Raw genomic sequence first — 71,000 nt, 5'->3', positions numbered from 1 at the left:
GACACTATGTTTCCCCTTATTAGCAAATCCTCTGGGATTCTCATATTGGGAATTGTGTATCGCCATATCTTCAATAACCTGACCTGCATCATCAACATTAAGATTCATAAATCTCCCACTAGTTGCAGAGTCTAAAATTATTCTAGAAGAATTTCCAATGCCGTTATAAAAGGCTTGGATTAACTGCCATTATGCTAAATTATGGTGAGGGCATTCTTTTTGTAAGTCCTTAAACCTCTCCCAAGCCTCATATAAAGACTCATCGGCTTCTTGGGCAAAGTTCTGAATCCCACTTCGTAGTACTGCTGTTCTCTCTGTAGGATAATACTTGTTATAGAAATTCAAAACAAGAGTTTCCCAGTCAGTTATACCAAGTGTAGTTCTATTCAAGCCATTAAACCACAATTTAGCTTTTCTAGTTAAAGAGAAGGGGAAAGAATCTCCCTGATTTGGTCTTGAGTGACCCCGGCTTGCCTAATGGTGTTGCAATATTGACAATAGTCGGCAATGTGAAGATTCGGGTCTTCACCCTTGGCTCCACTGAATTGCTTCCTCTCTATCATCGTTATAAATTAAGGTTTAATTTCAAATTGAACCCCATCAAGAGCCGGAGTAGGGGTGAGATGTGGAAAATCCGTAAGCTTTGGTTGTGAATAATCACTAAGCTTCTTTGGAGCCGCCATATCTGATTCTGTGTCTGATGATGTCTCTAAATCGCTAGAATCGGTTGGAGGATCGCGGTGATTATTGTTAGTATCACCAGAATCCGCCAGAATTTTCTTGTAGAAGTTTTTCTGTCTATGGAAGGAACGTTCGATCTCAGGATCGAATGGGATATAACCTGATCTGGAACACCTTGGCATAAACAAAAACTAGAAGCAAATATGAGATTTGTCTCAGAGAACTAACGCTCTCTGAGACAAAAGGGAAATAATCTAGACTACAAAAACAATCAGAAATAAAAATAAAACCGTCTCCCCGGCAACGGCGCCAAATTTTGACAAGGTAAAGTCGTATCCCCTAATCAAAAATAATTCCTAAATCACTAACTAAGGTAGATAGGGAAGTAGGGTCGATCTCCACAGGGAAACAAGTCTTTTTACTCCTAATTAAATATTATAATCTAAATTATTTAAGTAACCAATATTTATGAATTGAATGAATAAGAAACTAAACTAAAAAGAGTAGGAATAGGGAGAAAATAATATATAAAGGTATCTAGGGCATAGGTTCACCAATAAATAATACTCCGGGGTAAAATAGGGTAATCAATCATTGACATTGCATAAATAACATGATTAACAGGCTCTCGCAATTTATTAACCAACATAGATCTAACAGGCTCTCGCAATTTATTAGATCTAAGTTCTTATTGAAAATAGCCTTTAATATCAAATTAACATCTGCTCGATTCATCAATTTAATATTGCTATACTTTTACAAGCCGCAATTGTAAAACATTAAAACAATCCAATAAGAAATTATCATGCAATACCAATAATCAATAACAGTCAATCATCAATGCATCAATTAACCAGATTGTAAAGGGCTCTCGCTACTTATTACAATCACACAATTAATTTATCGGTATTAAATCTCATCTCTCGAATCTTGAATTAACCATTTATAAATTAACTTACCTATTGAAACTAGACCTAAACATTAATCCTCATCTCTCGATTCTTGAATCAATATTGTCAAACTCATGCATAAAAGATCGGCCTAATCTAGTCACAGAGCATTAAATCAATCAATAGGAAATTAATCTAGCATTGATAAATCAACATCAATAATTTACCCCTTCATATTATTTATTAGATCCCCATAAACCCTAGAAATTAAACTACTCACACATATTAAAAACTAAACTAATCAAAATAATAAAATAACTCATGATCAAAGGAATAAAATAAATAACTAAGATTAAGGGAAGAGAAATCGTTACCAAAATAAATCTGGAATTAAAAGAAAGAATTAAGAACAAAGGTTTAAAGAGAGTTTAAGAGAGAGAAAACTAAGTAGAGAGAGAAAGTCTAAGAGAGAGGAGATAAGGGAAGAAGAGAGATCATAAAAAACGTATTACGGAGGAGTATTTATATTCCGTACAAAAATCCTACGCTAAAACAAATTAAAACTATGTTAATCATCTACTAAGAAAACACGCGCCCGATCGGGCCCGCCTTTTTCACAACGCCTATACTAATGTGCCGCGCTCGATCGAGCCTACGCTCACCCGATCGGGCCCGGTCTTCTTCTTCGAGGCTTGGACTTCGATTGGGCTAGATTTCTCGGCCCAATCCATATTTCCTCCCGGGTCTCGAATACATGGTCCAAATGCATCGTGATCCCAATTACCGAGCCCTTAATCACAGGCTCTCACCGATCTTGGGCTCCAAAAGTGGTCGTGTCCTTCTAGCTTCCGTAGTCGATCCAATAAAGCCCGGGAAAATTCTCCAAGAGTGCAATTTTCTGTAAAATACAACTAAAACTACGAAAACACTAGAACACACAAATTAGTAATAAAAGTGGCCCGAAGGAGCCAAAAACACTACTAATAATGACCAAGGGACGGGGGTAAAACACTATATAAAATGGACACATCATACTCGTGGAACCAGATCTATAAAACAATGAAGCGTCAGCGAGTGATAGCACCAAAACCTAAGACAAACTTTGGTTAAAGCAAATAAGGTATACCTCTACGAGTCCCTAGAAACTGGAAAGTGTGACTTCCCTATCAAATTTGCGGTGGCGACAAGCAAGTCGCAATCCAAGTAGGAAGTCAGCATAGGCCAAGCTGGCCCAGTCATATGATCCGACCATACGAAGGTCGCAAAGAGCAGGCAGATAGTTAAGTAGCACACGGCTACTCTTGTCAGGGGAGAAGGTCTCCAACAAAAGAATCAAAGCGAAAATGCGCACCCGCTGCTCCATGGTAGTCGCACCATCCTGAAATGCCTCCGTTAGCATGGTCCGACGAATGCACTGAGCGTTGATTTGCGTCGAGCGAGCTTCTCCACAAGCTCGAACAGCTATAGGGTCGATCAACTCCTCTACCTCCGGAGAGAAAACAGTAATATTGCTATCGAATGGAACCGCATCTGGCCGAAACTCAAGTCCGGTGATCAGAGAGAAGTAAAGGGGGGTGATAGACATCTCATCCCAAGGAAAGTGAAAGGTGTTAGTGGTGTCCCAAAAGAACTCCGCCAAATCTCGAACTAGAGAACGGCTTGACATAAAAGAGTACATGGCCCGAGTAGCTTGAAGTAAAGGAGTCAGACCACAAGACTCCCAAAGCTCGCGCAACTCATTGTTGTCGCAAAAGTGAAGATCGTACAACGAACCAATGGCCTTGTTGCCTAATATGTGGCAACGAACATGATTGCCAATCATCCCGAGCCGTACCCACTCCAAGATGTGAAACTTGGGCTCAAAGTAAAGAGTGCGCTTATCCCACTCAAGGAACTCCCCTAGCCTAATGAAAGCTCCCCCGTCAATGGGCTCGTCCTCCCGATGAGCCTTGCGAGAACGAGAGCCAGAGCCATGATGTCAAGACATGCTAAATTATGCAAAACAATAGTAAATCAAAGATTCTATAGTGTCTAAGGTTCGCCTAGCCGCATGATACTATGTTTGAACAAAAACAGAGTACGTAGTACTAAAACAAAGCATGATTTTGATTCGAGCAGAAATAACATTTTCAAGCAATAAATAATTTCTTACAATACTATGACAAATATTGTGACAAATTAAGCATGAATAGCTAGCAAGAACATCAAGAACGAGCCACATTGTTCTCACGAACTCAAAAGGGCACAGCAACAGCAAAATGTTCTTTTCTTCGCCAAATCGAGCAAACAATTCTCAAAACACTCCCAAGGCAATATACATGCATAAAAAAACAAATTCATGGAATAAGATTTAACAAACAAGGAGAATTAAGCAACGTAAGTTTCAAATTTTTTGAAAATTCATAAACAAAAGCATGCAAAATTCAGTAAAACAGAGGTGGGTTTGAGTAAAACTTACATGGATCGGGAAACTAGAGATCGAAAGCTTTGATTTTTAAGAAACTTGAGCGAATTTGGTTGAGAAACAAGTGAGAATGAGCAATTCGAACTTTTGAGCAAAACTGAGTAAATGAAAGTAGCCACAGCAAAATGGAGAAGAACATGGCTTTTATTTCGAAAACCCGACTCTAGCGCCAAACTATAGAAATCACGCAAAGCATGATTCATGTCGCATTGCAACAACTCCTGCGCGCGGCAAAAGCGTGTCAAGCACGCCCTGGCTCTGCGACAAAAGCATGTGACCCCTATAATGGTTTATGTGGACCTAATGCAGCGGTTTTGGGTTCCTTGGTACGCCAGTTAGCCGATGTAAGCAAATTGACATGATTAGTAGTCAGCTCGATTACAATTGCATTAAGTGATCAACCTGGAAACGATCGTCTCACTTAGCTTAAAGCGCCTAAGCATTGGCTCATCACAAGCACTAAGGTAATGGCTCACAAGCAAGCACAAGTGCCAAGGCACTGACCCATTTACAAAATGTGCCGAGCTACTGGCACAACAAGAAATTACAGCAAAACAAAGCATTAACACAACAAGCAGTCCAGCAAAGCATCAGTAGATAGAGGATCACAAGGCAACGAGGTCCTCAACGACTTTCACTAGGATGAGAAGGTTGTCAATTAAATAATCGAGTCAAGACACATACGAGATTTTGAAGACAGCTACAAGTAGCAGTCTTCAACGATGTTCCCTAGGATGAGGAAGATTGTCATTTCAAGACTGAAGACAACTGAAAATTGTCAAAACTGAAGATGGCTAAAAACAGTCACCTTCGACGGTGTTCCCTAGGATGTGGAAAATTGTCACAGCAAAGCTAAAGATGGCTACAGGCAGTCATCTTCGACGACGTTCCCTAGGATGTGGAGAGTTGTCACAAACAATCGAGGATAGCTACAAGCAGCGGTCTTCGACGATGGCGTTCAAAAGGCACTGTGGAGGTTGTCACAAATGCAGCAACAAAATCGGTTACCTCAGAGTCGTGTGCTCAACGGCGCAAGATACGCATTTCTTAACTCTTTTATATGTTTAACTAACACTAGTTTGCAGGTATTGGCATTACAAGAATGATTTAGGATTGCATAGTGACGAGGGGAAAACTAGGTCGTTATCTAATCTTCCCTCGGTCAAACTAAATTTATAAACACTTAACAAACCTAAATACGAGTATAGAAGCAAGTCAAGGGTCGAACCCAAAGGAACTGTAATGTTCAAGCACTTTCAATTATGCGCCTAAGCTAGGTCGAAGACGAAGGTAAGAGAGAATACTAACAACTAACAAAACAAGTAACCAAGGAAATAAAACACTAGGAATGGGGATCAACAAGTAATCATGTCAATTGCAACAACTTGGGAAGTGCACGCCAATCAAAGGTTGTGAGGACTAAATTATAAGAGTAATCAATAGGAATCAAAGAGCTATCTCCTAATTGTTAAGCTAGGGTTCACTATGAATAACAAACTAAGAGAATCACAATCAAAACCAATCGATAATTGCAATTCCTAAATCAATTGTTCATGTCATTAGCAATTACAATGCAATCTAGCATAATTCTCAAGGACTAATTGAATTACACACATGCAAACCTTCACTAATCACTTTAATCTCAACAATCAATCAACACAATTCCAAAATTAATCACAATTAATCAATCATACAAGTTTCACCCAATTCCTAGCCAAACAACTATTCAAGAATCATCATCTATCAACTAACAACTATGGAAATCAACAAAATATCAAGAACAATTACACTAATCAAGCATCAAACATCAAAATTAAACCAAACAAACATGAAATTAAACAAAGCATTAAGGAGAGCAGAGTTAAGAATGCTCATTGATAATAGAGAAGATCTTGAACACAATTGTCACCCTTGTATCTTCAATCTCTCAATCACCATTGAAATCCTTCACTTTCTCTCTCTAAAACTACTCCTAATCTAGCCTAATCTAGAGAGAGAAGCTCTCAACCTAAGAGAGAAAACTATTCTAAGACTAAGAATTATGTGAATGAATGATAATAAAAGCCCCCCAAAAACAATATATAAACAAAAGGAGAAAAGAAACTTAAAATCAGAAAAGACCCAGAAGTCCGCGCCCTCAGAGGAATCGGCTGCGCCCGCGGGCACCCCAAAAGCCGCGCCCGCGGCCAAAGACCGTGCCCTTGGGGCCAAGGCCCGCGCCCGCGCCCGCGGGGAGCCCGCGGCCAGCCCGCGGAGAGTTACTGCCCAAAATGGCAGAAATGGGTTACGGCAGATTTGCAGGGACAACTTTGGAAGGCTGTAACTCACGATCTAAGAATTTTATGAAGGCTGAGACCTATAATTGGAAAGATCTTCAAGTTTAGTTTCCAACCCAACTTGAATCATCTCAATCCGATCTGTAGAACTCGAGATATGGCCAAAACAATGCACAAAGGTCCTTTTTGATACTTTGTAAGCCTTCATTTTCCTTTGTTTCTTGGATTGGCTTGACTTGTGTGCTTGGCTTCCCTAACTTGGCTCCGTTAAATTCCTTAAATGCACTTGAGCTCCCTCCTTGATGATTAAATCCCGGGAAGCTCGACAAACCTACAAAACAAGTCAAACAAACGGAGAAGCGAGGGAAATAGCCGAGAAATGAATAAAATAATAAGAAAACCATTAAAAGCACGCATTTCTCTAAACTAACACACAAACACACAAATCAAGCATTATTCCCTAAAAACACGACATAAACGACTAAAAACGAGCATAGAAATATAAAGAAAACATAGCCTAAAGGTGTCATAAATGGCACGGATCACATAGCGTTCTGAATCATTCTCCGTCCCTATCGCTACTTTGACTTTTGTTTTCGAAACATATGTTTCTCCAAACTCAATCAAAGTGGGGGATTCTATAGACACCCAAATGTGTCTCCTTAAAAACCAAACCCAGTGATAAATACTTTTCACGTCGCTTGATTATCGAACGAAGTGAAAGTGTGAAAAGTTTTGTGATGTGGTCATGTTAATTAAAAATCTTTCTTTCTGATTTCGAAAATCTTCTCTATTTTATGAAAATAGCTAGTCCAATTTAGTTTGGTCCATGATAAAGGTCCAATAACAGTGTAGTTGGGTTGAGCTCGCAAAGAGCTTTCCATTGATATATTATAAGCCCAATTTCGATAAAAAAAAGAGGAAGTTATGGTTAAAATACTAAATTAGGTCTAATATGGTTTTATGGCCCAATTATCTAATTTAGGGCCCATAAATTATTATTCCTAAAATTATTAGGATTGATTTTTATTTTCTAGAATAGTGTAGAAGGTTATTTTGAGTTCTAATGACGTTAGGATTGATAATTATTCTTTTTAGAAAAATAGTGAATTTGATTAGAAATAAAACAACACTTTTATTATGATAAAATCTTATTTTAAATTGATAAACACGGAGTTTACTTGTTTAATTATATTAAGAAGAGAATTCCGTACGAAAGCGCGTTTATCTTTTAATCAGTGCCAAACGACAAGGCTGTCGCCAAACGATAGAGCTTGTCTCCAAACGATAGAGCTTGTCGCCAAACGAAAGAGCTTGTCGCCAAACGACAGAGCTTGTCGCCAAACGACAGAGCCTGTCGCCATGTGTGATGCTTGTTGTTTCGTGGTGGGCTCAGTCGCTGGCAACAAGGGTCAGTTTTATACCGATTCAAATTCAGATCCTGATTCTTTTCTATCATTTTTGGACTATTTTTTTTATAAATAGGGTCGTATTTCCCCATTTTCATTCATTGAGAATCATCAAGATTCATCAATAATTCTTATTCTCTCAAGAAATATCTTATTCTTCTATCTTTTTCTAAACCTTTCCCTTTTACAAAATTCCGCATTCACAAGTTTTAGACACACCTAGCCAAGTTCGAAGTTTCTTTCACCCTAGACGTGAAAGGTTGATAATTTCTGAGGGTTTGGTCCCAAATCTCTATTTCAATTATTTAATTTAATTGTTTGATTTAATATTTTCCTTGAAGTTACTAACTTGTGTATTTTGTTATTAGAAAGAGATACGAGGCATCGAAGTAAGTAATTTAATTATTTTGCTATTCTTTTGATATAAAAATCATGCTTCTATTATATTAATTCCTAGTATCATGTTAGGATGCTTTTATTGCTTTCTAGTATCATATTTAGGTTGCTTCCTATTCTTTCTTATATCATGTTAGGGTTAAAGCCTTGATCTTTATTGTTTAGTGACATGCTATGGTTCGTTTGTTATTAATCTTGTTAGTATCATGCCTAGGATCTTGCTAATAATATCATTATGCTTTATTGAATATTATTATGATGATTTGTTGTTATTATGTTGCTTGATATATTATTATTGTTATTGCTTGATCACGCCCTCTCTTGCAAGTTTAAAGGGAATTTGTACATGTAATCATGCTTAATAAGATAATTAATAATCTGTGTAGGCTAATATAATTTTAATTCAATTGATCGCCAATAATAGTTTTGTTTGTGCATTTAATATTCAACCAACATAGATTAAACAAGTTTAGGGTTAACCTATTGATTTTATGTTAGTCAGAAAGCGCACATGAATATGAGAAGAATAAAGTAGAGGCTTATTTTTAGGGCAAGTTCAATCTCTTTTAGATTGGATTTGTACCTTCATCCCCGAATATCCAGTCATGTTTCCGACCTATGGAGTTAGCAATCTCATGGATCGTGGAGGGGTGTAACCTTCACCCTGTGAACGGTTTACAAGTTCCTAAAATTTGTTGGCGACTCTTTTGCTCTAGCTTCCTTCCCTTTGGACGCCACCATACTTAAGTGTATGATCATAGTGGGGCTCAAGTGTGAGTTGCTTGAAATATTCCCTACACACGCTAACTCTTGCCTGATGGAACGAGTTGAGGGTGAGTGGGAAGATGATGAGGAAATCAAATTTAAGACACATGGTTCCTTGCCTTAATCAGTCACCACAATTGTCGTCTAATCTTGTCCCTGGACTGACATTTGCAATGGAATGTGATCCGTATGACTGGTGTAACCTCGTACTCATAAAATTTATGGGTAGTGTCATGATCTTTTCAAAAAGGTTTTATGCCATAGGCTATGCTAGTGGCAGTGGTGCTTGTTTGTTGTTCATTGTGGTTAGTGAACTGATATCATTCGAAGTATACATTGTGAAATATCATTCTATCTCGCACAAATAATTTACATTTTTGTGCATAGGTTTATTATCCGGACCATTTGAATAGAGACCCTGCGAAGTGGTCTGTTTATTTAAGGTTGAGTGTATGGGATATGAAAAACATTAGCGATGCTATCAAGGTTGATCATCTCTATGCAAACGGTGATTACGGAAAGTTAGGGGTAAGTAATGATAGATTCATATCACTTGGGTGGTAAGTAATTCTTCATTGATGTCGCAATTATACTAATGTTTGTGTCCATTCTTAGATGTTGGATGTAGAGTACGAGGAAAAACATCCAAGGGATTCCCGGGACAGTGACGGTCCTTTTACCGGTGCCCATTTTCGGTAAACACTAGTAATCGCAAGTATTGTTCTATACGTTTTTTTATATTAATGATTTTCTGGTTTGATACATACCCGACTCTCATCAGGTATGTGCTTTTGGATTAGTGGAAACGTCGCATGTGAATCCTAAGAGGAACTGAATCGCACTGGGGAACCCTGGTTTGCAAAGTGTATCGCTCTTATAAATGGGAATTTTGGTATAGACATAGATATGCCAATTTCAGAGGAAGATCTTCATGATGATTCTACATCTGCAGCTCGTAAGTCCACTCGTAATCTAATGTGGTAGGTTGGATGAGTGAACAGTGTAGTCAGTTAGTTGTGACGTCGTGATTTGATTAGCGGCATTGTACTCTACAAAACGTGAATTACGTTTGTTTGATTAGCGGCATTGTACTCTACGAAACAATAATTATTTATTAACCTTTTATAGTCACTGGTTTAATTGAGACTCAATAGTTTGTGTGAGCCTATAAGGCACATCTACTTTCTTATGGGCTAATGTTACCCACTATAGGACCCACGTAGCAAATTAAGAAAGATAACTCCTCTTATTTCTAAATTTGCATGTTTGTTTCTTTCTTTACTGTGACAAAAGCTAGTGGTTTAATTAATATGATGTCTTGTTGTGTCTACTAAAGAATTTCATAGCCTTGCTAGATGATAATTAGAATGGCTGGTTGTTCTGATTTATTTGTTTAACTGTACTCAAAACAGTCATTTTTGCCAATCCTATTCAAAGACTAAACTATTATACTACAAATTTCAAAACTTGAACATGCCTATCATATACTCAAGTTCATTAACCTTATTATTATGTAACACCTCCTTCATGAACCCATAAGTTTTCTGCTCCACCTACAATCTTCATTCCCTTTGTCTTCTACCCTTCTTTGATTAAAATGAGGTTTGACACAAGTTGAGAGCAATTAGAAAACACTATGATTGACTTGTTGTGGTTACAATATGAATGTAACTCATTGAATTTGGTAAAGGAACGAATTAGGTAACCTTAACCATTATGATGTCTTTTAAGCTAACAATTACAGTGCAACATCCAAGCTTTCTTGGAATGTTACAAAGGTGATTAAGTGAAAGGAGGTTTGAAATGAACAGATGGAAGACAAAATGAACAGGCTAGTAAGGCTTCAACTCTAAATGATGTCTTTTTCTTTTTTTTTTTTTTTTTTTTTGAGGAAGCAAAAGCATTTTGTTAAGCATCCATTACATAACTATGATACTCCTCTAACCAAACTATAACGTCAGACTACTTATTACAAGCTTTTGCCACAAAATAAGCTAATTGATTTCCGAACGAATTTAAAGAAAAATGACACGAACGATAGAAGATTAGGATATCATTGACAATTATGACACAAACCTTCTCCAAATAGAAGCTTCAAACATATTAAAACAAAACTACACTGCTTCCATTTGGATATGATTTCTCTAAAACTAATCAAAACCATCCCCTATGCTTTTTCTCCAAAACTAATCAAAACCATCCTCTATGCTTTTTCTCCAAAACTAATCTATGTAATCTTAATATTAATTGCCATGAAGGATGACCACTTAAGTCTCAGAATGACCACTCAAGTCTCAAGTCTCAGCATAAACGAAACACCCCAACGCAATGCATCTACACCAACCTGCATCATGACTACTCAAGTCTCAGAATCACATCGTCAATCCAGACACTTGGGGGCTAGTGGTATATGAGGAAGTTTAGCTGGACGACCCGTTGAGCACCGTCCGATAAGACCATACGCTCAGAATAGCTGGCATGAGGGGCTTGTTGAGGGGCTAACAACCTCATACTACCTCTTGAGGGGCTAGTTGTAGGGGATAGCTTATGCTGAGCTATCTCCTCCAGTTGGAACCACTATGAAAGGGGATTCATCACACAAGCAAGAGCCGACATGAGTGACCTCATACCACCTCTTGAGGGGCTAGTTGTATAGGATAGCTCCTATTGAGCTATCACCGGGCTCCCATATTGGCCCTCGGGGTGCGCACTCACCGCTGGAAGGATAGCCGACGGGGCTCCTCATCCCGATAGAGTCAGCCCGTAGGCTGATCAAGTACGACTTCCCACAAAGGGGATCGTACTCCTATAAACAAAGTACAAAGTACAACAGAAAGGAGGTTAGACACACAAGTTATTAAATTCTCTCTATCTTTCTAAGTACACTTTCTCCCTTTCTAACTTAAGCATCGGAGGGGGGTTCCTCGAGCCACCCCAGAGGGCAGTTTACGTGTGCTGCCTTGCGCAGGTCGTCGAGGGACCCAACTCGTGCCAGCAGAACCCTTGGATCCACACCTAGAACAAATACTATATCAATTACCCTTGTATACACATATTCCAACAACTTAAACTCACTTTAAACAACTTATAATATTCTGAAAATTATTTAATAACCCCTAAATAATCCCCTCTTTAATGGGTAATTAAACCCTTTCATTAAAATCACAATTCTATTACTTTAAATAAAATTCCAGCTACATTAATTGATTAAAACTCCCTTAAAAACTTTATTAAAACATACTTTTATGCCCCAATTAATCAATAAAATCATTAGGTATACAAAAGCCCTAAATCAATTTGTATAAGAACCCTAAAAATCAAGTCTTTAATAAATTAGAAACCTTTACTTTAATCATATCAAAATATGAAAATAATACTCATAATAATAATCTAAAACATAAATTAAAACCTTTAAAATATGGTTTTGATACTAATTAAACAAGTTTTAGGGCATGTTCTCATACGTTTATTTTCAGTTCAGTTCAGTTCAATTCAGTTCAGCTCATAATTTCCTTCTCTTATAAAATATTCATTTTAGTTCAGTTCAGTTCAGTTCAGCTCAGTTTAATTCAGTTCAGTTCAGTTTAGTTCAACTAAGTTCAGTTAATGAGAACATGCCCTTAAACAATAAAACCAAAACCATAAAAATAATCATCAACATCCATTAAAATAAAAAGAGGAGAGAGAAGGAGTATCCACGGTGGTGGCGGCTGCATTGCGGCGATAGGTCGCCGGAGGGTGCTCAGCAGTTAGAGGGAGGCTCGATGACGTGACTGCAATACTTGAGTGGAATTGTAGTTCACTTGGTCCATTCCCACGCATGAACTCACGGGAAGGAGCGAGGAAAAAAAAGGAAAAGAAAGAAAGAAAAAAAAAGAAAGGAGAAATATATAAAAGAAAGAGGAAAAGAAAGAAAATTTACCTTTTTTTTTACTTTTGTGTGACAAATTTTTGGGATTCAAGAGATATTTATATAGTAGGGTAAATTAGAATTATTTGGGCCTTGTAAGAAATGATATTATGGAGAAATAGTTGGCCCAAAGAATAAGTAAATAGGATGATTGGTCTTATTGTAAAAATGGGCTATGTTTGGATTAAATTCTTATTAACCCAAACATTAAACTTGTTTTATTTATGATCCAATAATTAAAATAGTTTGATCCAAAATATATTTGATAATTAAATAAATAATTAATAAAATATATTTAAAATTAGGGGTACTACAATTTGGTTGGGGGTATTCATCAAAGTTAATGGGAATCAACAGTCGTCATTCCCTTTGTTGTCGTTTGTTAGGTCTTTTTTCCCGTTCTATTTACCCTCTTTATTCTCCCAAACCCTCTAAGTTGATTCCCCACCCCTAGTTATTTCCATTCCCATTCCTTAGCAACCACCACACCACCACCCTCCTACCTACCCACACCACCGGAAAACAAGCCACTGCACCACCGTCCCTTCCCCACCATTCGCCGCCCCTCATCATCCCCGAAACCCTTCCCCACCCCTGCAAAAACTGAAAAAAAAAACCCTCCTCCCTCCCCGTGAAACGCCCAGGCGAACACGCCAGACGCAAGATTCCTCACCACCGAACACCCAAGCCACCCTACTGCAACCCCTCGGCGCCCCACTTTATCCCGAAACCCTTCTCCTTCCCCATTGAAAAAGCTTAAAAATTCTTCTCCTTCACCATCTGCAACGGCTAAGACCTCTCTCCCTTTGTCAGAAAAGATTTCGCCGTCGGATTGCAACCTCCCCTGTATATGGCCACGATTGCAACGATTGTCCTTGTCAATTGTGCAGCCATTGCCGAGCTTTCTCGAGTGTTAGGGTTTCGTGGGTAGGGAGAGGGGCGGCGATGGGTTGCGGTGGGGTGACTGGGTTGTTGGGATATTCACAGTGGCCAGAGAAAGAGGGAAAGGAGAAGTAATATTGTAGTTTTTGTGGTGGTTGTATGGTGGTTTTGTGGTGGTTGTGATTTATTGTTGTATATAAAAAAAAACAACATTGCAAAAGAAAGGGAATTACATTCTATTCTTTACCATTCCCTTTGTTTAATTCATTCCCTTTCCCTTTGATGAACCTAACGACCCCTAAGTAATAACTTGTGCATGGAACGAGCTAGAAGGCTAGTTTATATTGAGAAGTTTATCTAGCCTTATTTTCGTCATTCCCCACAAAAGAAGTATGGGTATTTCTTTAATTTTATCCAGCAAGGCAAATTGAATTTGACGGATGTTGGGTGACAGGAACTAACCTGGGGTTTGCTACCAAAGTAACCACGAGAGAGAAAATCGAAAAAATAATTGATTGAACATGAAGAACCCTAACCACGAAGAAGACAAAGACGAACTATAGACAAATTGAATTAAAACATGAACGGAGAAGATATAGTACATGAAGAAGTGAAGAACCCTAACCTAAACACAAAGAAGAAGACGAAGTACAAAACCATAGACAAACGAAGAAGACGAAGTACAGACAAAGAAGAGGCTTGATAGTCTGTACTGTCCTAGTTGGGGTCCCATAAGGCTATAAAACACATCCCTTCCCTCATTGTTCACTGTCGGAGAATTTCTCGTACAGTTAGTTTCATCTAATGGCAGCTAAGAGCCGAAGGACCACATTTTTTGCTTTTCACTAAGCTTTTTCCAGAGTAACAAATATTTTATTTACCTAGCACAAATTAATGTGATTATATTATTCCCCTTTCTTAGGATATCTTGCTAAAGTTTATTTATAAATGGAGACCTTCTCATTTATATTACCTTGAATTAAATTATCAATTTTAGGTAATTAAGCAACTAGTTTTACTAAATAAATAATAATGAGTACAAGTTATCTTATCAGTTATCGCTTCTTATTAGTTTCAAGTGTCGATTTACACCTAACTTATCAGTTTCAACTCCATTTCAAGTTGTGTTGCACTATCGCCAATTACAACCTATGACAAATTTAAATTAACTCATATCATATCAAATCTTAAAAAGTAATTGCACTTAGTAACATAAACACAAAAGTGCATATTACAACAATGTAGAAACAACATAATTTAGAACAAGTTATGTGCTTAAACAAATCTTAATTACTACGTACATATAATTTCCATTTACCCACAAATTAAGTGCATAAAATAGCAACTTTGTACTTGTAATAATTTACAAAATCACGTATGAATATAACATCAAAGATAAGTGGTCTGAAGATAGAATAGACAATAGTACATGCACATACCCAACCCAACTGACTTCACCTCACCTATGGCTTAACTTTGCCAGGTTAGAGAGAGAAACCCATTGCCATTTGTTGAGCTTTCAGCAGAATTCGGGTTCAAAAATCAAGAATTTTTCACAATTTTTTTCAATATACTTCGTATTTATTCACACCTTTTTGCTCAGTTTTGTTGTTGTTGCCTTGGGTTGTGATTTTGCACTGAAATTTCTGGGCTTTTCGGCAAATTTGAAGAAAAAAAACCCAATTTCTGAATCCCTAATTCATACCATTTGGAGCTCAATTTGCATGTTATTTTGGGATTTCTCTTAAAAAGGTTAGTAGATCTATTCTTTACTATTTTATTTAAGTGTTGTTCTTAGCTTAATTTCAGATCTTTCATTGTTTTATTTCTCAATTTTTTGGCTAGATTATGTAATTTTTTTAGCAATTTCTGTACAAATGTTATTGTTAATTTTGGGATTTATTATTTTTGTTTGATGGGTTGATGTTAGATTTTGGAAATATTTTCTGGGTTTTGTTCATAATTAGTGTTTGTATTGAAATGGGAATTCTGTATAGTGATATTTGCATGCACAGAAAAGGAATTTTATGGCTAATGTTTTTATGGGCTGTGTTCCATAATTAGGATACTATGATGTTTGTGTTTATGTAATATTATATTGTACTTTGTGAAGAAGTTTGTTGCCAAAAAAATTACATATTTAGCTAATTACTGTAGAAAATGAATTCAGAGATGTAATTGATGTTTAAGGTACATATGTGTGAGCTCTAGAAAGAGTGAAGGCTAACGAACAATTACAAATTTACATTAATACTCCTGATACAATGCTTGCTTTAGAAACCAAGTGAAGTTCCTTATACAGTTATACCTAGAAGAAATCTAGAACTATCTCATGTACCATGATAATGGAGAGACTGAACACTGAATTCCGCTTATCTGTTAGCTCTTTACTTGAGGCTAGATTATGTGACTACCAGGGAGGAAGGAGAATGTAAGCCACGCATTCCTAATCTCGTTGCTTGGTTGGGGTATAGACTATATGACACATTGATCTAGGTTCTATGCCTGCAGTCTGTTTGAATGTAGAGTGTAGTTCGTGTTCTTGGAAAGAAAATAAGAAATGACTTGAAGTTACTAGAGTATGGCCTTTCATTGCTTCTTTTGTGTGGGTTAAAAAACAAAATTAGAGATAAAAAATTGTGTTTTATAATACTACATTTAGGGTTGATAACAAGCTGAATGGACCTTAGGACTTAGGTAGCCTGACTTGGCCCACAACTAGTTGGGTTGATCTTAAAAGCTTAAGTCTTGACTCACAATTCTACTATTGCATGAGTACAGTTCAAAGCTTACAATTACTGTTGGGCCCCGAATACCCTGTTTTCCGTTAAATGCATCTTTTGGTTTTATATCAAAACGTGGAACTGAAAGTTTTTTTCCCTTGAAAAGTTGTCAAACATTTGCCTCCATAAATTACGTACGTAGCATTCAACTGCCGAATACATCACAAGTTCTCCATAAGTTTTATTGTAGGATTTTAGTTTTTTGGAAATTCTGAAGCTTTGTTGAATATTTCTAGTACTCCGGAGTATTTGTCAACTTAAAATTACATTATTGTCACCCAGATGGCTTGTAAATCAACTTTGATGTTTAGTGAGAAGAGGACAAGTAATAAGTTTCTCTAAGTCTCGCTCGTAAGTTTAACAATAAAGATTTTTTTTGGGGGGAGAGGGAGGGGGTCTACAATAGCTACCTCCATCCATCAATAGCATACTGACTGTCCCGGCCCCTTAAAATTAAAGATCAACTTGAGTTCCTCAAAGCACTCATATTAGCTGTGTTATCCCCTTCCTCTTTGCATTAATTAAATTAAAAGGAGCATTCTGGGGAATGCAACTATGATCTACTATTAATTTTGGGAAATGGAATTTTCTTTGGACATCTTGAAATAATATATAACTATTAATTCTAGACAAAGAAAATGCTTTGCCAATTATAATTAACTTCAGTTATAAGGTATTTAAATAAAAAATTATAGTTGTTCCTCTATGTTGGAAGTTTGAGAATGAAAGGTGCTGCCCATTTATCCTTTCTTTCACTTCTTGGGTATTCTATTAAGTACAAATCATTAAATTAAATGATTATTATTGTACTTCATTTTCAAACGGGTGGGTCTGTCTGAGACAGTTGAATTATTTGTTTTTATCATGTGTACTATGTAGTATTAAGCTAACTCCTAACTGAATCATTATTGTACGATTCTTGTGTAAATCCAGGGTTTTAGATGACTTCAACTAAATTTTACTATTAAAAGTTCTGTTAGAGGTAATATTTATTATTAAATTTACTGCAGACACTAATGCAACTATAGGACATTTAATATATTTACATCATAGTATTAACTTAATAAATAATTAATCCAGTCTTTTTGAATTGTGACATTACTTTTCTTGGCTCAAGTCCTTTTTATCTCTCTCCTCTCACATGGGTTGCTCGACTTGCCTGTCTCCATATCTGTCCTCAGCATATGGGCTCTTCAATATGCGTGCCTCTCACCTTGCCTCCCCTCTGTTGCAGCTAAAAGAGAACAAAGAAAGTAACTATATTATTGTTAAGATGCAAAGACGCCTACAAGATATAGCGATTTAAGATTTCAAAAATTGTTGCTAGGGTGAATATGACATATTTAATTACTTCTATTATTTTGGTGCAGGGTTCGAGATGCTTTACAAAGATATTGATTCTGACCTTTTCAATGTAGCAAGCTGGAAGGAAGGTGCATTCTAGTGAAATGAAATTAGCCTAAGGCCAGAGATGATGTTCAGCCAGGATATCTTTGATATAGTAGATGATGGCTTTGAGGACTCAAATGATGAGATCCTCATTTCCCAGGAGGTGTTCTATGGAAATGCTTCAGTTGCCTGTGGTAAAAAATGTGAGATTCCTGGAGTTACCAGATGCTTAAATGAGCATGATGAAATGCTAGAGATTTCACCTAGTTCTCACAGTGAAAACTCTGCCGTAACCCATGAAGTTTCCTCAAAAGATCTGAGTCCGAAGGAGGGTGTTTCTGATGAACTCCAAAGGGACTTACAAGCAATAAGCTCCACAGAAGGGTCTATTATGGATGAAAGGATTGATCATGATGTTCATGCAAAGCGGATGAGATATTCAGTGAATGAGCTGTCTAATTTTAAACCTTACCTTGATAAGGCTGTGGCCTCATCTGTTCCGCTGAAGCAAGTTGTTTCTGAAACATATCATCCTGTGTTGCCTTCTCCCTGCCAAATTCTTATGTGCCATGTGGTTGAATCGTGCTGTGAAGGTGTGACATCTAGTTGTTACCTGTTAAAGCAATATCCTGAATCAGACCAAGAAGGCAACTTAGGAGATAGCGTCACTCTTAATGGTAGCTTGTCAGGCTTGGATGGAAGTGAAGTAAAGCAAGTTGGCTGCAGTAAATCTATAGCCTCACCTATTTCCCAGGAAAGTTCTGCTACCAAACTTTTGGCCCCCAGCTCCACAGCTGTTGCAGTCAGTGAGTGTGGGACACCTGAGCGTGCTGACAAAAGTACTAAAAATGAAACTTATCTTGAATGCGAAGATGATGAAATATTGAATTGTGACAACATGAAGGATGCCCATGCTATTCTTCGTTCCCGAGTATACCTCTTGCTTGAAAAAGCTGGATGGTCCCCTGAGAAGCGAATAAGAAATGATGGGAGGAACAGATATGTTTACCGATCACCAGATGGAAAGCTTGTTCGTGAATTTTCAAAAGTTTGGGACTTGGTTGGTCAGAGATTATTTGCCTATGGTAACAGTAAAGTGACTGTAGGTGATAAAGAGTGGACTAATGTTCATCAGTTCTGCTCTGATATGTATGAGACACTAAGGTATATTGACAGTACAATGACCGATGGGAAGCCTAAGTGTTCATTGAGTTGCCAATGGAGACTTCTGGATCCCTTTGTGAATGTGGTTCTCGTGAACAGAAAGATTCATGCACTCAGAGCTGGAACTGTAGTCATAGCAAAGCAAAGTTATGTACCTGATGGGGACAGAGAAGGTGGGATAGATTTTAGACCAAAATCCAGGAAAGGTGATAAGAAGAGGCCTTCCATGGACCCTAATCTTGTGGAGACTCATAATACCAAATCGTTTTATGTTTCTGAAGGAAATAGCATGCGTCTTGTAAAGACAGTTGCTAACACTGATAATCACTATGTGGGAGCTTGTACGGATGAAATTATGAATTCATGTCGCTTATCAGCATGTGGTTCTGATAGCAAATGTTTACAGCATCCTGCTTATCTGTATGACGTTCCTGTTGGCTCTACTGAGACCCATGCAATCTATAAACAGCCTTTATCTCATCAATCGAGTTGTATGAGCTCTCCAAGCTTTGATAAACATAACCTGGAATTTATCATGGAAAGCTCCAAAGATTTGTCAGTTTGTTTGTTGGAGGAAGGAGCTGAACCATCGGAAAGATCTATCATTAATGCAGGGATGAAGAAAATGGACTGTGAAACTGAAGGGTTTTCTGGTGTTGAACTCTCCAAGCTATGCCAAGCAGAAATTGATGATACTCGTCCGACCAGTGATAGGAGCAGCCAATTGAAGTTGGTTGATGTCCAGGGTTGGTCTATGGATTGTGCTGGCAATGATAGAATATCAGATAGGTTTCCAACCGGCCTCTTTGAGCATCAAAATGGATTAAAAAGGTCTATACTTGGAAAATCTCACCAAAGCAGATATCTTAGTGATTTCTGTTTAGAAAAGGTAAAAGCTGGCCATAATACCAATAAACCCCATGCATATGATGGATCTTTTGAATCTCAGTCCTGCAAGAAAAGTATGAAGCCTAAAAAGCGTCACAGCAGCAAGAGGCGATCAATTGGTTCCCGGCTTAAGGATGACGACTTGTTAATCTCCGCAATAATAAAGAAAAGAAGCTTCAGATCCAGGATTGATGAATGCGGTTCTGAGCCTGGGAAGTTTAAGTTAAAATCTCTGCAGAAGCGCAAGACTCAGAAAGGTAGTTGCAGGTTGCTTCTGCGGGGCACTGGTAAGGGTGGGAAACATGTCACAGATAGGTGGACATTGATTGATAATAGGACGGTTTTGGCGTGGTTAATTAGTGTTGGGGCTGTACTTGTAAAGGAAGCAGTTCAATACCGTGACCCGAAGGATGATGCTGTGGCTAAAGAAGGTGTTATTACAAAGAATGGGATTCTGTGTAATTGTTGCAGTGAGGTGTTTTCTGTCTCTAGGTTTAAAATCCATGCAGGTTTTAATCAGAATCGTCCTTGTTTGAATCTGTTTGTGGGGTCTGGTCGGCCATATACTCTATGCCAGCTTCAAGCATGGTCGGCTGAATACAAGGTCAGGAAAAGTGGCCCGAGACATGTGTCAGCTGATAGGTTTGACAAAAATGATGATTCTTGTGGACTTTGTGGCGATGGAGGAGAATTACTGTGTTGTGATAACTGTCCTTCCACATTCCATCAGTCATGCTTGTCAGCAGAGGTTTGTTTGTGGCTTATTTGCTTATGTTTCTTCCTTCCACTATTAATTATTCCTAATCATATTGGCTATTTTTTTAAAAAGAAATTATTGGTTACACTCCTTTATATGACATCACCTGCCCCCTAGTGCAGAATAGCCATATCGAACTGTGTCAAGGATGTGAATTAAGTGTAATATTAACTGGATAAAATTGTGCTTCTGAACTTTTTTATTGTTGCTGATGTAAGCTGTTCTAGTACACTCAGGCTCTAATTTGGATGGGAAATATGCATGCATTATGTTGTTTACGTCACTCAAATTGGTACCAAAACTTTTTTGACTGGTAATTAGCTATGATTTATCGACCTGCCTACAGAAAGGTCTCAGAATTTATTCTGCTAAAATATATATATAAGACTCCATTTGCTGACAGAGTTTCTGTCCACAGCGCTTATTTTGTTGATCAATACCTTCTGAAAATAGAGCAGCCATATTTTAGGCTGGAAAGATCTTTTTATTTATTGACTTGATTGATGAGGGTTCTGATCACGTATCAATAGATTTTTCAGGCTTCACACCATAAATAGTTATCTCAATGACTCTATCCTATCCTCCTAGGAATAAGGGATGCTTTCAGTAATAGAAGAATACATGATAAAAAGTTTATCTGGCACAAAAACTTCCCTGCTATCTATTTGTAATATGACTTTTACTAATATGGATTACTCGAGTATGGTAAGCTTTAATGCAAAGAGTACATGAGCTTTGAATTAAAGTAGAGAGCTAGAGACTATACAAGTATGTACATGAATGGAGATGTCAATCTTCATGTAAGAAGATTAAGATCTCCTACCAGGCTACTATGTATATCCTTTTTGCACTTTGTATAGGGCTATCCATTTGTTACTTTCAATCTTTACTTTGAATCCATGAACATTTACTAATATGGATGAAGGTGCAACTGGCAGCAGTCTTTGCCTTCAAATATTACTGTCGTATTTGTGGCGTAAGTCTTTCTCTCTAGCCTGCATGTGTTTAGGTGTTGTTTCTTACTTTCTGAATGGTTTGGTCTACTTTCGAATACATGAACTGGTATCAGTGTAGAATACAATAGTTGAAGCTGCCACAATGATACTTCATGTTAAAATCACTGGCAGGATTGGTATTTGTACTTATGTAAGGAGCATGTATTGTGCATGCTCCTATGCATGTATTTGTCTTAGCTGTTGAAATCTGTAGAATGTCCTGTGTTCTGGTTTAAGATTTCGGTGTTGATTATGTATATACTATATACTTTTTTCTTTATTTCACTTTGTGTTTTGCTTTTTCTAAAATTTAGCATCCTCAATATGAAGTTATTCTGATTTTTATTTGTTTGGCACAGGAGCTTCCCGAAGGAAGTTGGTATTGCCCAAACTGCACTTGTGAGGTATGTGGAGCACTAGCCAACGATGCAGGAACCTCAAGTTCTTATGCTGCACTGAAGTGTTCACAATGCGACAAAAAGTGTATACTTCTTTTACTGTTCTTGAATGTTCTTTGCTATAAGCTTCTTTCTTTCCACCTAAAAAACCCTTTCTGAATAGATTAGTCGGTTAGCCCTTTTATGAACTTATCTAAACCTATCATCTAACTTGTTGGTCCTTTTCTGAACTTTTTTGAACTTATCAGGATTAACTGTTTTTGTGAATTGAAACAAGGGTAGGCCCTTTTCAATTTTTTTAATTCCCTGAATTTGTTAATCTTTGTATTAATTTATAAAAATATATTATCTTAAAGAGGCAGGAACGGAGTATTGCTATCAGCCTATGAACCTTGGTGATAGTGGCCTGTTAATAAAAAAAAGACTTCACTTTAAAGTCTTCTTGAGATTCTCTATATTACGGGCATGATTAGTAATTTATCTTTTCCTTTGTGAAGTAATGACTGTCAATTCTGCTAATAGATCATCAAGGGTGCTTGACGGACAAGAGTATGAGTAAGCTTGGTGGTGCACCTTGGTTCTGTGGCTCAAATTGTGAACAGGTAATCTGATCTATAACTTTAGTTCCCAACTTCCCATCAGAAATGTTAATGTTGGCTGCTACATGTAGGACAAATTATAAAAGATAGTGGAAGACTGTAAGCTATCTATTATTCCATTTAGACATTTAAATTGTTCATGGATCTTCCTCAATTTTGGTTGACCTTCACAGTCCTGCAAATGATTATGCAGGTCTTTGGTGGTATACAATCTCGTATTGGCTTGTTGAACAAAATTGTTGATGACTATACCTGGACCCTTCTGAGATGCATTCATGATGACCAAAAAGTTTCTTCTGCTCAACGTTTCGCGTTAAAGGCTGAATGCAATTCTAAGTTAGCTGCTGCTGTTACCATTATGGAGGAGTGCTTCCTCTCTATGATCGATCCAAGAACAGGCATAGATATGATACCACAAGTGGTGTACAATTGGGGGCAAGTACCGTTGTTTGGATGTTAATAGCAATAATATATATAAATTTTTTTCCCATGTATTGATACCTGAGTTATGAATGCAGTAGTAAATTTGAGGTCATACTTAATTTGTCCTCATGCTCCACTCCACTTATATTGTCCTTGATGACAATCTAATAGCATGCATATATAGTGTGAAGTTTTCTCTGAGTGAAGTCTCTGATTTATTGGAAAAAAGAACAAAGACCAAACATAAGCTTCCCCAACTTTCTATAATAGGATTATTCACGAATATTCAGAAAATATATTCTTTCTGCCCCTCAGTAATTGGACCATCATGCTTTGTCCATCAAATTGCTATTATCTGATTGGCTTGAAGTAAATTTCTGTGAAGCACCCTTCTTTCATCTGTTTGACTGATTTTGATGTTACTGATGCCAGGTCAGAATTTCCAAGACTGGATTATCATGGATTTTATACTGCTGTCTTGGAGAAAGATGATGTACTGATATCAGTTGCATCTATAAGGTATCATAAGTGGTATTTATGATCCCATAGGCTCATATTTCTTCATTATTCTTGAATGATTTATACAAATCACTTACCATGTCTAATTGTCATAATCATATTCTTGTTATTGTGCTTTATTGCTGCACTTAACAACTAACTAATTAACGATAGTATTTGACCTCAACGTTTACAGAGTGCATGGAGTAGCTGTTGCAGAGATGCCACTCATCGCAACTTGTAGCAAATATCGCCGACAGGGAATGTGCCGAAGTTTGCTAAATTCTATTGAAAAGGTATTTTACTTTGTATTTGGCTGCCTTCTCTGTGGTGTTGGGTTGGTTATGGGGTTGTTTGACTTGTTTTTACCCCTGGTATCTATAACTGCAGAAGCCAATAATACTTACTTTCACCAGAATCTATATTAATAAAGTTGGATTAATGTATCTTCCCACTTTTCATGTATATGAAGAAACTCAATATTTCTTTTAACCTTTTATGGCTGTAGATGCTCATATCCCTGAAAGTTGAGAAGCTTGTGATTACTGCAATTGCTGATTTAGTAGAAACTTGGACCGTTGGTTTTGGCTTTGTTCCTGTGGAGGAAGAAGAGAAAAGAAGCTTGAACAAAATCAACCTGATGGTGTTTCCAGGAACTGTGATGCTTAAAAAGACACTCTACGTGAATCAAGCTGCAGATCTACCAAATGGTGATTTAGGTTCAATGATAGTCACAGTCATTTATCGTAGATGATGTTCTAATTACAATGATAAAATGATACTGACTAAAATTGTTCTCAATTCAGGAGTTGAAGATTTCTCTGCCGTGGGCAGTGATGAGTCTTGTAAGGTAGGTAAGTGCTTGGAAGGGAATCCTGAAACAAATGCCATGTATGGAAATGCTGGAGAGGATACTTTTAATGGAAATGCAAATGCACTAGAAGTTAAGCCGGTGACCTTATCTGATATGGAGACAGGTGAAGCTCCAAAGAGTGCTGCTGCTGATGAAATGGATACTGAAATTTTCAATGGTTTGGGTTCTTTGGAGCAGGAGGATAGGGTTACAAATGTAACAACAGGTTTTAGAAATGAGGAAGAGGTTTTCCACGTACCAGTTGGGTGTGGAATAGAAACAAATGAGTTTGAGGATAGGAAAATTTTGCAATTTGGTTTATTTAGAACGAGTGAAGGTGATATCCAGATGAAATCCCAATTTTCTGACGTGGGGTCAGAGATTGGACTTGATATAGAAGATCAGAGCAATCGTTTGCAAGCTGCTAATGACCAATACATTGTTAGTGCTGTGGAATGCGTGGAAACACCACCTGCCCAGAACAAGCCTAATAGCAGAGCTGAAATATTAACAGCAGATAAATTTTGTGGATTTCCAAAATTACTAAAATATATAAATCAAGACGACTCTCTTTCGAACCAATTCACAAGGGAGAGTCTAGATAATTTTGTCTTTAAAAAAATGGAAAAAAAGGTAGAACTTCTGCTTGATGATGCAACTCATGCTGAAAGCATGGTTATGGAAGCTGAATCAGTTTTAGAGCTCAGAAATCATGTGGGTTGTAAGGGTGGGGAAAGTGAGATCACCAATGATGCATGTAAAACAAATCAAGATGTGCAGTGTAAGTTTGAAAGTTCAGAGACAGTGAAGGGAGATGAAGGATCTGCCGAAGTCATGAAAGTTAATGCTTCAAGTAACATTCGTGAAAATGTGGCAACTGAAATGGTGATGTTGGAGGCAGAAAAGGAAGATATGCAATCTCCTGGAGGTATTGAAGTCAGGTCTGCAAGTAATGTGAGAGAAACTGTGACTATTAAGTCAGATTATATGGAAGTTGCAGAGGAAGAAGAGGAAGGTGCTGTAGGCATTAATTGTGGTGAGCTATCTTCTGGAGCTATTGATGTGAGAGAAAGTCTGTCTGTTAAGTTGATGAATTTAGAGGCTGTGAAGGAAGATGAAGAAGCTTCGGTAAGCATAGGTATAGGAGTAGCGAGTGATAGGAGTAAAATTATGGTAAATAGACTGGTGAATTTAGAAGTCGTGAACGAAGAAGAGGAAGTTGCAGAAGGCAAGGAAGCAGGGGTTGCAAGTGCCAGTAACACTTGGGAAAACATGTTGACCATGGATGATTTGGTGACAGTGAAGAAAGATGAGGAAACTAAGTTGGTGAGCTTGAAAACAGTGAGGGAAAATGATGAGGCTACAAGTAATCTTACTGAAGGTGTGATGGTCAAGTTGGCTAAAGAAGATGGGACTATCAGTAAAGGCGCTGCAAATAATATGAGAGAAGATCTGAAATTTAAGTTTGTGAAATCGGATGATTCGGATCTAGTGATGGAGGATGATGAAGATACAGAAGGCATGGAAATTGGAGCTGCGAGTATTATGAGTGATAATGTGCCTGTTAAGTTGGCAAGTTCGGGGGTGATGAAGGAAATCGAGGACGTTACCGTCTCAAGTGATTTGAACGCAAATGCAGCAACCAAGTTGGTCAACATGAATTTATCAATTAATGTCAAGGTGGTGAAGGAAGAAGAGGAAACTGCTGTAGCCATGGATTCAGAAGCTGCAAATATGACAACAAAATTGACGTATTCCGAGGCAGTTAATTATGTAAAGACTGATGAAAGCATGGAAATAATCACCACAAATAACACAAGTGATGCCGTGACTCCTCGTTTAATTAACACGGGGACAGTTCAGGAAGAAGTTGCTGTTGAAGCTATGGAAACAGGTCCTGAACTCATTGACCATGATGAATTTAGTTTAGGAAAGCGTTCACCGGAACTGTATTGTGAATATAATGTAATCCAAGAGGAGGGGGAATATGGTCAAGAAATCCAGTATGTAAATGTTGCTGAAAACCAGCTTTCTGTGGTTAAACAATCTCAGCAAGCTAGTGTTTTGCCTCCGTAGTAATAATATCAGTGCATATTCTGAATGTTTCTTGTCTTTGTTGCTGTTGAGCCCTAACCGAGTCATCGGATTCTTCTTAATCAAAGCTTGAGTCAAGGTGACCTCAAACAGACCTATGTTGGGTGACTTGGGTCCAAGCTTTAGATCAGATATACGGGATTCAGAGCAAGATTGATTGATTTTTTTTTTTTTTTTTTTTTTTGAGTGGATTGATTTTCCTTAGTTAAAAAAATAATACACACTATTATAAATAAATAATACTGGATAATATAGTTTAATAAATCAAATTATTATAATAAATTGTCGTGTATAAATTATATCATTGGTCTAAAAATATATAATCTGTTTTTGTTACTGGGAAAAATTAGTAATAGTTTTTTCTCAAAAAATAAAAAATAAATAAAAAATTTGTAATAGTTGCGAAAATTTTTAATTAAGAGATTTAAGACTAGTAGTTTGACTAGAACTCGGACTCCTAATCCAGTTAATTCTTGAATTCCAAATTTTATCTATTTATTATTTTATTTATTATATCTTGAGAGTTATAATAGGAAAATAAATTCTGTTGGAAAGAATCACTATATATATAATCGCAGAGCTGCTCACAAATCATTGCTTTGGAAAAACGTTGTTTTGCATCACAGGTTATACTCTCTCCTTTCTTTAATTTGCCCTTTTCTTTAACGCCTATGTCTTTTTTCTTTCTTCCCTGCATCAAGAATTGATCTTTTTAACTACTTGCTCTGCCCGGATATAGTTGTCGTGTTTTTAGTTCAAATTACACTATCAACAACCCGACGTACTCTTTATGTTGCGTTTTTACAATGATTGATACCGTTTTTTTTTTTTTTTAATAGAGTAGCATTTAAGAAACCAATTATACTGTAGTTTTTGCGTTTCAATTCTTGTTACTATCTAAACTTTGGGTTTGTGTTTTTGTGTGATTTACATGGTGATTTAATTTGTAAAGATTAATTAGACTATTATTAGGAATCATAATGCTAGAGTTGGTGTTTTAACGTAACAAAATAAGGTATAGTATTTATTTTTAATTTTTTAATGATGTAAAATAAGGTATAAATATTAATGTTCATAATTCTTGCATTATAACATTATTACCAGTTTTCTTATTTTATTTGAAGGCACATTATTACCAGTTTCTAATTAAGTGCTAACTTCTGAAGTTCTGAATATTGCAGATTACTTGAGTTGCACAAAATTTGGGAGTGTTGTTAATCTCCATTAAAAGCGCCATCATGTTGAACTCGATATTAAATTGCGGGTGTATGTCGTTTATTGAAGTTATATACGAGACAATCAGTGATATGTGCCGTGAAATTGATGACATAATGATCCAGGTTATTACTCTTCATGTTACTATATTAGTACGTTAGGATGTTAGTATTATCCGTTTCACTGCAAAGATCGCGGTTCTTTCAGGCCTTTGTTACTGATCAATGTTTGATTTTATTCGTTTGTAAATGCAGAATGCTCGTGGTAACGTCAGAGACCAAGTGCAAGTGCAGACAACAGGTGAGAATGACAAGAAGAAGTTAGCTGTTGCGATGAAAAAATTACCACTCTTCGATGATGATATTCAAGAGGATGATCTCTCGGTTTCATTCAGAAGAGCATATGGCCGCGATATATATGGAAGTGATTATGAGGTACTTTCAATTAAAACCTTCTTTTAGAAAGAAAGACAGTTATGAATTATAAATTTGCTGTTAGTTGATAGTTGAATTTGTGTCGAAATTTTTTTTAGGCTTGGAATTAAAGCCAAGAATTAGTATTTGTTTCCTAAAAGTGGATTCTCATTTTCTGCCTTTTCTTTTATAAAATGTTCCAGATTCCAATTAGGGAGACACTGGAAGAAAGTAAAGAGGTCCAAAAACCATATCGCAACTGTGATAGAGATTTCAGTCACCTCAGTGAAAGTGCCCAAAACATCCTGAAGAATTTCGAAACGGAGTATGTTGAAGACATAGACTGGGAGATTGTCAGATTATATGGTGTTCATGGTGATAATATATTTTGACTTGTATCTTATAAACTTGGGTAAACGGAATTTGACTTGGTTGGTTAAAGATTTAGAGAACTATTAGGTAGAAATTTCGATTACTAATACAACTTGTTTAGTAGAGCTACAAAATTTTCATTTTATCTAAATATATACTTCTTTTTTATTACTCAAATATGTAATTCTTATTCCAATGCAATTACAAGGAACAGTTTAATGAATTCTAAACTACCAAAAATTCAAAGTTTGTGATTTACAGGATAAAGTGTTACAAAATCTTATAACGTCGTGCTTTTTATTCATGCCTAATCTCCTAAAGCAAACAAAGATTTTCCCCTTCTCTTCTCTGTATAGGCTGGGATTTAACTGGTTCAGGGTGTTCTCTGCAATAGGGTCTTGAGTCAGGCTCGTTTCATAATCAACTCGAAAAATAGACCTCCTGATTTTCTCCTCTCAAAGTCTCATTGCAATGTTTCGTGTTAAAACTTTTGTTTTTGATAGAATATAGTATAGCACTATAGTAATTAATATGAATCAAAATTTGGTCCTAACAAAGAGATTAGTTATAAAACTCTTGTAACAAATGTGCATACAAAATCTCGTTCCATGTATCAGGAACTCCTGGTAAACACCAATGAATGCAATCTGCAAAGTTTTTCGGGTCAGCCTTTTGTTCCTTAGTTAAAAGTTTACCTTTCCTTTCTGTATATATTGTAGTATGTGCATCTTTTCTGAAGTCTGACAACTGTGTTATGTTCAGGAATGTTACTTCTGTCTTTAGACCTTGTATTGTTTCTTGCACTATTTTCATGATTTCACGATTCGTTCCCATCCCCCAGTATGGTCCATGGATCGGTTCCTTTTCGTTGAAGCAATTCCCGTCACTTCCTGGGTTCCATTCTGAGCTCCTGTTATTTGCAAAGAGTGACATAAATATGACATTGATTAACAAACAAGGTAATCTAGCTGCATTGTAGGCTCTAAGAAGGATTACGAGTACATGTACATGTTCGAGCTTTGAACACTGAATGTTCATTACCCTGTTTCATTCAGGGGTTAGACAAGTTCCAAACTTTTAGACCCGGACAGACTGACCTGGTTAAAACTGCCCGGCTGGAACAACAGGACTCGGACCCAAATTTAACCTGAATTGACCTCATTCGAATGTGTATTGTGTAGGAGATTAACTCGAATCATATCCAATCCGAAACAGCCTATTTATGACCTCTTAGACATTGATGCTACTTACAAATAGAAGAAAATCTTACCACAAATGTGTAGGAGACAAACTCATAAAGAAGACTTTCTGTGTCTGAGGATTGATGCTCGAGTCCAACCAGTTTCCCCATGTTTGCAATGCCATTTTGTAAGCAGTAGTAACATTATATTCTTGTACATCATTGATATTTCCGTACCTATAACATATATTTCCAACAAATTTAGCCATCCAAAGAAAAGAAAATCGCGGAAAAATCAATCAGCTAGAACACAGCATCTATAGTATAAATGAAGCACATCATTGATTGAATATGTAATTACCATTAACACTTACGTTGCATTTATGATAGGCTTGTACATCCACCAAACATAGCTTTCAAATACCAAAATGTCCACTCCTTCCCAGTTTTTGCTGTGATCAGCGATACGATCAAGCTTAACCAGCCTCTTAAGCACTGAATGATTTGTAGAATGGTCCGAATTTGACTCAATTATAAACGGAGCCCAGTAGAATTCAACTGTAGCATTATATTCCTGCGTAACAATTCCATACATAATTAATCTTCTTTTTATGTCATGAAAGTTACATTAAATTTGAATTAGTGAAAGTATTTGTAGTAAGAAATACTTGTTAATTAAAATTACCTGAGCATGGAAAATCTTCTTAGAAGGAACCTTATGAAGTGATTTCTTTCCATCAGGTATTGCAGACTGTAACATGCAAATAATCGAGTCGAATTGACCTCTTTGAATCGAGTCTCCTGCGAACATCAAGCGTTTGTTCCTTAGCATACGCAATAGCTTTACTGCATTAAACCTGTACACATCATATATGCCATCACCTTACTTTTAAAAACAGTGCGTAAATTAAAGTAGGTCTTGTATACAACAGGTGTATTCAACATAACCACTGTTTTTCCTTACAACTTTTTCGACATTAGACATTTAGATGCTCCATCCGAACAACATTTCCACATTAATTTTATCTCATATTCTCATACTCTAAACTTGTTAAGTCAAATCTTCAAAATAAATTCACATCAAAACTTTTTACCATACACTAAAAAATAATGTTACCGTGGTAAATTGCATTCATTAGGCTGCCATCTCCAATTCTGGTAAGATTTATCAGGTCTTCCATTTCTTTGACAAGTAACTTGTTTAACCAAAAACGGGCAACTCTCTTCACTATACAACGGGCGAGACACATTATCCCAAACCCATTTCCCGTCGAAAACGTTACAATCTTCTATATCTTCGTAACTATTATCATCATCATCAAATGCATTGAATATGTACCTATGAAATCCACCCCCTCGTAACCAAAATTGCCATTGGCCAAAAATACTTTCTCGGTTACTCTTTAGGTTGTCAAACACTAGCCTCGCGGTCCCTAGCACAAGTACACAGGCCAATGCGATAGGTAAGATGGAATGGTACTTAGCGCGATTGGGAGATTGTTGTGTGGTCATTTTGGATTTCGGCTAATCTTGGAAGGTTAAGGGAAGGAAGGAAGAAAGATTTGTACGAGTTTGGTACGTGTTTTGAACATGGTTTTTGCAATGTTTAGCTTTAACTTTAGATTCAAGCATTTTGAGAAGTAACCTGTTACCCATGCAACTACCGGTTGGTAAAGTATCTGAATTTAGGTGTCTTTTGCTACTATAATGTTTTATTAAAATGGTTCTTGGTGATTGTAATTATTTATAAGTAGACTTACGTATTGTAATTGTAAGATAAGAGCTAGTCGATCATTGTTAATAACATTTGGCGTGGGCAATTAGGAAATCATGGTTACATTGATTTCTCTGTTGGAAATAGGTAATGAAACGGATGCTCGCGCCCGATCGGGCGGAGGTGGCCAAGGAAAATAGGAGAACTCTCGCGGCAATCGGGCGGCCTTCGCCCGACCGGGTGGCGGACTCGAGTTTTTGACGAGCCCGATCGGGCGGCGGACTCGAGTTTTTGACGAGCCCGATCGGCCAGCTTCGCCCGGGATGGGGTTTCTAGATCGCCCGACCGAGCGGTGTTCGCCCGATCGGGCGCGACACCAGGTCTGGAGAAACTTAATCTCGTGCCCGATCGGGCGGCTGCTTGCCCGATCGGGCCCGCCTTTTTCCTAGGTCGGTTTGCTTTGCGTATTTCCTTTTTCCGGGACTCATATAAATACGAGCCTTGCCTTTTCATGAGATCATTCACTTTCTAGCCGAAAACACAAACATACCTTTTGAGATCTGAACAGTTCTTGAGCAATTCCACTCTCCGAGTTCGGGTGCACGGATTACGGAGAGAGTTGCGTTAAACTTGGGGCGCGTGCTTCACTAGGAAACTTGAACCGGTGGTGGCGTATTTCGCTTCTAAGGCAGTGGTTTTGTTCCACGGCGCGACTGTGAGTTTGGGATCTTCAATCCAGGAAAGTTCTAATCTTTGTTTGTTATTGATTTCAACAGTTATTTTACCAACAATTTAGAAGCGAAATATTTTGATTTATTCTGTTGATATCATGACTAGCAATTCTCAAACTCGTCTATACCTAGATCTGTCTAAGGTTGAGTCTCTTGATGGAATTAATTATAAGAGATGGTCACAAAGGATGTTGATTGCTTTTGAACAAGTAGAAATTGATTATGTTTTGTTTAGGGATGCTCCAAAACCTATTGAGCAGACCAATACCATGATTAAAATTCCTAGTACTCCTGTTCCTGGGAATAAAGAATCTAGCTCTAGTCAAAGGACCACTACTGTTATTGCTAATGAATCTGAAATCAAGAAATTTGATCGTAATAATAAATTTGTTAGAGGTCATCTTTTGAACAGCATGAAAAACAACATATTTGATTTGTATGTTAATATGAAATCTGCTAAGGAGATGTGGGAGTCTTTAGATAAGAAATATGGTGCTGATGATGCTGGGAAAAACAAGTATGTGATTGGAAATTGGTTGAATTTCAAATTGGTTGATACAAAGCCTATTATGGACCAAGTCCATGTGTATGAAAATTATGTTGCTGAAATTCTTGCTCAGGGTATGAAGATGTGTGAAATCCTTCATGCTAATGTTTTGATTGAAAAATTACCTGATTCCTGGTCTGATTATAGAAATCACCTCAAGCATAAAAAGAGGGATTTAACCCTAGAAGAACTTGTGAGCCACATGAAGATTGAGGAAGCCAACAGGCTTAAGGATGTTTCCTCTTAGCCAAATAATGTGTTAGCAATCAAGGCTAACCTTGTTGAATTTGGTGCTGACTCTGACAAGAAAGCAGGTGATAATCGTGCCAAGAAGGGGAGCTCTGATAAGAAGGGAAATCTCCAAGCTAAGGGCAAGATTGGAAAGAAAGTCACTGTCAAGTGTTGGTCATGTAGTGAAGTGGGGCACTTTGCTTCACAATGCAAAAACAAGAAGAAGAAAAATATGAAATCGAGTGGAGGGAACAAGGGTTAGGCTCATCTGGTTGAGAATGAGGATGAAGATGTCATCACTGCAGTTGTTTCTGAAGTCAACCTGGTTGAGAACAACAGTGAATGGATCGTGGACACTGGTGCATCTAAACACTTCTGTGCTAACAAGGACCTGTTTGTTAGTATGGAAGAATCAAAGGAAGGTGAACAAGTCTACATGGGAAATTCAAGCAGCTCTGAGGTACTTGGAAAGGGTAAAGTGGTTCTGAAGCTGACTTCAGGGAAGACCTTGGCTCTTCAAAATGTGCTGTATGTTCCTTCTCTTCGTAGAAATTTAATTTCTGGTGCTTTGTTGAACAAAGTAGGAGTTAAGTTAGTCCTTCAATGAATAATATTACTACTTTTGCTTATATTGTTGAGTCCTTTGAATTATGGCATAGTAGATTGGGTCATGTTGGTGCAACAAAATTAAAACAAATGAAAAGTTTAAATTTGCTCCCAAATATGTCATTAGATGGATTTGAAAAATGTGAAGTGTGTGCGGAGTCTAAATTCGTGAGGAAACCCTACAAATCTGTCACGAAGAGAGAGACCACACCACTTGAGCTAATTCATTCAGATTTAGCAGACTTTAAGAACTTGGAAAGTAGAGGCGGGAAGCGCTACTATATTACCTTCGTTGATGATTGTTCGAGATATAGCAAGGTGTATCTTTTAAGGACGAAGGATGAAGCTGAGTCCAAGTTTCTTGTGTATAAGGCAGAGGTAGAAAATCAGTTGGAGCGGAAAATAAAGAGAGTTCGCTCAGATAGGGGTGGAGAATATGGCTCCGATTTCCTCAAGGACTTGTGTGAAAGTGAGGGAATCATTCATGAAGTATCTGCCCCATATACTCCGCAGCAAAATGGAGTAGCAGAGAGGAAAAATAGGATCATGAAGGAAATGATGAATGCAATGCTTCTGAGTTCTGGGTTGTCAGACAATTTGTGGGGTGAAGCGGTTCTAACAGCTAATTATGTGCAGAACAGAGTAACTCACAAAAAGTTAGACAAGACTCCATATGAAATATGGAAGGGTTATTCTCCAAACTTGAATCACATGAAAGTGTGGGGGTGTCTAGCTAAGGTGGGCTATCCATCATTCAAGCGCTCAACTATAGGTTCTAGGACCTATGATACAGTATTAATTGGCTATGTTGAGAATAGTGCCGCATACAGGTTTATGAGTCTGGAAGATCGCTCTATATCTGAATCTCGTGATGCAGAGCTCTTTGAACAGGTATTCCCTTTGAAGAAAAACTTAATTACTAACGATGTTTCTTCAGTTCCTTCATCTGCAGAGCCAGAAGATGCTTCCCTTAGGATTGAAAGTGAGATTCAACCTAGGAGAAGTAAAAGGCAAAGAGTGGAGACAAGCTTTGGACCTGATTTCCTAACAGCCTTTATAGCAGAGTGCGGAAATCTAGGTGAATTCGAAGATGATCTAGATGAGATGATGTTGTGTCTACAGGTTGTGGATGAAGATCCGAAATCATTTGAAGAAGCTATGAGTTCAGTAGATGCAACCTTCTGGAAGGAAGCTGTGAATAGTGAGCTTGACTCAATCATGTCAAATGGAACCTGGGAGCTTGTGGACCTGCCAAAAGGGAGCAGAGCTATTGGGTGCAAGTGGATTTTCAAGAGAAAAATGAGAACCGACGGCACCGTGGAAAGGTTCAAAGCTAGATTGGTGATAAGAGGATTCACTCAAAAATTTGGCCTTGATTATTTTTATACTTATTCTCCTGTGACTAAAATTGCCACTATTCGTGTTTTGTTTGCCTTAGCTTCATCTTACAACTTGATTGTGCATCAGATGGGTGTTAAGACAACCTTTCTAAATGGCGATTTGGAGGAGGAGATCTACATGGAGCAACCTTCGGGTTTTGTAGTTCCTGGCATGGAGAATAAGGTGTGCAGACTAAAGAAATCCTTGTATGGCTTGAAACAAGCTCCGAAGCAATGGTATGAAAAATTTCATAAAACTGTTCTTAGTTTTGGTTTTGTCGTCAATGGTAGTGATGCATGTGTGTACTCTAAGATGTTTGGTGCGCAATGTGTGATATTATGCCTGTACGTTGACGACATGCTCCTGTTTGGCACCAACATGTATGTCATAAATGAAACTAAGAAGTATTTAAATTCAAAGTTCGAGATGAAGGATTTGGGAGAGGTAGATGTGACCCTTGGTGTTAAAGTTACTAAAACCAAGAAAGGATATTTTCTGTCTCAGTCTCATTATGTGGAGAAAATTCTGAAGAACTTTAATTGTTTTGATTTGCCTCCATTGAGAACTCCCTTTGACCCTTCTGGAACTTTGGTGAAAAATGTGAGGGACGGTGTGTCTCAAACTGAATATGCTAAGGTGCTTGGTAGTCTGACACTACAAAAAAATGTCCATATAGAAACAGAATTCTAGCGACGGAATTTTATCCGTTTCTAAATTAGAAACGGAATAACAAAATCCGTCTCTAAATTAATTTAGAAACGGAATTTAAAAATCCATTTCTAAATTAGAGACAGAATTAAAAATTCTATTGCTAAATTAGCAACGGAATTGAAAATTCGTCTCTAAATTAGAAACGGTTTTTTTTTTTTCTGTTGCTAAGTTAGCAACGGATTTTTTTTTTCCGTTGCTAAGTTAGAGACGGAATTTTTTTTTCCCGTTGCTAATATGAGCGACGGATTTTTGATTCCGTTTCTAGATAATTTTTGAAACTAATTATTTCAAAATATTACATTAGATACGAATTATGTAACTTAAATTCATCTCTAAACTAAAAACGGATTTTCAATCCGTCTCTAAACTAGAAACAGATTTTTAAATTGAAAATTCGTTTCTACATTAGAGACGGATTTTAAATTCTGTTTCTAAACTAGAGACGGATTTTAAATTCCATTTCTAAACTAGAGACGGATTTTAAATTCTGTCTCTAATATTTCTTTCATTTATCATCAATTATGTGTGTAAAAGTAAACAAATAATATTTGGTATAGTTGGTAAGAGTTTCACTATTTGACATTGAGGTCACGGGTTCGACTCCTACTAACAGCTAGCAATATTGCGATTGGAGATTCAAGGAGCGTTACATGGAAAGCTGAGTCGGGTTGACCTGAGTGAGGTCGACCCAAATAGCAGCTCTTTTTTAGATTCAAAATATTTTTTCCCGTTGCTGAATCTAGCAACGAATTTTTTTAATCCGTTGCTAAAGCTAGTGACAGATTTATTTTTCCGTTGCTAAATCCCTCGAACAGACCCTTCCAAAGGAGATTTCCGCCCGGTTCAACTTGAGTACTCCATTCGGGGACGGATTTATTTTTTCCGTTGCTAAATCCAGCGACGGATTTATTTTTCCGTTGCTAAGTCCAGCGACGGATTTTTTTTTCCTGTCTCTAAATTCATTAGCGACAAGGTTTTTACCAACGGAGTGATTCCGTCGATATATCCGTAGCTAGCTATGTCCAGCGACGGATTTTTAGCAATTAGCAACGGATTTCACCTGTTGCTAAAAGACCAAATTTTTGTAGTGTGATGTTTTTGATGAACTGCACTCGCCCCGATATTGCTTTTGCAGTTAGTAGACTTAGTCGCTATACTCATTGTCCTAGTGAGCAACATTGGGTTGCTTTGAGGCGTGTGCTCAGATATCTATGTGGAACCGTGTCTTAGGGATTGAATTTTGTTGGTCATCTTTTGGTTCTTGAAGGATATTGTGATGCAAATTGGGTAACGGATAACGATGAAACAAGTTCTACAACTGGCTATGTGTTTACCCTTAGTGGGGGTGCAGTTTCATGGATGTCTGGAAAGCAGACGTGTATAGCTAGATCAACAATGGAAGTTGAGTTCATTGCATTGGATCTTGCTACACAAGAGGCAGATTGGTTGAGAAATTTGCTTATTGATATTCCTTTGTGGGGGAAGCCGTCACCATCAGTGTCTATGCATTGTGATTCACAAGCTGCTATATGTGTTGCTAAAAACAGCATTTACAATGGTAAGAAAAGACACATAAGAGTCAGACATGAGTCTGTGAGGCAGTTTATTGTGAATGGGGTTATTTCGTTGGACTATGTTCGAACAGAGAAAAACCTGGCAGACCCTTTTACTAAGGGATTAAGTCGTAGACTAGTGGTGGAGTCATCAACTGGTATGGGTTTAGGACCCATGTTGTAATGACTTGAAATGGTAGCTATACTAGCTATGTGACATGATACTTTGGTTTTAATAAATCTGGAACTTGTTTTGGTTTGTTTGTTTCTTTGGCATGAATCATGTGGATTTGTCATTTATGTATCATGTGTTTGAATCTATTACTCTATAAGAGTGGTAAGTTTTACTAGTTAGATTCTGCTAGGATGAGTTTGTCTCTTAATGTCATTAGTCCAGTTGTTTTCTGAGCAGGGATAGATTGAGGTTCTTAAGAGAGTTAAGACCTTTGTCCCAGTAGTTCTTAAAACAGGATAGATAATGACAGCGAAAGTTGAAGGGTTGAACTTATGTTCTTAATGTTCTAGTTCCATTGCATGTAATTCTCTGGTTTGCAAGGTGCTTAAACATGTTTAAGCCTGCAGGGAAAGACCTTTGAATTTGCTGGGAACGTGTGTGAATAACACATAGGATGAACACCTACGTGAGTACAAGAGGTGGCCTCTCTCAAGGGAAGACTGGAGTATTGTTTTCCTGAAGTACTCATGAGAGCCCAAGTGTTGGCTAAGATTGGCGGAGTTGCTTAAGCTCTAAAGTCAAGGTATGTGTATTCAAGGTCCCTTCCTCGCTCCTAGGAGTTCAAATCTTAGGATACTCACTAGGGAAGTGTTGAAAGCCTTGTGCACTAATGTGTTAGTTCAAACCTTTGGATACTAGCATTTAAGTACTAAGACTTTCTTTTACTGTTCAGATTTCATGTTGAAGATCTGCTCGCATTAGTGGGGGATTGTTGGAAATAGGTAATGAAAACGGATGCTCGCGCCCGATCGGGCGGCCCTCGCCCGATCGGGCGGAGGTGGCCAAGGAAAATAGGAGAACTCTCGCGCCCAATCGGGCGGCGGACTCAATTTTTTGACGAGCCCGATCGGGTGGCTTTGCCCGATGGCTCGCCCGAGATGGGGTTTCTAGATCGCCCGACCGGGTGGTGTTTGCCCGACCGGGCGGTGTTTGCCCGATCGGGCGCGACACCAGGTCTGGAGAAACTTAATCTCGCGCCCGATCGGGTGGCTGCTTGCCCGATCGGGCCCGCCTTTTTCCTAGGTCGGTTTGCTTTGCGTATTTCCTTTTTTCGGGACTCATATAAATACGACCCTTGCCTTTTCATGAGATCATTCACTTTCTAGCTGAAAACACAAACCTACCTTTTGAGATCTGAACAGTTCTTGAGCAATTCGACTCTTCAAGTTCGGGTGCACGGATTACGGAGAGAGTTGCGTTAAACTTGGGGGGCGTGCGTCACTAGGAAACTTGTACCGGTGGTGGCGTATTTCGCTTCTAAGTCAGTGGATTTTGTTCCACGGCGCGACTGTGAGTTTGGGATCTTCAATCCAGGAAATTTCTAATCTTTGTTTGTTAATGATTTCAACAGTTATTTTACCAACATTCTCTCTATCCAAATATAGTGTAAGTTTAATTTAGAGAATAATTTAAGAGAAGGTATTGCGTGTGTATGGACGCACGAACTATTTGGTGCGAGAGGCTTGACTGATATATTTTACTCGTTGGCTATATGTTTCATGTGTTGGATGATATGTTTCATCTGTTGACTTATATGGTTTTTGTGTTGGCTATTGTTACCCTTGATGTTTTGATGATAACACAAGACAAATAAAAGGACTAATGCCTTGATCAGTTTTGTAGTTTCTTTATAATAAAGTTGCAGGATTAATTCAAGGCAAAGGAACAAGGGCTAAAAGATTAAAAGACATGTTGCAGAGTTCCTGTGTAGGAACTGGAGCTAAGGAAAGAAGACTCGGAGCAGAGACTTCTTAGAGAAATTAAAGTCTAAAATATTTTTCATGTTTTAGGTTTTATGTAAGTGAGATCAATTAAAAGTTGATGATGAGTAGAATGCGATTTTAATTTGTCAATTAGATAGAATTTCTTTGATTTCTAAAATATAGAAAATATTGTTTTCAAAAATATCTTTTCTGTCCTTATCTTTAGTTAATATCTTTTTCACATAAAATATCTTTGAAAAGTTTATAAAAACTAACTTCCTAAACTTACTTCAATACCTGTTGATTTAGTCTTCACCATCAACACAGAAAGTGCTTCTAAGAGGTTCAATGTGCCTGGTTTTTAGGACATGTTTGAAGCTTTGATAGTGGTGGAAAGTAGTGGCGTTAAGATGCAACAGTAGTGGTGTGAGTAATGGAAGTTGTGGCGTTTTAATCAAGCAATGTTTTTCTATAAATATCGAAGTTGTTCTCTGAAAAACTTCACCTTGCTCAATCATATATTTCTATCTTTCTTGTTTTCTAAAAGAGTCAAGAGTCGCATTCTACTTAAGAGTTAACTTTCTTAATTTCTTTCCCTGGAGTATTATTCATTTGGTTTGTAATTGGGGAATTGGGAGTTTGAGTGAAATCTGAGAGAAGTTAGTAGAGAAAGAGAGAGAAGAGAAGAGTGGCAAGTAGTGGGACTTGCTGCTGGGAACTTCAACTTCGTAGAGGAACTTGAAGTTAGATCCTTTACCTTGTAATAGGTTGTTTGCCCTATTATAGTGAAGAATCTTTCCTAAAATCCCGAGTGGTTGTGGTTTTTCTTCTTGTTAGGGCCAAGAGGTTTTCCATATAAAATCTCTCTGTGTTTCTTTAAAGTTCCTTTAGCTCAGTTTTATCAGTTCCGCAAATAGTTAGCTAAATTCTCCCAAACTACAATTCACCCCCTCTTGTAGTATTCCTCTAAAGTAACACTAATATATTCCTTTTGTTGGCTGATATATATATATATATATATATATATATATATATATATATATATATATATATATATATATATATATATATATATATTGAATTGCTAAATACCGCCAATATCTTTTATCAAACCACCAACAAAAATAATGAAGGGACAAAAGTACCCTTACTCATCCCCCCACTTTGCTTTCTCTCTCCTAAATTAAGCTTCAAGCCTCAAAGGCTCAATCTCAACCATCAACCACCATAAAAGCAACCACCAACGCCACCACAACCACGACCACCACCCACAACACCATCACCTCCCAAACCATTAAGAAGGAAAGAGGTTAGAATAATCAATAAGGGAGCCTTATTTAGAACAATCATTCATCAATACGAGCCCCTTTGGTTTCGTGATAGTAGCAATCGAACAGCGACGACCCACCACCTTCCTCATCGCACAGGAAGGTGGTTTTTTTTTGTTCCCAGCGATCAAATCAACCAGCATGCAAAATTGGTCACCAGGAACAGTAATCAGTTTCCAACGTCGGTTGACCACGGTAACCGACATCTAAACCAATTACCATCCCTGGTGACCGGTTTTGCACGCCGATTGACCACGGTTGACTGGGGTCCAAAATCGGTTATCGTGGTGCCGATCTTTTGGAGATATTTTTATTAAAAAAAAGATTGGAGGTGACATAATTTATTACCTTCGATCGTCATTGCCGCCACTCATAATCCACCTCTGATGTAATGCCCCCCCTTCCCTTCCACCTCCGACGTACTGTCGCCACTTGTACAACCACTGTTGTGTTGATGATGGTTGGGAAGTGGTGGTTGCAGCCCTTATGGGTGATGAGAGAGAAAAATAAAAGAGGAAGATGGGTAAGAGGTATAAATAGGGGTGTTGATGATGGTTGGGAAGTGGTGGTTGCAGCCCTTAATGTCGACAGTTTTGATCAAAATTGTTGGCGGTGTTTAACTCCCCCCTCTTTTTTTTTTCCTTTTGTTGGCTAATATCAAATATCATTTGGCTTATATGTTTCTTTAATTGGCTGATGTATTTATTTTGTTGAATGATATGTATATTTAAATTGTTGGCCTATATGTTTCATTTTGTTGGCTTACCTGTTGCTTTTCTTTGCTGAATTCATCCTTTTGTTGGCTGATACGCTTCATTTGTTGGTTGATATGTTCTTTTTGTTGCTGGTATATTCTTCTAGTTGGCTGATATATTCTTCTAGTTGGCTGATATATGTATCTTTTATTGGCTAATATATTTCTTTTGTTTGCTGATTTCATCCTTTTGTTGGCTGATATATTTCTTTTGTTAGTTGGCTTATTTGTACATTTTGTTGACGGATTTATTCCTCTTGTTGGCTTATATGTATCCTCTGTTGGCTCATAGATTTCTTTTGTTGGATAAGCTATTACGTTTATTAATGTTTGATACGTCTATATTGTTGACTAATATCAGACATCAATTGGCTTATATGTTAATTTTTATTGGCTTATATATGTCATTTATTGGCTGATATGTATACAAACAAAGAGAATCTTGAGATAAAGCCAACAATTCAGCTTCACCACTAGCCAACAATTCATCTAGGAATGGCAACGGATCGGATTCGGGTCGGATGTGGCTAAATCCGAATCCGATCCGTTTAGTAAACGGACCCTGAACTCGGATCCGAATCCGAAAAATCCGAGTCCGAATCCGATCCGACTCGTAATTTTCGGATCCGAATTCGGTCCGTTTATACGGACCTCCAAAATGATCCGAATATTTTTTTTATTTTTATTTTTTGTAATGTCATATATCTATAATCGCTTGTATTGTCATACCAATTAAAGTATAAACATAATATATTTAAATTATGAACTAAGTTACATAACAAAATTTTGCTACAAAACAAGCAAATAATTGTCCCAAGTTATAGAGCATATGATTATATTCTCGGATTCGGACTCGGATCGGACTCCATCAGACTTTGCGTAGGGTCCAAGTCCGATCCACCTCCTATTCGGATTCGAATCTATTTTATCGGATTCAGATTCAGACTAATTTTAAACAGATTTGAATCGGATTTTTTCCTTCGGATCGGATCGGATTCGAATCAAACTTGGATTAAATTGCCATCCCTAAATTCATCATACCATCATCATCATCACACAACAAACAAACAAATAAAGCCACCGTCAATATCATATCATCATCATCAACAACACCCAAAACCACTTCATCTGCCATTTTCGAACTCTAACCAAGAAATTATAGAGTCCGCATGTTTGAAGTTCCACCACCAGCTAAGAGCCCAAGATCATCGACACACCGTCCACCGAACCCAGCCACAAATTTTCACGGCACCCTACCCCACCGATCCCACCATCCAGCGAACCACACTCATAGCGCACCCAACTAACCGCCACCAAAATTTGTACCCAATTCGCACCCAAACCACACATAAACCACCACCGCAAAATCGCATCCAAAAATCACACCCAAATCGCACCCCAATCGCCACCAAAAAATCGCACCACCAAATCGCCACCAAATTAAATAGCCACCAAATCGAACCCAAATTGCACCACTGAAATACACCACCAAATCGCAGGAGAGAGAAAGGAAGAGAAGAAGGAAAAAGAAAGAGAAAGGAAGAGAAGAAGGAAAGAGAAAGAGAAGGGAAGAGAGAAGCAAGAGAGTTGTGCGACAGCCGCACAAATTGTTTGGTGCGAGTGGACGCACCTAATAGTTTGCGATAATTTAATTTCAATAAGTATAACATCATGTAACATATGTTATTATACAAGGAAATAACGGTTACATTGATGCAGAAGATGTTGCGTGAGCAATTGTGACTTATCTAACTTTGATTGTACGGAGTATACTTTTATTACTAGTACTAGTTTGGTGCGTGCCCCGTGCGATGCTCGGGTTGTTTATTGAATTTTAAGATAAACTTTTTATTTATGTACCAAGTTTTAAAATATATCATTGATACAAAAATAGGTTGAAATTGATGTGATTTTGTGACAATCTAAATTATATAGTAGGCATGTAATGCCTAATAATAGTATTGGTGAAAATATTAGATTTAAAAAATTATACTTGTAGAAAAAGAAAAAAAAAAGTCATGCTTGAAATATTAGAAATTTCTTAAAATGCAAAAAAAGAAAAAAAAAAAAAAGTTCTAAACCTGTTGGCTTAACCTAAATTCAAAATTTTGGGCTAGTGTGGATATTTCTTGGCCCGTGAACTAAAGTGATTTGACCTAAAGTGACTTGACCAAAAATGACCTATGACCCGACTCGATTGTTGTATACGTGACGCGATGTTTGGTGAAAAGTTGAACCATCAAGTGTCGTTGTCTCGTGATCTGGCTAAACTTATAATTTTTTTTAATCTATGAAATATAGGTATTTTATCAGAAATGAAACTTTAAGCCAAAAATTTAATCCTATAAATCTCTCCATATTTATTGAAAATTCAACTCTAAACTAACTTTTTTTTATCCTACAAAATCTATCCTAGTTTTTGTCCTATTAAAAATACAACCTTTTAATTCATAAAAAATATATCCAAGTAAATCTTACGTGTCATACTAATATCTAATTGTTGCCTACATGACGAGACACTTGGTGAAAATTTGAAACGCCAAGTGTCGCAGTCTCGTAACTTGGGTAAAAGTTTAGCTTTATATATTAGTTATTATATGATTTTAGCTTAGATTTGGCTTGCACCTTACTATTATCATTCACTTGGAACTTTTTTTTTGAAACGTACAAATTATATGACTATACAATTCTTTTAGTGACATCTAAGACTTAATTAACATTTTGGATGAATTCTCTTTGTTATGATGTGATTTAGGTGAATAAGAGCAATCTTTGTGTATTAATTTTACAATTGATGGTTGAAGATAAAGCATGGGAACAAGGATGAGACAAAAAAGCTTTTACTAGGTAATTTAACAAAGTGCAATACTCAACTTCATTCAGCCATATATCCTTCTTTACAAGGAATTTTCAGGTGATTCAAGTTAGAGGTGAAAGTAGAGTTCAAGATCTTTCCAATGATAAGTCACATGCCAAATTTGAGCAAGAAACGAAGAAGTTATGAACTTTTGAAGTTGAGTTGTCCAGACAGTCGCGAGGAGCGCCCGATCCACTTATAAGGAGCGCTCGCTCCTATGGGCGTCACTAAAAGTTTTAGTAGTGAGGAGCACCCGCTTCCGGGATCTTGTTTCGAGCGGGCAACTTCTTTTCTTTTGTACTTCCTTTTGGTATCTTTTAACCTTAGCCTTTCATTTGTAATCCAAGGGTTGTAATTTAACAACTTTAGGGTTTGTTTGTAAAGTCTATAGGGCTAAGATTTCTTTTTGGAAAGAACTTTTGCTTAACTTTGAAATCATTGAGCTAGATTTTCTCTCTGTACCTATAATCTTTCTGATTATATGCTTTATTCTTTACGATTGCTACTTTGTAATCTTTGTGGTTACACCTTAATCATAGCTTTACTTTGCGTTATCTATGATTAAGAACTCCTATTTCATATATCTTGGTGATTGTTGAGATAGATTTATCTTGTTTTGTATAATACTTGTACAAAGTAAAAGATACATACTAATATTTTATATAGTAAAAGAAAATATGTGAATATTTTTTTAGGAAATGAATCACAATTATATGATTTGGGATATATATATTTTTTTTTGGGAAGTGAATCACAATTATATTATTTAGTGAGTATTTATACATATTTTATAGTAAGAAATTGATGTTTGCAAAAAAAAAAAAAAAAAAAAAGGGAAAAATAAGATTTGGAGGGAAAAAAACAGAACCGAGTAATGACACGTGTCGTTCTTGGTGTCTGTTTTAGTATCATGTTATTATTAATTGATGATTAGGTATTTTTTTTAAAAAAAATTAGATTTGTTTTAACATAGATACATATGTCAAAACGACTTTTGAGTTTTATTTTGGTATATACTTTAATAATTTCCACTTAAATTAAATCTTAAACACAAGCATTCAAATTTAACTTTTGAATTATGCTTCAAAAGGTCAATATGATGAGAGTAATTGCACGTGCCCATTCGAGTCACTAGATTAGGTTCAGTTAGCTAAGTTTTTACAACCCGACAACTAATGTAAAGATTGATATGAAGTAATAATGATATTGACTTATTCAGTCGCACAACATAAATGATAGTTTTTTACGATCCTAAAGTTATTTTTACTTTTCTGTTGTCAGTTTTCAAATTTATCATGATTCATGATAAATCATAAAGTTATTTTTACTTTTCTGTTGTCAGTTTTTTTCAATCGGAATTTTATTTTTACTTTTTTGTTGTCAGTTTTCAAATTTATCATTATTTTACAGTAAATTTTAAGAAATTGGAGGTAAATAGGAGGGAAAGGTAAAGGGTGGGGCCCACATGACGTCATATGGTGAAGAAGGTGATAACTTTTGAAGTTTTTGAAAATAGAAGGTGGTAATTTAAAAAAAAAAAAATACAAGGTGGTAATTGCTAAAATGGACATAATACAAGGTGGTAATTGTCAAAATTTCCTGATTTTAATTATGTTAATTCTTTACCTTTGGTATACATGTTAATGTTCCAACCACTAAGCTATTAGTAAGTTTGAGCAATATATTTCACTTTGTATTCTATTTAAATAAATTTTAACTAACTTATTTTAGAAAAGAAAATTTTGTAGGGCACTTGTCCTACAAGGACACACACAGGGCCGTAGCAATGATTTTGGAGGCCCTGTTCCAAATCGAAAAAGAGGCCCTTAATAATGTGAAAACTATGCAATTTTTTATCGAAAATTTAAGCAATTCACAATTTTCCTATATATACATTATAAAATGAAAATGTCCTAAAAAATGATATAACAATGAAATCAAACCATATGCAAAAGATGAAAAAATTACGGAGTAATAATTATAATAATAGTGTCACATGACACATATACAATAAATACAATTATACTAAGCCCATACAAACAATCAAGATTTTAACGGATAAACAATCTAACATTCTAAGTTTCTAACCTAGAGGTTTGTAAAAAAAAAAATAATAATAAAATAAAATAAAATAATAATAATAATAATAAAATTCTAACCCAAAGGACAAAGCAAAAAACAACCTATTAAGAATCTAAAATACAAGTTGCTAAATAAAAAATAAAAAATAAATTTTCAACCACCTATGAAATAATAGATTAATAAGAACGATGAACATGCATATATACAATATATACAATCCCGCAAAAGACATAGAAACCAGCAGGCCCATACAATGGGCAAAGAAGGAAATTAATTGCTTCAATTCGTTTTTAATTTGGTTGGTTGTGTTACTTGTGTATCAATTGAGAATTGGAGGAATTGATAATTGAAGAATGATGGAAGATAACCCACCGTTTGATTGCTCATTGCCATTGAATTTGACTGAGTATGATTTAATAACCTTGAAAATCCTTGAATGGAGAAATAGGAAATACAATTTTCCATGAAATTGATTGATGTAATAATGATAGTACTAATTTGAATTGATGGAGGAATTTGGAAAATTGTAAAAATTAATATGGAAATTTGAATAGTGAGGAAAATAATAAGCGTGATAAACAATGAGACTTTACATATATATATATATATTTTTTAAATATGAATAGGAAAAAAAGTGGGTCCTTTTAAATTTGGGGGCCCTGTGCAAGGGGGCACCTTGCACTTGCTCTTCTATGGGCTTGGACACACAGAGGTTGATTTTGCAAAACAAAAAACTAAAAAAAGAAAACTACACCAGGCACCAAACAGAGAATAATTAAGCAATTTACTGTGTTAGTTGTTTTACCTGAAAAGTTTAAGGTAGTGGCGATACCATGCTTGGTACAGACAAAAAAACGCGAAAAGAGCATGTAGTTGTTTTGTATGGAAAAAAACATCCAACTTTATGATTTTTTTTATTATTTATTTATTTTTTTTGTATATCTAAAGAACATCTGTAATATTAATAAAGAACATGATAATATTATGCAATGGACATTATTTATATATACCAATCATAATTTAAATACAAAATTTAAAGAACATTTCACAATAAGCAATGATCATTATGTCACAAATAAATGCATTATACTAACAATTTAATAACATATGCATATGTTTTTTTTTCACTCTTTTTTAGCGCAAATATATTTATTTCATTCTAGGTATATATTCATTATATTTTAACATTGTGTTATTTTCACTATAACTAATTATATGTTCATTATTCTCTTATAATGAGAGTGAGGAATAACTTAAATGGTTAGAGCTTCTCTCCCGATTTCAAGGAATCCTGAGATTGATTCGTTTTTTTCGTTGTTTGTTTTTTTTTTTTTTTTTTTTTTTACGGAACGATGTGCATGGTACAGATGCCTGTAATAACTAACCACACACTATGTTTTACCTCTAATCCTTTAATAAATGGTAGGAGTACAAAATTACGCCTTTTAATTACAACTAAATAAAACTTGTACTTGTTGAACAAAATCAAAAGGGATTACCAAAAACCCATAAATTATAAAACCCTGGGTTTAAAATTTGTCATCATCAAAAACAATGAGCGGAGTAAGCGGAGGTTTACGTCAATGGGGATTGCGCCACCACTTTCAATACTCTTCCACAACCACTCATCTCCGCCGCCATTTATACTCCTCCTTCTGCTCCTCCTCTACTTCTTCTTCATTTCCGAGAAGAGAGAAAAAACAAAAAGTTATTGTCATCTCCGGCCCCACCGGCGCCGGTAAATCTCGCCTCGCTTTCGAGCTTGCTAAGCGCATTAATGGTGAAATTATCACTGCTGACTCTGTTCAGGTTTTTTTTTTTTTTTTTTCTAACTCAATTTAATTGATTTTGTTTTTGCTAATTGTTGTTTTAATAAGTTTATTAACTAGAACATTTCAATTTCCTGGGCTTTGTTTATGAATATTAATGTTATTGTTCTTAATTTTGTGTTACTGTGTCATTTTAATATTGTGTGAGTGAAGTTATAATGCGAAATACATTACTTATCATATGGACTAAGCTCATTCCATTATTTTTATTATGTGATTTGTACTGTGATATTGTGATATGGTCGATATTCAACAAAGTTTAATAGAAGAATTTTATTCATTCAGTCTCAATTTGATAGGCCACATTTTGTTAGAGGTCAATTCATTTGACCTGTTATAACTAGTATTGATAATATAGAATTGTTGAGAACAAACATGGTATTATTATGGAAAAATTGGCCACAACACCCTAAAGTATGGCCTAGGCACTGAGCACCTTGAACTATGCGTAGTAGCCAAAACACCAACAACTATGGTGTTAGGTGTGACGTGTGCATTAAATGAAGATTTCCGGCCACTTATTTCTTTGGAGAAGGTGAATCCATGGGTGTGAAGGAGATGAAAGACTACATAACTATTCTAGAGAGTGAAGATTCACCTCTTCTTGGTATAATAAGTTGCCGAAAATTTTCATTTATGGCATGCATTGCACCTAATATCATAGTTGGTGGTGTTTTGGCTACTATGCAAAGTCAGGTTGCTGGTGCACCTAAGCCATACTTCAAGGTGTTGTGGCCAATTTTGTCGAGTATTATTTGTTTTTAAAGTAAGAGTTTTATGGGAAAATATATACTTTGTATGATTTAATTTGTATGCTATGAAAGGTTTGTATATCATTTTAAAAAAAAAAGTTAAGTGGGATGGACCAATGGAGAGAGTAGTATATGTTAATGTCTTTTGAAACGGAGGAAGTGCCACTTAAATTGATTATAGCTAATTATGCTTTACTACAAAATTTTCCGGATTTGAAATTTAGCTGTAGAGTTAATTGTCCCCAGTCACTCGCTCTCAGTATTTTTTCATTTTTGGTATTGCTACTTTCCTGAATATAAGGTGTTGTTTCGTTCACTTGGGAATTAGAACTTCCCATGAATTGTAAATTTATGGGAATTAAATTCCTACAATTAAATTCATGGGAATTTTATAAAATTGTTTGGCTAACAATGAGGGAAGTAACTTCCATGGGAATTTTCACTTACCTAGGGGGGTTAGGTAAGTAAGTTCCTACATTTTGTGGGAACTCAAAATTCCTAGGAAGTTCCACTTCCCCCATTTCACCAAATTATTGTCAACCAAACAACACACTAAAATTGCAATTTCTAGGAAGTCTCACTTCCCATGTTTTTTTATGTCAAACAAACAACCCCTAAGGATGGTATAATCATGTTCTTATTTCTGGAGGCAAGTTGCTCTGAGTTCCCTTATCTTATACTTTTGTTGCATATGACATCTTTTTGCTGTTGATCACTTTATGATGCGTTAATTTTAATTAGTTTTCTTCTGATGATTTTCTCCATTTTTCCCTTATTTTTGCATGATACAGGTCTATCAAGGTCTTGATGTTGGGTCTGCAAAACCTTCACCGAGTGAGCGAAAGGTGCCTTTGATTTGTTTGTTACAAACAAATTAGTTGTTGGCAATATTGACATGCTTTCATAAGATGATTTTGTGTTTAACATAATTAAGCAAATGTGTTAGAACATATTTTATCTTTATCACATAGTAGTTTTTGATTTTTTTTTTTTCGTCCTTGTCCTGATTAGGCATTGTAGGTCTGTAGGAACCCTTTGGTAAGCAGTTGATTTCGTTACTTCTTTCAACAGCCATTTTTCACTCTTTTTTTTAATCAATTTTGTTTAATTATTTTTCAGGAGGTACCTCACCATTTGTTGGACATGTTGCACCCAGCTGAAGGTAGAAATGAGAGCTACATACTATATCTGCTTAATGAGTTACTGCTAACCTAACCTAATGCAGAAGCCTGTAAAAGTGTAAATCAAATCAATTTTGACGAAAATCATTTTTTGTGAGGAACAAAACTTCTCTAAAATTTTGAGCTATTGGATGAATAGTCTTTTAACATGCATATGTGCCTACACTGGATAAAAATGAATCAAAGTGCATGTAATTAAGTATATGCAAATGATTGATCCTTCTGATTGTAAAATACAATGGCCAATTTATGTTGCTTTGTATCTTCATTTTAATTCTTGTACCTCCCATATTTGTAGAATATTCTGTTGGTCGATTTTATGATGATGCAAGGCAAGCAACAAGAGATGTCCTTAACAAGGGCCATGTTCCTATAATTACTGGAGGAACTGGTTTGTATTTGCGTTGGTATGTTTCTACAATTTCTATTTTTTGTTTGGATGAGCTTTAAAAGTTCATTTTGCATTAAGTTTTCAGTCACACAAAAGACAAGATGCATAGTATCTCATGGATCATATTAGCTATACTTGTTTTCTACAGTTGGGTAATGCATCGTGGAACCTTGAATGTGAACTATAAGTTTCCTCTATAGATATTGCATTCTCTAATATTATTTTAAGGTTTCAACCAAAGCTGAATGTGGTATTTGGTTCAGTTGAGCATACCCTGGGTAATTGTAAGAGGATGGGTTCATATAGAGATGTCACAAATTTTTTTTCAAATGCTAGGTTCATCTATGGCAAGCCTGATGTTCCAATAGCATCGCCCAATGTTACTTCCCAAGTGTATGCAGAGCTTGAAAATTATAAATATAATGGGGATTGGGATGCAGCTGTAAAGTTGGTGCTTGAAGCGGGAGATCCGAACGCCCCGTCTTTACCAACAAACAATTGGTATCGCCTACAGCGTAGCCTTGAGATTATTAAGGTTTAATATTTTCATTGTCATTTTATTATCTGACAATCAAAGTACTTTCTCTAATTTCATTTCCCTATATATTGTGATGCCAAGTGTGATTTGAGCCATAAAGAAGATAAACTAAGTTAGATAAATCACCTTTTCACTTGTTATAGATAAAGAATTAGAGTGAATCATACTGCAAGGTTTTGTTATTGACTTTATGGTGCGTTGTTCTTTTCTAAATTTTTTGAACCTTGAAAAAGCTATATTCTCCACTAATAATTTTTATGTTGTGTTAAATCATAACCTGGCTGATTAGGCCAAGCTGCCAGGCTAATTAGCCAGGTCATTGGCTGGATTAGCTAATTTTCTGGAAACATAGGAAAGTGCACATGTGTTAGGATCCAACCTCTTTAATCATGTATTTTGCTTTCTTATGTCTTTATCTAGCTTATGTTAAACTTTTAATGTATTCGTGTAAGTAGTTTAGGCGCTAGAGGAGATTATTGTGTTACTGTCATTTCAGTGTTCACTAGTATTTCTCCATGTAAGCAATATAAAGCTCTATATGGAGCGATGGTTGAATGAATGAAAAAGCTCCTATTCGGGTTGCCTTGCTTTAAGACTTGTGTGTTGATTTAAGCCTTTATAGATATTGTGCTTGCCTTGTTTTAAAGCTCCCCACCAAACCAAGAGACTCTCAAAGACGCCTACATCCTTGTCGGTTCCGCTTGTGCCCGCTTCGAAGTATCGGCCGTCACAAGCCCCGACCCTGCACTCGTTACTAACGATTGCCTCATTGAGATACCTTTGGTCCGTGTTGCTGTGTGCCCACGAACCTCTCTCACTAGGCTTGCGTTCTTGTTTCTAAAAGATAAGAGCGCGCCGCACGATCCGGTGTCAAACCACTCGGACCGTGACAACATGCCTTAACTAAGATCCTATGCTCTTAAAAATCCTCTATTTTCTATAATTCTCCTAACCTCTGAACTAAGTTACTAATTCTCTATCAATGTGTCTTCTGATAATATTCTGATTTCATTTAAGTTATATTGGAAGCCTTCCTGAGTATTTTAAGGATTGTCATGGTTTCATGTTGTAGGAAAAGGAGCATATAAACCTGCCTGATTACTCCAAGCTTTCTCCTATTTCCACTTTTTTATATTTCCTGTCCGTTTTTGGTAGGGTAGCTCTATACTAACTAAGCAGTTGATAAAAAAAAAAAAAAAAAAAAAAAAAAAAAAAAAAAAAAAAAATTATTAAATGAATGTTCTTTTACCTGGCAGTCTAGTGGATCGCCTCCATCAGCCTTCCAAATGCCATATGATTCCTACAAAGAGAAACTCAATTTAGCTGCAACGGATGATTGTCAAAACATGGATGGAATGCAAGGGGGGCAATTAAAAGAACTAGAATATGATTTCATTTGCTTTTTCCTTTCAGGCCCCCGACTAAATTTGTATAGATCAATTGATTTGCGATGTGAAGAGATGCTTTCAGGTATGGTTTTTCTTGTTTTTTTGTTATGTTCTTCATTACAAAACCAAGTAGCACAGTGTTAAATCAAATATTTTTATTCTACACTTTAGAGCATTACCTGTTCACAACCTCAATCCCCATTCGGCCACTCCTACCCACAAAAATAATAAATGGATGCATCTCAATGTTCCAAATAGTCTTGCAGGTGTATGCATATGTTGATAATCATAGTTTTCGTATGTGATTTATGTGTCATTTCAAGTTTTGTATGTGCTTTGACGTGACTATACTCTTTAGTTCCACTTGTAAGCTGTATACTGCATCTGATTGCAGGTAGTGATGGGATTCTAGCAGAGGCCAAATGGCTTCTAGACATAGGTCTTCTTCCCAATTCAAGTCCTGCTACCCGAGCAATTGGTTATCGACAGGTGTACTTTGAATTAGCTCTACCTACCAATATTATCCTGCATTTATCAGTTCTGATTATAGAGGCATAACTGCTCATGCGAATATGGGAGGTGCATGTTGATATGTGATAAATTATACTTCCTCCGTTCCCCTAATATCGCAACATGGGGAGGGAACAAGGATTTTAAGAAGAGGAGAGAGATAGAGAGGAATAAAGATACGGAGTAGGGATCCATGTGATGAGGAGAGAGAAAGAGTAAGAACAAATGCAAATAGGAAAATGTTGAATATTTGTGAAACTTCCTAAAATGGTAATTGTTGCTATATTTGTGAAGCGGAGGAAGTATTTACCTTCATTTATGATTTGCACTAATAGTCTAAATGAGGCACTTCTTGTGTATGCTTATCTCATCCAAGTTATTGAGACATACTTTGTACTTAGTAATTCTCAGTAATGTGTTCAAATGGGACATACTAGTTACAGCAGTAAATCTGTTTGCCGGCACAGATTTGTATAACCTCACCTTAAAATTAGGTTATGTCCTTAAACATGAATCATCTTCTCAAGAGTAAAAGGGGTGTTTGGAGCAATGAAAATTAACTGCTCAAAAAAGGAGTTCACAAAATTGGTAATTAGCAAAATCAGTTGAAAGGATTGGATGTATGACAACTCTAAGATTTTTGTTTGTGTACATTTTGCTCCATGTTGATTTTCTATGTAATAAAATTGAGACTCATCCTGTCAGCTATTATTCAGGGCATGGAGTATCTCTTGGAATGCAGAAAACAAGATGGTCAGAGCTCTGCAAAGGAATTTTTTTCCTTTCTTTTTGAATTTCAGAAGGTGTCCAGGTTTGTACAGAACCCCAGGATGGAAGATTGCTCCTTGCTATTTATATATTGATAAGTGATAACTGCCTTTATTGCATTTGGGGAGGATAAGGTTGTATCAGAATCAGAAAGGCTATTGTTTGAGTTGTAGAAAATCAAGGAATTAGAAAAATTTATGACAAAGAAGAAATTTCATAGTAGAAGTCGAAATAAATTCTGTTATGATAGAAGTTTATAAAAGAAAAGAATTCCGAAAAAAAAAATTAAAAATTGTATGCCAATGTTATAGAGATTAATATGAATGATAAAAATGAGGAAGATGAAAAGGCTAGATGATAGAATAATGAAATCTAAAGGAGAAGTCACTCCAAGTTCACCTATTAAAATAGCTAAGGACTCAGTATGTATAATTAGAACAATAACAAAGGGTTTAGAAAGATAAAAGCTGTGAAATTAATCTCAATGTTAAGTCATTGTATCAGTGTAATGAGGTTCTATCTACGGCTTGTAAGGATTACTCCCTCTGTCCCAAAATAAAGGTTCACTTAACTACTGATGCAGATATTATAGGTGCATGTGACTAGAACATTTTTCCTTTTTAACATATTTACCCCTGTCAAAGGCATATATTATTACTCCAATCAATCAGTTTTTCAAGGGCATATATAGAAATTCCTGTAGGCATAGCTTTATTGCCTTGAGATATAATTTTGAAGTTTTTTCAGAAACATCTCTGAAGTGCTTAATGTGGAACTTTATTTAGGTATGGCTGGAGTAACTTGTTGTGGTTTATAAATGTTTTTATAGCTCCACCGTGGCAACACCCTAGACTCTAAGTGGCCTCTGTCTCGTCCTGAACCAGCTATAAATTACTTAAAGTTTTATTTCTTTCCTTCACATTTTCTTACCTACTACCTATTAAGGATTTGCATCTCTGCCACCTGTTGTATTGGGGTGTGTAGGAAAAGGTGGACATTCTTACATAGTATTTCCTATGCCAAGTGCATTGTGTGATATCTTCTACTCAAATAAATGAAATAAGGAGTCTTCTTTGAATATATTCCATGCTCCAAGACCAATGTGGATATGTGCTTAACGCACTGTTTTAAACCCTTTTTTTTCATCTACTGAGGCATCCTAAGCTCGATCACAATCATAACAAATAGGGTTGTGGCCAAGCTGTTGATGGCAGAACAGTCTATCCTGTTTGAGCATCATAACATAAGTCCTTAACCCTTTATATCTATCTGTAATATATTCAAACATTGGAACAATGCCTTGTTCTTTAGATACTTGGCTTCTCTAGGCACTCTGTCTATGTAATTCCGAGTTTAGTAATTCAATGTATGACCATCTTTGTTTTGTTTTAAAAAAAGTTGCGTCTCTAACTAGTGGTCCAATACCATCTAATAAAATGAGCGATATTGAATGGCTGAATGAAATACAACTTTGCTAGTTTGTTATGTTTTGAGTGATTTTAAATTTTATTCTGGCTCCATAAAACCTCTTTAAACGACCTTTTGTTCCAAGTTAAATTATGACATTTGCATTTTGACGTAGACACTTTTACATAATTACATGGGAATGCTTTATTGATTCATCTCATCTACACAACATATAAGTCTGTTGTTTGCTTTTCTAATTTCTGTTTGCCTTGCTTTGCTACTTGTTGAACTAACTGGACTAAATGTCAGAACATTACATTTCAAATTATGAATTGAAAAACTCTGTATCACGGTGTTTACACTGCAATGCATCCCTATTTTTTATCTTATTTCAAATATTAACCAGAGAACGCCTTAAAAATATTCAGGAATTTTGCCAAAAGACAAATGATATGGTTCCGTAATGATCCTATTTATCATTGGCTTGATGCTTCTCAACCCTTGGTATGTCATCTATTACATGCGCACCATAATCTTTGATTGATTAGATACGTGAGTGTGTGCCATAAGCTTTATTACAAATATTCGTAATGCAGGAGAAGCTTCTGGACTTCATTCATGATGCGTATCATGATCAGAGTTCTACTTTAACTGTACCAGAATGGCTATGGATAAAGAAAGATGCACCCAACCGTCAAGAACAGAATGAATATAAAACTTATATGACGAAAAATAGGTACAATTTTTATAGCAAGAAAAATATTTATCATTAAATGCTTCTATGACTACTTAACTCTGTATTCTGTTTGTATTTGAAGCTATTTTGTTAAACCCGAAGATTGTGCTAATATTCTGGCATGGATAAGAACTGAAGGTAATATAGCAGGAACGCTTCCTACTAGCCGCTGCAGCACACTATAGAGGAATTATCATTTAGGAAGAATCATAGTGCCTTGCAAGAATTACTGTCAAGTGTTCGATTCCTGTCTCACGCTTGTGCCTCCCTGACTGATCTACCTAACAGAACATTTTTGTTTATACAATACGGCTACATCTGTTCGCGCTACAAAGCTTTGATGAGTGTTTATTTTTCCCACTCTTTCTGTCTTTCACCTATTCCGGTGAAAATCAGTAACACAAGCAATTGAATGTCGTCATGTACTCTTAATCCCTTTATACCATTTTTTTTGTTCATTTTAGTTATGTAATAAAATACTACGTATGTAGGTTTTTACAAAATTTGCAAAATTGCCTAAATAAACAACCGAATTCCTTCTATATGGCTTTCTAAATTAAACGTGATGCAGCTTCACTTTCATTAAAACAATTTGACCACACTTGTATTTTATTAACATTGAAGATATGCGCAAAATACATATTCATCTTCATGATGAACATGTATTGTTCATCACGAGGGTAAATGCGTTATATCCATCCCGCGTGGAAGCCAACAGAGTGACACGGGACCAAGTGACATGTTATTGTTGACACGTAAACAACACACTTATATTCACGGCGTTAGCTTAGAGATAAACGGCAGGTAGTTGCTGTAATCAATAATGTACTTTTGTGGGTCCCATTAAAATTGTACAGATAATATTTTTGAAAATGAAAAATCGAGTAAAATAGCGGCGAATTTAAATTTATCTCCGAGAGAAACGACTTTTGTTTATCTTGAGGTTAAAAATGTCTTTTTGCAACAACTTGCTACTTCACGGTTCTTAGTCGTTAGTTTCCAGTCAAATGTTTGACTAACGACTTTGTAAACAACCGTTAACCCAAACCCTAGAACCAATTCCTGGGAAGAGAGTGAATGTTGCTCATGCTAGTGACAGAATTGAGGAAGAGAATTCATCGCGAAGCGATTATTCCATTTAGGGGCACATGCAGGGAAGCCTACTCAACTCACTAACCGTTCGAGCAATTTCAAGCCGATATAGCTAATGTGGATTTGTGATTGAGTTAAAGAAATTGTTGAGTTGCATAATTATTGTTTGCGAAATCAATTGAATGAATATAACCCTTTTGGTGAATAGAATTAGCCCTAGAATAACTAATAGTTATTAATTAATTGTTGTTTGCGAAATTGAATCCAGTTATTACCCAATTGTTGTTTGCCAATTAATCTGTTATGGTTATTGCTGAGATGTTTGCGAAATCAATTGGATATGTGTTTGTGAAAAATTATTGTGTAATACTAATTGATTTAAATTATGAAGCTGCATACCTTCTGGAATAGCAAATCCATTATAAAGTGTTGTCAATTATAAGTTGATATGTACTGTGATCTTGTTTAAGTAAAAATAAAGAATTATGTCTATAATTACTATATGGAATTCAGTTTGAACATATGGATTTTGGTTGTTTATGTAGCCAAAGCTTGCTTATATTATCTGTCTTGATCGTTTGGAGTGTGGTGTGCAATTTTTTGGTGGTGGGGAACAACTTCAATGGTAAATGAGTTGTCTTTATTGTCATTGTTATTTTTTCATCCTATGGGTTAATCCTGATGATCAAGTGGCAATATTGTGTGTTGATTGAAAGCTGTGATTTTGTGATGGATACAGGCTAAGAATCGAAATTCAAGTTCTGAAATAAAAGTTCTATCAACTCAACTGTTTTTGGTATGAAATTTCATAGGGTGTATTGCTTTATATTTTCTAGAGCATTTTTTGTAGTGAGTTTGAAACTGAACTGCTGTATTTGGTTTTGAAGGATGATAGTGTTAGTGTTGGTGGCAGAGTAAAGGCAAAGGGCGAGGTCATCAAGCAACAAGTGGAAGTGTTTGGTCGGGTATGTCATGTATTCAATGTCTTCAAAAGTAAATATAATTCCTGAATTGTTGTTTATTTCTCTTATGTGGGACCTGTAATTTGCAGCCACCTAATATGAAATGTCGTATTGAGACATTTTCCAGAATATGCCACACATTTGATGAGAGGAGAACCCGTTGGGTTAACGAAATGGGTTTTGGTGGGTTGTTGAATATTCCAATGGACATGCACTTACCTCGGCAGTTGGGGTATTGGTTAATGAGTCGTATTGATCCTTTGGTTATCGGCTTGCATATAATCAAAATATGCCATCATGGCTTGTGCATCTCCACCTGCCATCTTCAATCTCCTTTGCTTATACACCTCGTGTTGAAGATCCTTCACGCTAGGCAATCGTATGTTCTCAAGCCCTAAACAACCACGAATTTGAGTAACCGTTACACCTTGCTCAAAAAAATTCACCAACCTCCTTCGAACTGTTGATGTCAATTTCTTCATCCGATACTCTTTAACCAAATTTTCCATGGTAGGGGACAGATCGTGAGTATGCTCCAAGACTACAGTTCTCAAAACTCATAAACCATCACTGTTCATACTCCCATAAACCCTAGCTAGGCACTCACATTTTTTAGATTTACGTTTTCCTTGATCAAGCTCTGTCTCACCAATAAGACCCTTCACATTTGCTCCGCTTCCCTAACTTCCATGAACTTAGCCCTTTTCTTTGCATCACGCTTTGCCCTCATATCCGGTGACTCTCAACATTCACACCTCCAAGTTATTGCTCTCCTCACTTTTGTAGTAGTGTATGATCCTTGCACCCTACTCACCCCAAATCCACACTGCTCCGCGTAAGTTTTGTAGTACAACTCAATTTCCTCCCACCGTTTAAATAGCATTCCCTCTTTAGGAGGGTCAACACTTGCATCCACAATCTCCTCAGTACTGGAAATAAGGGTTTGCAATGACTTCACCGTATGCGTTGGGGAATGGGATTGGGGTGAATTCCTAGTTTTGTCATTGAAACAAGAAGGGAGTGTGTTATTTTCTTTGGTGTGAGACAAGGTAATGTTCTCCAAAAACACTGCACTCATAGCTTCTGCTCCCTCTTGCTGATTGTCATCTACACCAATCTCCAACAGCGTACCAACCTCGTGTTCAATTTCAACTACACCTATGTCCAACAAGGGACCAACCTCTTGTTCAGTTTCCCCTACGACACACTCCATCAAGGTACCAATCTCTTCACAGTTCCCTCCTAAAGGAACTACTCCATCTTCTTCCATTTCAGACATGAGATCAAGCACCTACTAGCATATATATATATATATATAAAAAAAAAAAAAAAAAAAAACATAATGTATCCACTCAGAAAATGCAGAGTACATGCATAAGAGATAATGTCAGTGATGGGGCTTAACAGTTTTAGCCAACTACACTTCAACAAACAACAATCACAATTACTAATCAGTTGTTTCATACCAACAAAACTAGAAACCAATTAGAACAAAATTCGTTTCATAACAACAAAAATAGAAACCAATTAGAACAGAAATCGTATCATAACAACAGTACTACAATCCAATTAGAACAGAATTAGCAAATATTACAATCATGACAAACAACCTTCAGCCAGATCTACATACAGAGCGAAACCATGACATTTCCATTACAGTAATTTGGGGGAAATGCAATTCTAAAAGTATGTTGGGGATTGGGGGTCAAGTAGCGTCTAAACTCCGTCAATTTTAAAGCTAACACCGTGACTTAACCCAAATTTGGGCCCACTTTTAATACAGAGTTTTTTTATTGAATAAATGCCTAGGTGGCACTGAAAAGTGCATGAGATAAACAAAAACCATTTCTCTCGGAGATAAATGGGGGCTCGCCCGTAAAATAGTTATTCCCCAAATCTCAAACGAAGAATCCCGTAGTTGCCGGAAATATTATGCAAGTTTGTCAATCAATCGTAGCTATATATACTACAATTTTTGAAAGGTGATTTTTGATTGAACCACGAAGAACGTTCCTATCTCCGGTGCAGTTATCATTTGACGCTGTGATAAAATCGATGTAAGTGCTAATATGTTTTTTGATTTGTTTCATTTAATCAATTGAAACTGGGATGATTAGAGTCTCACATTAGTGGAATCTGTAAAATATCGAAAACGTGATAGTGATAAAGATATTGAGTAGCAGTAAGCGTATGTAGATTTGGAATGTTTGTGCATCTGATACTGTTTGATGGGTCTGCAGTTCAGTTATATAAATTATAAGGAATTTGTTGAACAAGCAAAACTGACAAAGGTACGCTGTGTAATTTGAAAAGTGAATGCGAGTAATTGAGAATGTCCTCCGTGGTATTGTGTGAATGGATTTATGGAGAGGGTTGTATGTTAATTGAAACGATTGTTACAGTTACCATATGGTGGTGGTATTAAAAAGGTTATAGATTTGCACCCGGCCTTATTTAAGGTATGTTAGTGCTTATGTTTTGTGAGCAGTTGGTGTTGAACAGAGTAAACTATGTCTTATTTGCTCTTAACAATTCATAATAATGGTAGGACAATACATTGAGCAAGGGTGGTGAAGTGAAGGGTAGAGGGCAAGTTGTGAGAGAGCATGCAAGATCAATTAGTAGAGTAAGTGTTCAGTTTTTTGTGGTTTTCAGTTCAGTGTGCATGTTTTATTAAGTTGGTTGGAAAAAATCTGTTGTTTGATATGTTGATGCTATGCTAGACAGTATTGAAAGGTTTGGTATATATACATTGGCGTGATTTTATACATTGTTTTTGAATCCACCCAATATGAATTGTCACATTCAGTCATTTGGTCGCATTTGTAAGAAATTTGATGTTAGAAGAACAAAATGGGTGAATGAGATGGGTTTTGGAGGAATTCTCCATTTAGTATCTTACTTGCATTTACCTAGGCAGTTAGCATATTGGGTTATGACCAGAATCGATCCATTGAACCGAATTTTGGTTGCTCCTAATGGGCGTGAGTTTCCAATGTCTAAGAATCAAGTAAGGTGGGTTTTAGGAACACCAGCTGGTATAAAGTCAGTACCAAATACGAAAACAATGACTAGTGAAGTTCGTGAGAAGGTTCATAATGTGATAATGAAGTATGGGAGTTCATGGAAAACTAAATCTAGTCGGGGTTGTGGCAGTGTGTATACTTCTATAGGTATACCTGTAACAACGGAGATGATGGATCGATTGGAGGGAAGACGTATGTATCTCATGATAGTATGAAATCTATAACAGATTTTGATATGGAACCAATTGAGGTAACGACGTGATTGACATACCTCCTGAAATAGGTGTGATTATACGGTCTTACTGGGTTTGTTAGTCTTCAAGCCCAATTTATAGTGGGCCTTGGTAGATGAACATAAATCTAATAATAAATGTAAGTACACAGGGTGATATGTGATGGTCCGAAATCGAATTAAAGCCTGATATAATGGGGTTAATGTAAGATACATGTTAGTCTTATCCATGTACCCATTTAAATTCTTCCTTTCGGCTGTTCAAAGGCTCATAAACTGAAAAATTGGAGTTTGTCTTGGTAACATGTTCCATTCCGGTAACAATCAATCCAGAAATTATGGGTGGTTACCCAATGTTGTCACTGCACTAGTAGCAATAGTAATACAGCTAACCTAGTCCTTAATTAATGTTGTCATTTTAAAGCTGTTACAAGGAGTACAAGGAGTACGTTAACATAAAAAGGCTTAATAGGTTATATAATTAAATTGTTGATTGGGGGAGTAAACAGTTTTGTGGGGATTCCAATACAATATTGTTCAATTGTACGACAAGTAGGTGTTAATAACCAAGAGAGTAGATATTGTTATTTAAAGTAAAATGATTAAAAATTGCAAAAATCTAAAATGGAAGTTAGATAATACATGAGATTTAATTGTCTGTCTAAAATGGAAGAACTAAAATCCACGAGTTTAGAAAGAAGGCCTGCAAGTAGTTGCTTTAGAGTTGTCTGGGCTGGACCACGGTAAAGGGCTGTAATGGGAATGGCCAGAACTAATCTTATGGACTTTAATGTACAATATATACAGTTTTCACGGATTGTTTGGTCTTAGTATAATCCCCAACAGCAGTAACAAGGGGTGGTTATTGGACAGGGTAGCCCAATGATAATAGGGTCAGGGCCAAGCTTATAGGGCTTTTAAGGGATAGGGCTATTAATGGACCAGCGCCCTTATTGGGTAGGGGTCAATATAGGGCCAACATGTGTTTTCCAATTTAGTTGATAAAGAAAATACATAACGTAAAAATAATTATATAGATTAATTTGTATTCATATGTATCTAATAAAGGCTTTGTCCAATATTTACTGTAATTGATATTTTGTAGGCCCGCTCATTATCGACCCGTGGCCCGTAATGTCCCGACCCTATATTGCCCATTTAAAATGTGACCCTCTTTGACCCTGGCCCGCAACCGACCCGCACCGACACTGACCCGATCCGCCCAATAACCAGGTCTAGCAGAGTAGCAGTAACCATTGTTAAGAATAAGACATGTCGGGACGAATATGTAATAAAAGTTCATTTGAACTACTATATGTATGTAGGTTGTTTATGAAATTACAAATCTATTGAATCTATTGATAAGAGCAAGTACCTGTGTTGTACTAACTTTGAAGTTATATATGTATGTACATTGTTTATGATATTACAAATCTACTAAAATTAAGAACTTAACTATTTAGAATTGAACTTTATCTAGATTGTATGAAAAATCAAATCGAAATTCGACTGAATCGAGGATTAACCTGAACAACAAATTGCTAATAATCTGAACTATTATGAACTGAACTGAAATGACGTAATAAGACAGAACACATGCACATGACCCCCATGAAAACTTTGATTAAAAAAATAATTGCAGTATATGGAAGTGAAATGGTTTATCACGAGTACTAGCTTCTTTGATTAATGGAATGAAAAAAAAAAACCTCGTGCGTTACATTTTACTAGGGCATTTTGCTGTGTGTTTGTTATATTCAAAACATAAACCTTTGGAGTATTTCTGTTACGAGACAAATCTAACAATATCCCACATCTGTATATATTGGCACTTATTAGGTCAATGACATTATTGGTTATATTCGCACTTATTGGGTTAATGACATTATTGTTTACAATGGTATTTACGGAAGTGTCATGCTAATTGTGATGTTAAATTTATTTATATACAGAAATACCACTAGATAAAATATGTTGAAATGGTTGAAATAAATAACCTAAGTTGAAATAAATTATCTATGTTGCAATGGTTGAATGATTGAAACTTCTTATAAAAGGAGGTTTGGAAGGTTTATAAGTTTGATTAAATTACATGATGTGAAGTGTACATTGATTTGGACATTACATTGATTTGGTAGATCTCCTAATGTATGCTATAGTGTGAATGATGTTTACAATGGTTGTGGTAGATTAGATGGTGGTGCTTGTAATGCTATGATCGAATACTATTGCTACCATATATTCATAAGTTGTGTTGTAATTATCAATATATTCATAGATGGATAACAATCATATTATGTGGTCAAACAAAATGGGTTTTATTGAATTTGAAACCCTGTAATACAAAATTGTTGTTGTATTTACTAATTGAAAAAGTTATTAATTAATGCATAATCCATACTGATGATAATGTGTAATTACTAAACATGGATTACCATTTTTTGCAGTTGAGGATTTGTCGTAATGAATGTGTGAAATATTTTGTATTATGTGCTCGAGAGTAATTTGTAATTTGTAGTGTGATTAAACGAGTTTCAAATCAATTCAAGTAGTGACAGATGCAAAGTACATGTAATGCCTCCACTCTACATGTAATGCCTAGATAATCCACTACAAGCTTATGTGCTCACGTATTTGCAAGTTAAATTACTAATTGATCAACATTAGGTAATGATAAACACAACCTTCTCAAATAACGTATTAGGGATATATATTCGACCTCGTCATTATATTCATCAAATGGGATACATCTTATCACCCATCCACCTAATAAATGTGCATGCATGACTACCTCTATATATAAGCGTTTCACCACATGTTAGCTAGCCACATACTTCCCCTTCACTTGTCTGTGGTATTCTACACTTAAGCGACATGCCTCGCCGTGCTATAACCCCATGCCACACTCCGTCATTGTTGTTATTTGATCCTCCAACGGGATTGGATTCCGAAATGGATTTCACCCAATTTGAGTACTTGTTTGTTGGTGACGATGGTGAAGTGTTAGCAACTCTATTTGAAGATACTAATTCTGCCCTTATTTTACACCCAAACAACACAGACAACGACTTGTTCAACTCCTTGTTCATGCGGGAGATTGGATCCGTAGACGTACCTCGACCTGCTCATTTTCTAAACATACACGACAACCACCCAATTCGTCATGAATTCGAAGTATTTTTGCTGTGGTGCCTAGGATCTTTACCCCCTTCTACCTTCAATCCCACAAATATGAAGCCTGCCATGCACATTCTCGAACCTAAACCCGTAATTAACTTTGATTGTCCCGTTTGGCCCTTAGACTTAGTTTCCATGTGCTTGTGTATTGGGGCATTCACAGACACATTCCAGGTTTGTAATGTACCACCAACTCCTCATATCTTACACATGAGGGTTATTTACAAAAAAAAACAACCTGAAAATGTCCCTGGATATCATATGGTTGATTTCACTCCATATGATGCTCCTGATGCAGAGCACGTTATATCGGGTTACTTTGCCACCATTCCGCTTCATACAGTTGTTTGCACTTGGAATGTAAGGGGAATTGGAAGGCCATCGCTTGTTACCAATTTTGAGGCCATGTATAAGAAGCACAAGCCTATGATAGTGGTATTGCTTGAAACTAGGCACGGATACGAAACAGTTAGGAAGCTTGTTAAGTTACTTCCCGGGAATTATTCTTTTGGCTTATCCACCCCCCAAGATGGATTATGTGGGGGGGGGGGGGTTGTGTACATGTGGACTGATAAGTTTATTGGAGTAGAACCAAAAGGTGTTTACGACTCTTCTGCTAGGGTTGATGTGTACTTTAAGGTAACAAACTCACTTGGTGTAGGTCCATTAGCACTAATTAATATTTTTTATGTTAAAACAGTATTAATATGAATTATGTCGTTTTGCAGGGCCATCCTAATGCACGACGCTGTCTATTCTAAGCGGCTACGATGTATTTTAGGGGTTCCAATTACTGATGGAATTAGATGTTTGTCCAAGATGTTATGTCACACATAAGCATATGTCGTTAACATATAATAATTGTCATGTTGTATTGTTATAAGCTATCTCTTTTCCCTTGGTTCATATCCGTAAGAAGTGTTAGTATTTGTAATTGGAACGAGTGATTTCAAGAAAATATATGTTTATGTTTACAACATTGAATCACCACACAAAGGTTTTACTATTATTCAAATATATTAGTACAACTGAGGAGTTTTACATAATTGTCCTTATTATTACTTGGGAACAACCACACAAACAAGAAATACAATCCAGGTCACAAACATATTAACGGGTGCATTTGTGGTTCGGCTAGACATGGCAACTATTTGTGCACACAATTCATTATTCATCCTACTCAATTTGAATAATTCAGGCTTAACTGTTGGAATCCCGTCCAAAAATTCTGTACTTTCATACAATGCATTAAGGGTGAACATCTCTGAATGGTGAACCACTATGGTGAGACGCATGTTCTTCTCCTTCATCCCCTTTGAAAAAGCCGCAAACCTTATTTTGATTCTGAGTTAAACAATTGACGTGTTAGTTAATCGTGTAGGATATGTACAATTAAAATGTAAAAATAGCTTTTATATGTTAAACACCAATGTTCAAGGCAATTTGGTCCTTGCCATTATTTATAAAGACAGTGTTTCTATGGTTTGGTTTAATCTTAATTAGTAAAGGTTAGGAATTGTTAAGCTTTTGTATTGTGAAAGAAATATTTTACTAAACTCTTTGTCCATTTAATTGTACATGCTCGGTATAGGTCTTGAATTCAGTAGCAATTATATCGATTCCAAATAGTGTTGTGTCACAGTTCCAAAAAAAAGGTTATTTACAATATAGTGAACCTTTTTACGCACTAATTATAATATAATTGAGAACCTTATTTTCCAGAATTAAAAAGGTTTTGTATTTTTCACATATTGGAAGCACAGTTACAATACCAGAAGTGCCCCTAATTCAGTAGAAATCACATTTTAAAGCACATACTTAAATTTTCAAGCACGTTAAAAGGAGTTTTGATTAATAGTTGTTTTCCGAGTTGTGCTACCATAACACGTTAAAAGGAGTTTTGATTAATTTGTCAAAAACTGATATGATAGATGCAACGGTCGTGAGGATAAAACAGAATGGATCGCAACCGTACATGTGTATCAATTAACGTGTCAATATTCTATCCATATGATGCTCTACTGGTGTGGAGAAGGGTGTTATTGTTGAGTAAGGAAATGCATTGAATTTGTGTTACTGTTGGAACTGATATGTGAAGGTTATATGACTCCTTTCATTGAATGAATCATTAAAAGTTTATTAATTACTTAGTAAAGGCTAACAATTCCGGAGCTATGAATGGGATAAAATGCATGACCATGGGCGTATCACTGGTGAATTGTCTTATATTAACAAAAACGAAGAATTTGAAGAAAACGTCGGAAACTATTGTTGTTTAAGGTAAATAATTGAGCTACTCAGATGTATAATAACTTTAGTGTATTTTAATGAAGTGTATATACCTAATCAAGTAGGCCCATTGGCTAAGTGGGCCCATTATCTTCGTCAATGATAATAAGAACAAGTTCATATTTGTGAACCTGTACGTACCATATGCACTTAGTACTTGTGGCTTGAACTTTGTTGTTATAGTATTTTCCAATTCCACAATATTCTTGTTTAAAGAAACCGTTAATAATTACGGGATGGTCTTTGAGCAAATTTTTCCACCTCGTATTATTCGTTAAGCGATATTAGTTTATATGTCCCAAAGATTGATCCATATCAATTTCATAATCAATCATAAATCAAAATTGTGTTAAAGTAGTGGTGAAATACTAACATATGCGACGTTGTATATTTTTTCAAAGATACCTGTGGTTTATGGCTGTATCATATTCAATGTATTGTGGTGTAAATAGCTATCCAATCAACTGTTCATGAGGTATTTAAAAAGGGCGCTTTTTCTTAACTAGTATCGAACCACCATTTCTCATTTTGATAGCTTTGTATATTTTTTAAAATGTTATGTGACACGTACCGGTATCGATGCATGGAGTTCGAAAATACCTTTGCATGAAGTTGTAACAATTTGAATATTAAACCTTTGTTGAGTGTAATTAGACGTAAATTGAATATTAAACTAGTTACACTCTGATCCGAGTGTAATTAACATTTTGCTAAATGGTCATAAAATGACGCGTAGTGTAGATTATAATAAATTGTTAAGGTAGTTTTGTAGTGGTTCTACAATTTTGAACAAGTGTGTAATAAATATATTTTAGTTAGTTGGAGCGAAAGCACTATAAAAGGCTTTGACAAAGAACATTTAATGTGATTTCCATCTAACTCTTTCAGAGAGTAAAATTTATGGCCCTTCAACCACATTTGTACACCCAACTCTTTTTTTCAAATAAACCTTTTTTATTAATTCCGAGTAATATTTGATAAATTAAATTCATTATAATGGATTGTGTATTTATTTTCTCATTCAACAAAACGTACTACAATTTAACATTGCCAAATTGTACACAAACGTGAGTGACTGGATGTTTAAATAAAATGGCTATTTATAAACAAATATTTACCATAATGACATATATGAAACGTTATTTATCGAACGAACTAATTTATTAAATTTGAAGTATTATATTTCATTCGTATGTTCCTTTGGACCACACATTGGAAAAATTCGATCCCATAAATGTTAATATGTCGTTTCCTTCACCATTAAGATTCAAGAAAATACATATCCAATCATACTCGTTGTTTAAAATAATTACACATATACAACTGTAACTCTTAACAATGACTTAAATATATGCCAGATACATAACTGGAATGTTGTGGTCGTATTGAAAATAATTGTTTAAGAAACTTTACACTTAACCAAATTTATATTGAAAAAAATTCAATACGGTGAACCCACCGTTTTCATAGGCTAATAAGAAATAGACAAATTAGTTACAACTCCTAATTATGGCCAATTACTTTTAAAACCACCCGGTTTTGTAAATGTTAAGCAGTTTTGGTAAAATGACCTCAAACTCCAATTTAGTCACGCTTTTAAAATTGTGAAGAAACACTAACTAAATTATAGAAAGACCTTGTTCATATATGGGGAAGAACCCCTCACATAATTTGGAAAATGTAGTTGGGGGTTGGTATTAAAATGTTGTAGTAAAATGGGGGAAATTAAATGACCTTTTCATCATTATAAGCCGCGGTAATACAGTAACGTATTGCAGTATAATTTAATTTTTCTTCCTTTCCTAATAACTGGAGTCAGTGAACATATTAAATTAGAGAAGCAAACAGTAGTGTAGACTTTAAGGACCACTGCAGCAGTGTGTACTCACATAAAAAGCCCCTGAACAGTAAGGAAAATCCAGCTTCATTCTATATAAACTCCCTGTATAAAGTTTTTGGGAATGTAGGACTCAAGTTGCGGTATTTGAAATGGGTATGGTAGGCCACCACATTTGGATCCGATTCGGTAATAAGTAAAGCTAAACCCAGACAAGAATGTTCCCTTTGTATCAGAGAGGAATGAGCACCGCGTTTTGTGGGAACATTGCTCCAAATGGTAAATCACCTTGACCCGGAGGGTAATACCCCATTTTGTTAACCCTGTAGGATATCTCGTTTAAGATAGTATGGTAACCTTAAAAGTTAAAAGAATACGTGACTCTTATATTTTTAGAAAAACAGTTTTATGTAATTACCTTTGTAACCAAAATTAATTTCCTTTTAGTAGGGTTGAATTGGTAATTCTGGATACGTTGTAACCCATATGTAGGTAATTAAGATTGTTTAGATCGACTATACGATTGATATTGCAATCCGCGTCATTTTTAACTGCATAATAACATTAGTACACTAAACATGTGTACTTTGAGTGTAAAATTTAATAACCAATTAAAACTTATTTTCAAACAAATTACAAATGTCCTATTAGACAAATTTTGTATGCAGATAAATAAATAGGATGAAAAAAACATAAAAAAAATAAAGAAAAATAAATTTTGCACAAAATTTATGTTTTTTTTGCATAAACCGTTAATGACCACCTTTAAGACAAACTATGACACGTTTAGTGACAATTTTAGGTTAGTTTTTTAAAAAAGACCATAAGAACCCCATCTAAACTCCCCGATCTATCGCGTCACTTAACTGGTATTATTCTTGTTAAACGAGGTCCAAAATGTGTACATGAAGCACACGAAACTTTAAAACAACATTATACGTAGAGCATCAATTGGAAATAGTATAATTTGAACACTTAAGACATGTGTTTTACCACGTCAGCCCACATCCAACTTATTCAGTCAAACCCCATGAAGTAAATCCAATATAAATTGGCACTAGCAGGATATGTCCATCACACCAAAATTGAACTACTTATTATTTCTCTCCTCCTTAAAACACCATGCCTAGGCGTAACAACCACCAAAACAACAACTCTTCACCTGTAATTCCCCACTCTTTCGTCAGAAAACGCCGCAGCCATAGACCATCCCCCCGAAAAAGCATAAGGGCATTAGCCATGCTTGCACATGCAGCTACACAATACCCTACACGTACATCACCCTGAAACCTTGGAAGTTCCTCAACAAACCCTAACCAAGAAAATCACAGGGAGGTTATTGAACTAGATGAGGCCCGTCTGTCGCTAAGGCGTTATCCGGATCTGAATCAGACAGGGGAAATTAAATGACCTTTTTATCATTAAGCCGCGGTAATACAGTAACCAAGATTATGCTAAATATGAACGACTGTCTGATTACTCCTATGCGTTTGTTATATTCATTATTTACATTCAAATTTTAGTATTCTAATGAGGATAGTACTTGTATTAGGAATAACGTTAACGTAGCCAGTACTTGGTTATATGTGTTAGTAAGTACTGAAGTTATTAACCTTAGTTACAAGGCATAATAATGTGCACATGGCCCTACTAATGAAACAAAAAGTCGACACTGATATTGGATTAATAACAGTAGAAAATTAATGCTACGGGTAGAGTGAAATTAAAATGAAATCCCAGTAATATAATTGGCCCTCGCCTTGGGGTTAATTATTGTAGAATTGATAGAAATAAGTATTGGTTGGATTCATTAGTTAATTAGTGTTGGGTAAATAATTACATTGATTATATTATGTTTTGTTAGGTGAATCATATTTCTGTCACAACGTAAGTGGCCATGGCAATTAATGATAACTGGTTTGGGTAAATATATGTTAATCAGTAGTTAGGACTGGGGATTAATTGTAAGAAAATGCAATAATCCATATATAAAAAAACCTTGATTTGCACACGGTAATTGTACGTAATATTACCTTAGTGAAAATGGTAGGGTTAACTAAAAAGATAGTGTTACATACTTTTTAACGAATACCTATAATAAATTGTGTGAAAGGCTGAGTATTGGCGAATACACATTCATTAACTAGGATTTGATTACCTGTAATGCGTTTTAAAATGTAAATTTTTGGGTTATTAATTGCACATACGCAAATTGGTTTATTTGGATTGGTTGCAGATTCAACAGTACGTATTAAAATCAATTGTTTCTTAAAGGGTACAATGGAGTTGAATTGATGTTAAGTTTATGTGATTTAATTTTAAGTTAATATTCAAACAATTAATATGACGTCATTAAATTAAGCGTCACATTAGACAACAGACATTGCCAGATGCGGCCTAGTGACACACAGAGCTTCTGAAAGTGCGTACATACTGTCAGTTGTATGATGATATTTATATTCTATTCTGTATGTTAATATGAAAATGTTAATGCTTGCTTAATCCTAACGGAAATTGGAATTTGTCAAGGACCCCAACCAGAACGTGGATACCCGCTTTAAGGTGTTTCAGATGCAAGATATGACCTCGTTCCCGGAACAGATAAGGGTCACAGCACTACATGACGACACCCTGTACACGGTGTATCAGCAATGGGGGGCACACCACAATGTGCATCCCCGACAGCTATTCGGCATGTATGAAAACACCGTGGTGACAGCCCTAGACACCGTCAAAGAAGTGGGTATCAAGAACGGTTG

General features: G+C 36.2%; 6 protein-coding genes across 9 annotated transcripts; 5 read left to right on the top strand and 1 right to left on the bottom strand.

Annotated features, from left to right (window-relative positions):
* The first annotated feature begins 15,062 nt into the window (after nt 1-15,062).
* LOC110686909 lies at nt 15,063-26,521 on the top strand. 2 transcript variants are annotated; one of them, XM_021863523.1, is made up of 9 exons: nt 15,063-15,425; nt 17,827-20,645; nt 22,009-22,132; nt 22,570-22,649; nt 22,840-23,081; nt 23,502-23,588; nt 23,764-23,863; nt 24,076-24,277; nt 24,374-26,521. In XM_021863523.1, the coding sequence occupies exons 2-9, from the start codon at nt 17,928-17,930 to the stop codon at nt 26,494-26,496; spliced, it is 5,676 nt and encodes a 1,891-aa protein (XP_021719215.1). In that variant the 5' UTR covers nt 15,063-15,425; nt 17,827-17,927; the 3' UTR covers nt 26,497-26,521. The 2 variants fall into 2 exon arrangements, with proteins under 2 accessions (XP_021719215.1, XP_021719214.1); XM_021863522.1 differs by having other exon boundaries at nt 24,076-24,286.
* A 261-nt stretch (nt 26,522-26,782) lies between these two features.
* Nucleotides 26,783-28,558, top strand: LOC110686908. 2 transcript variants are annotated; one of them, XM_021863520.1, is made up of 4 exons: nt 26,783-27,140; nt 27,696-27,854; nt 27,984-28,163; nt 28,346-28,558. In XM_021863520.1, the coding sequence occupies exons 2-4, from the start codon at nt 27,753-27,755 to the stop codon at nt 28,532-28,534; spliced, it is 471 nt and encodes a 156-aa protein (XP_021719212.1). In that variant the 5' UTR covers nt 26,783-27,140; nt 27,696-27,752; the 3' UTR covers nt 28,535-28,558. The 2 variants fall into 2 exon arrangements, with proteins under 2 accessions (XP_021719212.1, XP_021719213.1); XM_021863521.1 differs by having other exon boundaries at nt 26,783-27,854.
* Nucleotides 28,559-28,649: 91 nt separating this feature from the next.
* Nucleotides 28,650-31,362, bottom strand: LOC110686907 (protein trichome birefringence-like 31). 2 transcript variants are annotated; one of them, XM_021863518.1, is made up of 6 exons: nt 30,812-31,362; nt 30,380-30,551; nt 30,069-30,268; nt 29,785-29,931; nt 29,210-29,424; nt 28,650-28,899 (listed from the first exon to the last, which is right to left on the bottom strand). In XM_021863518.1, the coding sequence occupies exons 1-6, from the start codon at nt 31,204-31,206 to the stop codon at nt 28,745-28,747; spliced, it is 1,284 nt and encodes a 427-aa protein (XP_021719210.1). In that variant the 5' UTR covers nt 31,207-31,362; the 3' UTR covers nt 28,650-28,744. The 2 variants fall into 2 exon arrangements, with proteins under 2 accessions (XP_021719210.1, XP_021719211.1); XM_021863519.1 differs by lacking the exon at nt 28,650-28,899 and having other exon boundaries at nt 29,057-29,424; nt 30,812-31,357.
* A 16,016-nt stretch (nt 31,363-47,378) lies between these two features.
* On the top strand, nt 47,379-56,168 carry LOC110686906 (tRNA dimethylallyltransferase 9-like). Its single transcript, XM_021863516.1, has 11 exons — nt 47,379-47,935; nt 49,499-49,552; nt 49,827-49,869; nt 50,187-50,295; nt 50,616-50,814; nt 52,074-52,287; nt 52,600-52,694; nt 53,432-53,526; nt 55,319-55,394; nt 55,487-55,626; nt 55,709-56,168. Exons 1-11 carry the CDS (start codon nt 47,681-47,683, stop codon nt 55,809-55,811), a joined length of 1,383 nt encoding a protein of 460 aa, XP_021719208.1. The 5' UTR covers nt 47,379-47,680; the 3' UTR covers nt 55,812-56,168.
* A 387-nt stretch (nt 56,169-56,555) lies between these two features.
* Nucleotides 56,556-58,996, top strand: LOC110686905. Its single transcript, XM_021863515.1, has 4 exons — nt 56,556-57,343; nt 57,458-57,514; nt 57,606-57,683; nt 57,770-58,996. Exons 1-4 carry the CDS (start codon nt 57,341-57,343, stop codon nt 58,076-58,078), a joined length of 447 nt encoding a protein of 148 aa, XP_021719207.1. The 5' UTR covers nt 56,556-57,340; the 3' UTR covers nt 58,079-58,996.
* Nucleotides 58,997-59,121: 125 nt separating this feature from the next.
* On the top strand, nt 59,122-64,826 carry LOC110686985. Its single transcript, XM_021863619.1, has 2 exons — nt 59,122-59,737; nt 62,044-64,826. Exon 2 carries the CDS (start codon nt 63,813-63,815, stop codon nt 64,824-64,826), a length of 1,014 nt encoding a protein of 337 aa, XP_021719311.1. The 5' UTR covers nt 59,122-59,737; nt 62,044-63,812.
* Nucleotides 64,827-71,000: the final 6,174 nt, after the last annotated feature.

The sequence above is a fragment of the Chenopodium quinoa genome, unplaced genomic scaffold (genome assembly GCF_001683475.1).
Source record: "Chenopodium quinoa cultivar QQ74 unplaced genomic scaffold, ASM168347v1, whole genome shotgun sequence".
Lineage (NCBI taxonomy): Eukaryota > Viridiplantae > Streptophyta > Magnoliopsida > Caryophyllales > Amaranthaceae > Chenopodium > Chenopodium quinoa.
The sequence above is the reverse complement of the archived record's forward strand: the minus strand, read 5'-3'. Positions and strand labels throughout refer to the sequence as shown.

Bases quoted from the DNA above. Each gene is read 5' to 3' on its own strand.
- LOC110686909 (XM_021863522.1), top strand. From the start codon at position 17,928: ATGATGTTCAGCCAGGATATCTTTGATATAGTAGATGATGGCTTTGAG. The intron at 20,646-22,008 runs GTTTGTTTGTGG...TGTTTGGCACAG, and splicing joins AGTCATGCTTGTCAGCAGAG to GAGCTTCCCGAAGGAAGTTG. The intron at 22,133-22,569 runs GTATACTTCTTT...TTCTGCTAATAG, and splicing joins TTCACAATGCGACAAAAAGT to ATCATCAAGGGTGCTTGACG.
- LOC110686908 (XM_021863520.1), top strand. From the start codon at position 27,753: ATGTTGAACTCGATATTAAATTGCGGGTGTATGTCGTTTATTGAAGTT. The intron at 27,855-27,983 runs GTTATTACTCTT...TTGTAAATGCAG, and splicing joins TTGATGACATAATGATCCAG to AATGCTCGTGGTAACGTCAG. The intron at 28,164-28,345 runs GTACTTTCAATT...AAAATGTTCCAG, and splicing joins TATATGGAAGTGATTATGAG to ATTCCAATTAGGGAGACACT.
- LOC110686907 (XM_021863518.1), bottom strand. From the start codon at position 31,206: ATGACCACACAACAATCTCCCAATCGCGCTAAGTACCATTCCATCTTA. The intron at 30,552-30,811 runs GTAACATTATTT...TGATGTGTACAG, and splicing joins AATGAATGCAATTTACCACG to GTTTAATGCAGTAAAGCTAT. The intron at 28,900-29,209 runs GTAAACTTTTAA...ACCCTATTGCAG, and splicing joins AATATATACAGAAAGGAAAG to AGAACACCCTGAACCAGTTA.
- LOC110686906 (XM_021863516.1), top strand. From the start codon at position 47,681: ATGAGCGGAGTAAGCGGAGGTTTACGTCAATGGGGATTGCGCCACCAC. The intron at 50,296-50,615 runs GTATGTTTCTAC...TTCAAATGCTAG, and splicing joins ACTGGTTTGTATTTGCGTTG to GTTCATCTATGGCAAGCCTG. The intron at 50,815-52,073 runs GTTTAATATTTT...TTTACCTGGCAG, and splicing joins GTAGCCTTGAGATTATTAAG to TCTAGTGGATCGCCTCCATC.
- LOC110686905 (XM_021863515.1), top strand. The intron at 57,515-57,605 runs GTATGAAATTTC...TTGGTTTTGAAG, and splicing joins TATCAACTCAACTGTTTTTG to GATGATAGTGTTAGTGTTGG. The intron at 57,684-57,769 runs GTATGTCATGTA...TGTAATTTGCAG, and splicing joins AAGTGGAAGTGTTTGGTCGG to CCACCTAATATGAAATGTCG.
- LOC110686985 (XM_021863619.1), top strand. From the start codon at position 63,813: ATGCCTCGCCGTGCTATAACCCCATGCCACACTCCGTCATTGTTGTTA.